Source organism: Enhydra lutris, unplaced genomic scaffold, assembly GCF_002288905.1.
Source record: "Enhydra lutris kenyoni isolate GAN:26980312 unplaced genomic scaffold, ASM228890v2 scaffoldscaffold8, whole genome shotgun sequence".
Taxonomy (NCBI): Eukaryota; Metazoa; Chordata; class Mammalia; order Carnivora; family Mustelidae; genus Enhydra; species Enhydra lutris.
In genome coordinates this window covers 41,549,843-41,615,037 of record NW_019154092.1, presented here as the reverse complement: position 1 = coordinate 41,615,037, position 65,195 = coordinate 41,549,843, and the positions used below count along the sequence as shown (strand labels likewise).

At 51.3% G+C, this 65,195-nt stretch overlaps 1 protein-coding gene across 1 annotated transcript; it reads left to right on the top strand.

Annotated features, from left to right (window-relative positions):
- Window positions 1-25,327: 25,327 nt before the first annotated feature.
- Window positions 25,328-54,802, top strand: LOC111142744 (SMAD family member 7). The gene is made up of 4 exons (XM_022496040.1): window positions 25,328-27,027; window positions 28,346-28,399; window positions 34,330-34,404; window positions 54,060-54,802. The coding sequence occupies exons 1-4, from the start codon at window positions 26,415-26,417 to the stop codon at window positions 54,596-54,598; spliced, it is 1,281 nt and encodes a 426-aa protein (XP_022351748.1). The 5' UTR covers window positions 25,328-26,414; the 3' UTR covers window positions 54,599-54,802.
- The last annotated feature ends 10,393 nt before the right edge of the window (window positions 54,803-65,195 follow it).

Below are 65,195 nucleotides of genomic sequence, written 5' to 3'. Positions count from 1 at the left end.
GTGTGTGTGTGTGTGTGTGTGTGTGTGTGTGTGTGTGTGTGTGTGTGTGTGTGTGTGTGTGTGTGTGTGTGTGTGTGTGTGTGTGTGTTTAGCTAGCTGGCTACTTATCTATCTTTATATAGCAGTTTTCCAGCCAAGCAGGCCGGAGGCCTTGCCAGAGGAGGACCTCTCTAATTTACTCTCCCAGCTCCACAGCCTGACTCACTTGGGGCGGGTCTACACCACAGTCTAAGAACAGTGAACGATGAAGGAGGCTTCAAGCAAACTGAAAACCATGGAGAAGAAGAGACAGTAGGTAGGCACACAGGTGAGCACAGAGCTACTTCAATCATAGCAACAAACCCAAACGGGGGAAACCCCTGCAGAACACCAAACTAGATTTAAAGTTGTTTACAGGGGTGCCTGGGGGGGCTCAGGTGGTTGGGCGTCTACCTTCAGCTCAGGTAATGATCTCCTGGTCCTGGGATGGAGCCTTGTGTCAGTCTCCCAGCTCGGAGGGGAGTCTGATGCTTCTGCCCCCTCTGCCGCTCCCCCTGCTCCTGCTCACTCGCGCGATCTCTCTCTCTCTCTCAAATGAGTAAATAAAATCGTAAAAGAAAATAATAAAGTTGCTTACAAGTGGCTGATTTTTACTGGATAATAAGGCTAGGCTCTTGCCCACCCTGGGGAATGCTTGCATCTTGAGGGGAGAGGAGTTAAAAAGCCGTCAATCTGGGATGCTTGTGTAGCTCAGACTGATTCCAGAGTCCTGGAACCAAGTCCTACTTCAGGCTCCTTGCTCGGTGGGAAGCCTGCTTCTCCCTCTACTTGCTCTGCTGCAGCTTCTCCTGCTTGTGCTTTCTCTCTTGGATAAATAAGTAAATAAAATCTTATAAAAAACAAAAACAAAAACACACCAAACTAGGGGCTCAGTTGTTAAGACTCTGCCTTCGGTTCAGGTCATGATCCCAGGGTCCTGGGATGGAGCCCCGCATCGGGCTCCCTGCTCAGCAGGAAGCCTGCTTCTCCCTCTCTCACTCCCCCTGCTTGTTCCCTCTCTCACAGTCTCTCTCCCTCTGTCAAATAAAAAAATAAAATCTTCAAAAAAAAAAAACCAATCTACTCTTTTTTTTTTAATATTTTGTTTATTTATTTGACAGAGAGAGATAGATCACAAGTAGACAGAGAGGCAGGCAAAGAAAGAGGGGGAAGCAGGTTCCCTGCTGAGCAGAGAGCCCGATGCGGGGCTCGATCCCAGGACCCTGAGATCATGACCTGAGCCGAAGGCAGAGGCTTAACTCACTGAGCCACCCAGGTGCCCCCCAATCTACTCTTTGAGCAAGTGGTTGATTTGATTCTAGGCCTGGGGCAGGAAATCCTCAAGATGAGCCTAGAGCAGCTTGTAGCACCAGAAAGTAAGGAAGTGCTCCAAGATCAAAAGGGTGGGGATGTGTCCAAGGCACCAACCTGAGCGGCTCCTGCCAGCCAAGGCCGGAACAGTGTGAGCATAAGTAAGTAAATAAATAGTGTCACACTGGATTTTTTTTCTTTTTTTGTCACACTGGATTTTAATCCAGAGTATCAAATAAGCATCCACGAAGGAATCCTACTGATACAAAGAAGTGATCGGTGCATAAATGAATAGATAAATGGGGGAGAAAAGTCAAATCTCCGATATAGAAAATTCCAAACAATTTATGTAGATATTGGGGCACCTGGGTGGCTCAGTTGGTTAAGCAACTGCCCTCGGCACAGGTCAGGATCCCCGGGTCCTGGATCGAACCCCGCATTGGGCTCCCTGCTCAGTGGGCATCCTGCTTCTCCCTCTCCTTCCGCTGCTCTGCCTGCTTGTGCTCTCTCACTCTCTCTGTCAAATAAATAAAATCTAAAAAAACCCCACAAACTTTTGTAGATATTGTCCCCTCAGGAAGTGGAGCTTAATCCCGCCTCCCCTGAGTGCCAGCCCTTAGTGACTTGCTTCCAAAGGATGCAGTGTAGAAAGGTGGTTGGAGAGAGTACCTTTGCAGAGGAGGTACCTGGCAAACACTACCCCAGCGAGGTGACCAAGGTCAACGTCACTGGTGGTAGGTCCTATTACTAGCAGGCATCCCTGATCTGATGTGATGAGAACGGCACTTCCCCTCTCCCCCAAATCCCAGTCTCACCATGAGAAAAGCATCAAACAAACCCAAGTGAGGGACATCTTACAAAATCCCTGGCCAGAACTTCTCAAAACTGTCACGCTCATCAAAAACAAGGAAAATCTGGGGTGCCTGGGTGGCTCAGTGGGTTAAAGCCTCTGCCTTCAGCTCAGGTCATGATCCCAGAGTCCTGGGATCAAGCCCCACATCGGGCTCTCTACACTGCAGGGAGCCTGCTTCCTCCTCTCTCTCTCTGCCTGCCTCTCTGCCTACTTGTGATCTCTGTCTGTCCAATAAATAAATAAAATCTTAAAACAAACAAACAAACAAACAAAGAAAATCTGAGAAGCTATCACAGCCCAGAGGAGACTAAGGAGACACGAGGTATCCTGGGTGGACCCTGGAAGAGGGAAGGATGTTAGGGAAAACTGGTGGAATCGGAGTTTAGTTGATAATAACATACTGTATACCGATGTAGTTTCTGAGCTCTCGTGACGCAGGGCACCACAGCAACGTTACGATGTTAACAATAAGGGAAAGTGAGTATGGGATATATGGGAACTGTCTGCACTCTCTTTGCAACTTTTCTGTAAATCTGAAATGGTCCTGGGCATCTGGGTGGCTCTGTCGGTTAACCGTTAAACTCTTGGTTTCAGCTCAGGTCCTGATATGAGGGAGGGTCGTGAGATCGAGCCCCACATTTAGCTCAGCGCTCAACATGGAGCCTGCTTGCGAGTCTCTCTCCCTGTGCCTCTCCCGCTCGTGTTCACACTCTCTCATTCTCTCTCTCTCAAATAATATTCTTTTAAAAAATTCTTTAAAATTTAAAAATATTCTTCAAAAAATATTCTTTAAAAAAGAGTAAATAAATGAAACTGTTCTAAAGGAAAAAGTAAAAAAACAAAACAAAAACTGGTCTGGCTAGGGTTTTAATATCACAGGACTTAGATGTTCTCAGGAGAAGGGGATGGGCTAGCAACAGAGCACAGAGACCCTGAGAGAGACTGCTGAGACTCGGTTGGTGAGTTGATCAGGCAGAGTGAAATAATTTGGTTTTTTAAATCATTTCATGGTCTGTATAGGGTGGTTTTAAAGCAGCCTGCTACATGTTGCCCAAACCAAGAACAACACCATCTTGAAATTCCTCTACAGCCAAACTTAAAATTTTAGCTGCTTTAAAAGAAAGTACATTAGGGGTGCCTGGCTGGCTCAGTCGGTGAAGCTTGGGACTCTTGATCTCGGGGTTGTGGGTTCGAGCCCCACATTGGGTGTAGGGTCTACTTAAAATCCTAAAAAAAAGTAATGTAGTGATCCCATTTATATAAAGTTCAAAAGCAGGCAAAAGTAATCTCGGGTGTGAGGAGTCAGAAGAGTGGATATCGGCACTGGGGGTAGGAGGCAGGAAGCAAATGAGGGAGCTTTGGTGTACTAGCGATGTTCTGGGTTTTGACCTAGGAGTGGGTGATACAGATATATTCAGTTTGTGAAAATTCACCAAAATACAGATGTATTCAGTTTGTGAAAATTCACATATGCTTATGATCCATGCACTTTTCTGAGTGTGAGTTATACATCCATAAAATATTTATAAATGATAAAATCAACTTATTTTCAAACATCAAACTTTAGAGCTGGGAAAGACCACCATGCCTCTCTCTACCCCCGCATCCCCCCACAGGAGGCAAACAGAGTGGTCTAACAGTTGTGCCCATCCGGCTAACGAGGGTTTTCCACTCAACTCGGCTCTATGGGGCAGTAAGAATCCTTTAACCAACCCCACGGATCTCGACACAGGAGCGTCTTCGGGGAGGGAATCTTGAGGACCAGCAACACCAGTACCAAACTCATTCATCTGTGCCTCAGTTTGCCCACGTTAAAGGGGATCTCCCACTACTGTACTGTGTCTGTAGGTCACCAAAAATGTCACCCTCTCATCGTTAATTGGACTAGTCTTAGTCTTTCAGATTCCACAGATTCTATTGAGTGCTCAGGTCCTTGGAAGTTTTATGCATGGAAAACTGGGGCTGGGGGAAATGTTAATGACTCGAGCTCTGTTGACAGCTCAACAAAGGCTACGCTAGAGCTGGAAGGACAGAGTCTGCCCATGGCTCTGTCTCAAGCTCTGACCTCCAAGGGCCATCAGAGGACTGACATGAGGTCCAGCGAAGGGGACGCTGAGCCGCCCGGGGATAAAGCGACTCTCCGAGGGTCACCATGCTAATGCTCCCATAAAGTTCTTATCTCTATGTCCTCTAACAATCTGGCTCACCGGGCTGCCACTGGGACCAGGAGTTGTATTGTTTCCTTAAAGAAAGGTTTTTTGTTTCCATAACTTCTTTTATTGAAGAAAATCTAGAAAAGTGAAAAGCATGACAACCAGAATTTACTTGTCATTCCAGCACTCAAAAATGCAGCTATCTGAGGGGCACCTGGGTGGCTCAGTGGATTAAAGCCTCTGCCTTCAGCTCAGGTCATGATCCCAGGGTCCTGGGACTGGGATGGAGACCCGCATCGGGCTCCCTACTGAGGGAGCCTGCTTCTTCCTCTCTCTCTGCCTGCCTCTCTGCCTACTTGGATCTCTATCTGTCAAATAAATAAAATCTAAAAAAAAAAAAAATGCAGCTATCTGAAAGTTTTCACATTGTGAAGGGACACGTATTATGGCATTACCTTTTTGTATTTTTTTTTTTTAAATATTTAGTTTTTGTGGCTAAGTTAAGCAGGAGAATGGGAATTCTTGGTTTGCCATTGTTGGGAGTTGAATGGGTCTCCAGAGACTTCTCCGGAGGTCTGGAGATGGGTGGAGTAGAGTCATGGGCAGGGTGGAGGAACCGGGGACAGGGCCAACTTGCCCTACACCCAGGACATCCCATGGAGGCTTTTAGAGGGCTTCCTCTCTTGCAGAATTATGCCATCAAACTCACAAATCTGTCCTTTTGAGAACTGAGTTCAGGTTTAAAGTTGGGTTATCTTTTTTTTTTAAGTATTTTTATTTATTTATTTTTTTAAGTAAACTCTACCCTCAGAGTGGGGCTTGAACTCCCAACTCTGAGATCAAGAATCACATGCTTTTCTGACTTAGCCAGCCAGAGACCCCAGAGATTTTTTATTTTTAAGCAAGCTCTGCCCTCAGCATGGGGCTTGAACTCACAACCCCGAGATCAAGAGTAGAAGTAACATGTTCTACCAAATGAGCCAGCCAGGTGCCCCTTAACTTTTTTTTTTAAAAACAATATTCGTCTGCAGCTGTAAGAAACACATTGGAGAGATCCTGTAGACCCTTGACTCAATTTCCCCCAATGAGAGCATCCCGCATTAAGATTGTCTTTTTGAGGCACCTGGCTGGCTCAGTCAGTAGGGGTGCAACTTTTGATCTCAGGTTTGTGAGTTCAAGGCCCACACTGGTTGTAGAGTTTATTTAAAAGTGAACTCGTCAAAAAAATGTCTTTCTGTGTGATCTACTGGACTTAAGAACCTTAGCGGAAGATCATCAAGCTAAATCCCCTTCTTTTAGTGATAAGAAAACTGAGGCCCGGGGTAGGCAAGCGACTTTCCCAGGCTCACAGCTGGGAATGGCAGGCTCTAGACCCTTTCCCTCTGGGCCTGTGTGTACATGGGGTTTCATTTTCTTTTCTCCAAACTGCCTGGGATTAGGCTGGTTTCACAGGTGGAAGTAGACATCCTCTTGGGTTTTCTTCTTCCTCAGTGGTAAAATAACAAAGATTTATTTTTCACCTGTATTGGATGTACATGGTGGGCTGGCGGGGGCGTGGGGGCAGGGCGTGGGGGGCGGCGGGGGTGTGGGATGCGGAGCTGAGCTGCAAGGCCCCCAATGAGAAGGTTTCATTTCTGAGTGTGCATGATTGCCAACGGCGGGAAAATGGGAACACAGGGACCAGAGGCTGGCTCTGCCACTGGCTTTGCGCTCTCAAGTCACGTGGCTACACCTACTTTAGGGGCGCAAGGAAATGCATTTCAATCTGTGCCTGTGAATGGAATCAGAAATATTTGTGGGGCAGCACTAATCAATGCCCCAATAACCCTGAGTCTATCAGAAGAGAAAGTCTTTTTGAATTGGTCACTGGAGGCTTCTTTGTGTGATTAGGATGCTTGTTTTCTGATTTCATCTTCTTTTATTTTTTGGTGTTAGGCTGCTCCTTTGGCCATCTCCCAGAGGCGTGGGCAGCCATCAGTGGGTCCCACAGCCTTACCTCCCCAGGGAGGGAAAGGCTGGGGAGGCATGCCTACATCTCCCCACCAATGAATTCTGGAAGCTTCTCTTGAAATGATGTAATCAGAGGCTGTGTTGATAAAAGGAGATGATAGTTCTGATATGTTATGTTACTACTTGGACTACTTTATTCATTCATTCATTCAACACTCATGCCTAGGATATTCCAGACCCAAACCACTGTGATCTGGGTGCCATTCCAACTTCCAGCAGGAGTGCTGACCAACTGAGGATCCCCAGAGCAGGGTGACCATGCTGGTGAGGGGTGTGCGACCATCACCTGACAGAACAGGGTGTGTTTGATGCATAAGCGAGGAGGGGAGGAGGGAGTGAGAGACTTCAAGACCTGGCACGTGGTCGCACACTGTTTGCCGCACGGCTGCTGAAGGCAAGAGGTAGATGAATGGATGGAAGTTAACAGCAGGCAAACTTCAGCTCACTTTGGGGTCAGTCTTTTAACTAAAAAGTCCACCAAGGGACAAACAGTTTTCCTTGAAAGCAGGGAATTCTCAGTCCCTGAAAGTCCTCCAACAGGCCGGATGATCTCTCTTATTGATCATTTGTAAAGCTCTCCCCGATTCTGAGTCCATAACTCTCAAGGAGAAAGACTTTCTAGCATCTCTTATGTCAGGATCTAAAGTTTCATCTTTGACTACAAATGAAGTCATCTACCTCTTAGAGTAAGAGTTGGTCTCTTTCAAGTTCAGTTCCATTCAAATAATCATAACAAGATCCAGGAGAGACTTACCTTACCGCTAACACCCACAGACTGCAGACTATGTGTCACGTACTTTTCTAAGCACTTTACATGTATATATATGTATTTTTTAAGATTTTATTTATTTATTGGACAGACAGAGATCACAAGTAGGCAGAGAGGCAGGCAGAGAGAGAGGAGGAAGCAGGCTCCCCACAGAGCAGAGAGCCAGATGTGAGGCTCGATCCCAGGACCCTGGGATCACGACCTGAGCTGAAGGCAGAGGCTTTAACCCACTGAGCCACCCAGGTGTCTCTAGCACTTTACATATATTAATAAAATTATTAATCTCTTTAATTTCCAGAAAAATCCCATGGGGAAGGAGCCAGTCTTGTCCACCCCGTTTACAGATGTGAATACAAGGCACATCACTAGTAAGGGGCAGAGCCAAGACTGGAACCCAGGTAGGTGGTCTGACCCCAGTGTTGATGCTCCTCACCCCTGCCTCTCATGACACCCCTACTTGATAGCTGAGGAACTGAGACCCATTGGGATTTAGGCATGTGTCTATGGTCATGGGGCTGGTTGAGTGGTAGCACCTAGACGGGGATGGAACCCAGTCTCCTGAGCAATATGCTCAGTGTGGAGGGCTTCTACCACTATGACCACACATCCAGTTAGGAGCCTGGACAATTGATGGCTTTAATTGACATGGCTGTGCTGAAGCTGAAGCACACGTTCCAGATCTCCCAGCAAGTTGGGGACAAAGTTATGATGATTCCTATATGCCTGTCTTCCTTCCTTTAAGATTTTATTTTTTTAAGTAATCTCTCTACTCAATGTGGGGTTCCAACTCATGACCGTGAGATCAAGACTTGAATGCTCTTCCAATTCAGCCATCCAGGCGCCCCTCCATATGCTTTTCTTTTCCTTTTTTTTTTTTTTTAAAGGTTTTATTTATTTACTTGAGAGAGAGAGTGAGGGAGAAAGCATGAGAGGGGAGAAGGTCAGAGGGAGAAGCAGACTCTCTGCTGAGCAGGGAGCCCAATTCGGAACTCCATCCTAGGACTCCAGGGTCATGACCTGAGCCCAAGGCAGTCGTTTAACCAACTGAGCCACACAGGCGCCCTCCATATGCTTTTCTAACACGGCGAGATGCTCGGCTCTCCTCATGTCCCAGGATTTTAAATTCTTCCCCTACTTCCTCTCATGGCCATGAGACTTCCTGAGTCCTAAATTCTGACAGTGCAGAGTTCTACACATACCCTCCCCAGAATTTGCCCTCTCACCTAAACCTGTAAGAGCGAGTCTGGGGTACTCTAGGCCAGCAAAGATTTGAGTATTTCACGTAGGCTAAATTTGCCAATCTTTTAAGGCTTCTGAGTTTAGAAAAACTTTTCTTACTCTGAGATTTTAGAATTCTCTCTTAGGTTCTTCTCATACAGCTATGGCTTTAGTTTTTCTATTTAAATCTTTGCTCCATCTGAAATTTCCTCTGTTTTATGGAATGAAGTAGATAACCAGTGCTGTTTTCCTCCATGTCTTCATTGAGTTGTCCGATGCTATTTATTGGATATATAATTTTTTATAGAATATATATGTGTATATATATGTATATATAGTGTATATATGTATAATATATGTATATATTTATGTATTAAAATATATCTAAAAATATATATAAATAAATATGTAAAAATATAATTTTATTTATTTATACATTTTCTCTCCACTGGTTTGAGGAACCATTTCCATACAAAATTAAATTCCATATATGTTTGGAATCATACAGAGTATGTTCTTGGACCACTGTGAAACTAAGGTGCAAAGAGATAGCTAGAAAATCCCCCAAATATTTGGAAACCAAGCAACATACTTCTAAAGTAACCTGAGGAGGGAGGGGCGGGGCGGGGTGGGGCACCTGCTGGCTCATTCACAAGAGCCGGTGACCCTTGATCTTAGAGTCAGGAGTTCCAGCCCCATGTTGGGCGTAGAGAGTACTTAAACTAATAAATAAATAAACCTAAAAAAAATTTTTTTTAGATTAATTAAAGTAACCTACAGCCAAGTGGAAAGTAGAAAATATTTTTAACTAACTGACAATGAAAACATGAAGTGTCAAAACTTGAGGGCTACAGCTAAAAGTCCTACTGAAAGACATGAAGTCTTATGCAGATATTACAAAAGAAGGAAGGCGAAAAATCAGTGGTCAAATTAACAGATTTCAATTAGTAAGGGGAAAAAGAGAGCATATTAAGTACGAAAAAAAAGGGAAGAAAACACTAAAAAAAGGGTGAAAATTAACAAAGTAGCAAGTGGACATATAACATAGAAAATTATCAAAGCCATAAGTGGGTTCTTTGAAAAAACTATATATTTTTTTTCAAAAGTTTTATTGAGAAATAATTGACTGAAAGTACATATATTTAAACCAATTTCTGGCCTCTCAATTCTGTCACATGGATCTCTGTATTTATGCCAGTGTCAGTAAAACATTATTTTAATTACTAAAGCTTTATAGTGTCTTAAAAATTTTTTTAATTTAAATTCATTTTTGTTAACATATAGTGTATTATTAGTTTCAAGGGTAGGATTTAGTGATTCATCAGTTGCATATAACACCCAGTGCTCATTACGTCCAGTGCCCTCCTTTTTCTTTTTCTTTTTTTTTTTTAAGATTTTATTTATTTATTAGAGAGAGAGAGCATGAGAGGGGAGAAGGTCAGGGAGAGACGCAGACTTCCCATGGAGCTGGGAGCGTGATGTGGGACTCGATCCTGGGACTCCGGGATCACAACCTGAGCTGAAGGCAGTTGCTTAACCAACTGAGCCACCCAGGCGATCCAGGGCCCTCCTTAATGCCCATCCCCCACTTATTCCATCCCTCCACCCACCTCCCCTCCTGCAACCCTCCATTGTTGCCTATAGTTTCTTATGGTCTGCTCCCCTCTCTGTTTTCATCTTATTTTATTTTTCCTTCCCTTCCCTTCTGTTCATCATCTTGTTTCTTAAATTCCACATATGAGTGAAATCATATAGTATTTGTCTTTCTCTGTCTCAATTCACTTAGCGTAAGACCATCTAGCTCTATCCATGTGGTTACAAATGACAGCAATCACACTACTGGGTATGTACCCTAAAGATACAAATGCAGTGATCTGAAGGGGCATATGCACCCCGATGTTCATAGCAGCAATGTCCACAATAGCCAAAAGACGGAAAGGGCCCAGACGTCCATCAACAGATGAGTGGATAAAGAAGATGTGGTGTGTGTATATACAATGGAATATTACTCAGCTTTATATTGTTTTTTAACATTTGGTTGGACTCGTCCCTGTCCCACACTCTGCTTTTTCAGCTTCTTTTTTAAAGATTTATTTATTTATTTGAGACAGAGAGAGAGAGAGTATGCGTGCGTGTGTGTGTATGTGTGTGTGTGTACATGCGTGAGCAAGGGGAGGGGCAGGGGAAGAGAAACTCAAGCAGACTCCCCGCTAAGTGCAGAGCCTGACAGGGTGGCCTCCATCTCACACCCCTGAGATCATGACCTGAGCTGAAACCAAGAGTCAGACACCCAACCGACTGAGCCACCCAGGTGCGCCTACTTTTTCAAATTTTACCTGGCATCTGCGTCTCATTTAAACTCTAGGCTTAGTCTATCAGCCTGGTCAATCCCTCTGCATATCCCTTGCTTCAATCCTTCTGGCACTTCCATTGGGATCAAGTTAAATTATGCATTAATTTGAAAAAGATTCCCAACTTTGTACCGCTGAATCTTCCTATCCAAGAAGAGGGTTATGTCTTTCCATTTAATCAAGTCTTCTTTTGTGTTTGAAAATTTTCTTCATATAGACCATGCATATTTTTGGAATGGTTTCCCTAAGGATGTTACCTTTTTGGGTGCCATTGAAAATGGAAGCTTTTCTTCAAATATATTTTATAGTTTCAGTTGGTCAACTTCCAATACCTCTATTTAACATGTAACGAAGACTGTTTTGGACATTTTAGCTAAACCCATATGAATCATACTTGTCAACCACATCCTCTTCAAGCATGAAATACACATCCGACCTTATGTTTCTTTCCTACTTCTGACAAATAATCTTTAGGCAATTGCTGATATAAATATCCCCAAAGTTTCAGCAAGACTGCTGCAGAGGCCCCAAAGCAGCACGAAATATATGGGGCCACAGTTACCTAAGCACAAATATTTATCACAAATATCCACATCATGCCCTGGGTACTTTGTAGACAGACAATGGGCATCACAGGTCTGACTCATCTGCAAGAGAGCTTAATGGAGTCCTAACTTGTACCTGTGCTTCCTCACTTCCTCAGCGTACCTAGGTATGCTGGTATCCAGCAGGGATCCAGAGACACTCTTGTAGGCTCTAATGTCTTTTTTGTATTAATTTATCATTTTCCCCATATAAAAATAATTATTGCATACTCATCACAGAACATTAGGAAACATGTAAAGAAGATAAGAATGCTCCTATAGGGGCGCCTGGGTGGCTCAGTGGGTTGGGCCTCTGCCTTCGGCTCAGGTCATGATCTCAGGGTCCTGGGATGGAGCCCCACATCAGGCTCTCTGCTCATCGGGGAGCCTGCTCCCCTCCACCTATCTGCCTGCCTCTCTGCCTACTTGTGATCTCTCTCTCTGTCAAATGAATAAGTAAAACCTTTAAAAAAAAAAAAAAAGAAGAAGAAGAATGCTTCTATAATTGCTACCACCCAGAGATAACCCCTGGTTTGTTCTCTTATGATCTTTTTCCCTTGCAAATACAGCAGTATGCATATTCCAAAATTGAGATCACTCTGGGTAGATGGTTTTGAATCTTCTTTCTTTGACTATATTGCCATGTCATTATGTATTCTTCTAAAGCAAGCTTTTTAATGGCTGCATGGTGTTTCCCAACAGATACTCTGTAATCTATTTACTGATTCTACTACTATTTTGCTCTTAGGTTGTTTCTAGTCTTTCAAGAATAGGACTTAAGTCAGCAGTCTTGTACAAACATCTTGGCTGTCTTTTCTGATTATGCCCTTTGGATACATTCGTAGATGGATTACTGGGTTATAAATTAGGAAAATTTTTTAAAAATTTGTGGTGAAATAGGGGGCCTGGGTAGCTCAGTTTGTTAAGCATCTGCCTTCGGCACAGGTCATGATTCCGGGGTCCAGGGATGGAGCCCCGTGTCAGGGTCCCTGCTCAGAGGGGAGCCTGCTTCTCCCTCTCTCTGCCCCCTGCTCTTTCTTTCTCTCTCTCTCTCTCTCTCCCTGTCAAACAAATAAACAAAATATTTAGAATTTAAAAGGATTGTGGTGAAATATACATAACGTGAAATTTACCATCTTGACCATTTCTCAGTGGCATTAAAGTACATCCACACTGTTGTGCCACAATCCACCTCCAGAACTATTCTCATTTTGCAAAACTGAAACTCTGTACTCATGAAACTAACCCATTAAACCCATTAAACTAACTCCCTGTATGCTTCTCTCCCCAGCCCCTGGTACTTCCGTTCAACTTTCTGTTTCTATGAGTTTGACTCCTCTAAGAACTTCAGATTCAGCGCGGTCACAGAATATTTGGACTTTTGTGACTGGCTTGTTTCACACAGCGTAATCTGTTCAAGATTCATCCATATTGCAACACGTGTTCAGAACATTTCCTCCCTTTTCATGGCTGGATAATATCCCATTGTGTGTATAGACCACATTTTGTTTATTTTTATTTTTATTTTTTTAAGATTTTTTTAAAATTTATTTATTTGTCAGATAGAGTGAGCAGAGGCAGGCAGAGGCAGAGGGAGAAGCAGGCTCCTTGTTGAGCAAGGAGCCCGACGCGGGACTCCATCCCAGGATGCTGGGATCATGACCTGAGCTGAAGGCAGCCACTTAAACAACTGAGCCACCCAGGCGTCCCCACATTTTGTTTATTGGTAGGAACATTTTTTAATTTTTTAAAAGACTTTATTTATTTATTTATTTTTGTTGGGGAGGGGCAGAGGGGGAGGAAGAGAATTTCAAGCAGACTTCCCAATGAGTTTGGAGCTGGACATGGGACGAGCCCACCATTCTGAAATCATCACCGGAGCAAAACAAAGAGTCAGACGCCCAACTGACTGAGCCATCCAGATGCCCCTATTGATAGGAACATTTTTAGGGCTTTTAAAAATATTTTATTTATTCATTTGAGGGAGAGAGAGAGAGAGTGTGTGTGCACATGCTGGAGTAGGGGAGGGGCAGACTCCCCGCTAAGCAGGGAGACCGACTCAACTCAGGGCTCGATGCCAGGACCCCGAGATCATATCCTGAGCTGAAGGCAGACACTTAACCGACTTAGCCACCCAGGCACCCCCTTTAGGGCTCTTGCCTGAAATTATCTACTGCTGTCCCAAAAGATCATACCAATTTACTTATCTGCCAGGATTGTATGAAATTAAAATTCTGAAGTTTGCACACCTAACTCTGTATTATATTCATTCGTGGTCTAATTTATTCATACTGTAGCGGCCTAGAGTTTTCTACTTTTGCAGATACGCAGCTCCCAGTGTTTGCAAAGGGACTTCCAATGGATTCACCTTCCTCCAAATGTGTGTGTGTGTCGGGGTGGGGGGGGGTATATGATATACATGTACATACATATAACTCATATAACTGAAGGTAAACATATTTAGTATTTTCCAAGAATAAAGGAGCTCTTCTGTAGTTTGGATCACAGCTTCAGAATCTAAAGTGGTGCTCAAACTGGCATTTGTCAGATTTTCACTTCCCTGGGTTTCCTTTCTTTAAACCTGATTCAATTTTTGTGTCTACCAAGAAAGGCACCGAAGATTTTACTTGGGAGAAACATCTGGAATTTGTAGAGTGTATTAGGCTTTGCAAAAGGCATCACTTACATGATAGCACCTAGTTTCTACAAGATCCCTAGGAAGCAGACAAGGTGATACTATCAATTACACTTGTGTAGACAGATTCCAAGAAGAGACACTACCTGTTGGATGTCCTGTAGCTGGGCGGGGATCAGAGGACTCCAGCTCTTATCTCCTGACCCCTGTGTGTTGCTTCTGTCCCCTCACTGACTCCCAACTCAGTTTTGCTGTTGTCAGAGTGTGCTGCTCCTTTACTTGGCTTGTCAATGTTCCTGGGTTGTCCAGGAATGTATTTTCTTGGAGAGGAAAGGAAATAGATATTTTAGCTCTATACTGTGCTTGCCAGACGATGAATAGGGACACTCAATAAATATTAATTAAAGAACGCAGCCACATTGGCTTATGTGCAGGCCAGATCCTTTCAAGTGTCAAGAGTATTCTGTGAGAGATTGAGTGTTGGGCTGGAAAGCTGTGTGGAGGCAGAGAGTGGAATTCTGGAGCAATGGACTGTATTCTCTTGGAAGAGGAAACTCCTGGCAGTCCCTATCCATTACCTGGAGAGGAGGAGAAAGAGAACACACATTTGTTGAGTGTCTTCTGGGGCCTGAATTTTCCCAGTTGGGCTGGGATTTAATCGAATCCTCTACTTCTGCATTTCTCAAGCCAGAGGAATACATTGGGAGACAGCTGGCTGGGGTGATTCGTGGCAGGGTGGAGGGAGGTTGGGGGGGGGCATGGAATGGGTGTGTCCCCCTACTCTAACATCCTCAGGGATTTAGTACACAGATAGACTAGGTGCCTGTTGAGTGTCTCTGGTGTGACAGAGAACCAGTAGAAGACTGATGTGCCAGGAGGAAGACCTCCCCTTCAGCCTGAGGAGGGCTAGAAGAAGAGTTGGGGATCTCTAACCCCACCCACTGCCTGAGACTGTCCTCTCTTTACATCAGGATCTGTTAGAGGCAAAAGCACATGAAAAGGACATGGGGCTCCTTTGGAAAGGCCAGAACCCTGTCAACAATTTAGGGCTCTGGGCTTTTCCAAGCGAGCCTATATTTGTTTTCCTAGGCCCCTTTTGGCAATTTTTCTTTTGTTTTTTCAAAAAGTAAGGTTTGCGCATTTGTGCAATTTTAAACAAATGATCAATTTCAGATTGTTTTGGTGTCAGTTTCTTCGCGGCCTCACCGGGAGATCGCACTGAATACGCTCTTGTTCGTTCAAGGGGAAAAAGAGCAAGGGACCTGAGCTGTATATTTGTATATATAGCCATGAAATAGTAACAAATTTAGGGGCACCTGGGTGGCTCAGTTGTTAGGCATCTGTCTTCCACTCAGGTCATGATCCTGGAGTCCTGCTCAACGGGAAGCCTGAAGCTCCCTCTCCCTCTCCCCTGGCCTGTGTTCCCTCTCTCCCTGTCTATCAGATAAATAAATAAAATCTTGAAAAACAAACAAACAAAACAAATTTACTATACAAACGCATCTAGCAGTAATTTGACAAATAGAGTGCTTTCCAGTCAACCAGCCTGTAGAAGCAGACCCTACTCAATGTTAGGCTTGGAAATGCCTGATTGGAGTTTCTTTTTACGTCATGCTTCTGTAGCTCCATCTCTGCAGTGTCCTTGGACAGAAGTTAACTCATTTCATCTTAAGACCCTTCCATGTTGGTATTATTTTCCCCATTTCACAGCCAATGCTGACAGACTTGGTCCTTGAACACAGCACTCCTGGCTCCAAGGCTAGGGTGCTTTGTGCTTTCCTCTGGTACAATAATTGTTGCCATTCTACGCTCTCACAGTGCTTGAGGTCCTGTCACGTATGGCCCTTGCCCTCACAAGAGTTTACAGTTGGTGATTGGAAGACATTCATTAACCAAGGAATTAGAATTAAATCTGGAAGTTCATGTGTTGTAAGTGCTATCAAAGGGAGATGCCTGGGGCATAGATATGGGCGGGGTGACCTGATCTCAAAGACTGGGAGCCCAGAAGAGCCTTAGGAGAGGAGAGACGAACATTTCAGGCTGAGAGAAAGCATGTGCAGAGGCCCTGTGGTGGAAGGAAGACACTGAGGTGACGGCGAGGGGAAGGATGAGTATCACATCACCCAAGGCTCATAGGCCCAAGGAAGGGAATTTTGTCCTTGTTCCAAGGGTTGTAGGAAGAATGTTGAGAGTGGTGGTGTAGTCAGGTGAGCACCGAGACCCACCTCAGCAGTGGATCTGAGGGAAGAGCGGAGGGAACAAAGCGTTGTGTGCACCACTCACCAGAGAGTGCTGGTGGCCTGCATTGGTGCAGGTTGCACTGGGAGGACCTGGGGAAAAGCAGAGGGGTTGAGGGGCATCTTGAAGGTAAAGCTGACAAGGTGCTGAAGTCTGGTTTGGGTATGAAGTGAAGGAGAAAGACAGATTCCCGCTACTGAACGGAGGCAGGCAAGTTTCTGAGGGTGGAGCTCGGGAGGAGAAACAGGTTCTAAGAAGAAGACCCCTTGTTTGGGGGGTGCCTGGGTGGCTCAGTCAGTTAAGCAGCTGCCTTTGGCTCAGGTCATGATCTCAGGGTCCTGGGATCGAGCCCCACATAGGGCTCCCTGCTCCGTGGAGAACCTGCTGCTTTCTTTCCCTCTGCCTGCCGTTCTGCCTACTTGTGGTTTTTCTCTCTCTCTCTCTCTGTCAAATAAATAAATGAAGTCTTTAAAAAAAAGTGACCCCTTGTTTGGTACAGAAACTTGAGCTCACTTTTGAGACATCCAAGGGGAGGTGTCACATAGGCAGGTGGCTCTGTAGGGCTGCCCTTCAAAGCAAAGGTGAGCCTGGTCGTCTGACTCAGTTTCTGCATGTTTGGCTATAACGAGGGATGCCTCCAGGGGGTGTGTGTGGGGCGGGGGAGGTGGCGTTCTGGGTGGGGGAGGAGTGTGTGTGGCCTGGTCCTGGGTAGAAGGAAGTCTTACTCTACCTCTTCGTGTCCTTTTGGACTCTCCAAAAATTGTGTCCCACTATGCATATGTTACCTATTCAAAGATCAATAAAATATAAAAAGAACTAAAAATACCAAATAATTAAGCATGTGAAAAACGTACTACACGAGGAATCTGGGCCAGGTAACCCTGAAAACTGCTGCTAGCTCCCACTCACATGACTTCAGCTTTCTGATCTTCTCTCACCGATGACCGGACAAGCAATGCTAAATCATATCGTGCTTCCCCCGACCTGGAAAGCCTTCACTGCCAAAGTTCATGAGGGGTTTGGTGGCAGACAGGGGCTGAGCTCCACACACGGCATCCCCACCCGCTGGGCCTGTCCTTCCCCAGGAAGGTGGCCCTGTTCTTTACTACTTCTTCCTTGCTGGTCATAATTCCCAACAAAGTTATTTCTAGGACATAGGAAAATATTTCTGACTCATAGTCATGCTAGAAAAGAATGAGAAACACTTTTTATTGTGTTCACGCTCTCTCATTCTAGGAAAACGACTTCCCAAGCTTATTGGGTTCGTTGCTTTTAAACTCTGATGCTGGCCTTCTTTCCTTGATACTGTCCGGACTCATCCCAGGGAAACCCACACAAAGTCCCAGACACCAGAAAAATGGCTCCCTCCTTCTTTACCCTACCCCTAGGGCACTGATCTCCGGTTAAAGCTTCATTTCCTACCAGGAAGGTTGGGCAAAATGAGCTTACGGGGTGGGCCCCCCCACCTCAGAATCCATGATAATCATGATAATTAGCATCTGTATACGACTTCGTTTACATAGTGCTTGTGCTGGAGTGGTGTCCACCCCAGAACCCAGCAACCCCGGGGTGAGGGCTTTGTGCTGGGAACCTCACACCAGGTCCGGCACATACAAGATGCTGTTAATGCAGTGTTTGTTTTATGAAGCAAGCAGACAGACTACGGAAATGGGCTTTCCTAGGGCCTCGAAACTAGTCATGGCAGAAAAGTATATTTGATCCTAAGACAGGGCTGAGGGTCTCTTCCGCTCCCTTAGGTACTCACCAGTAGAAATTCCTTCACCATCACTCATGGGGCCGGGCTCATTTGGTGGGTCCCAGAACGGGCCACGACCAGCGTGTGTGGTCAGCATGCCTTGGGCTCCTACTACAGACGTCCTTCGCCCCTTCCGCATGCAGCCGCGGCTGATTCACCATGACCAGATGTCTCATTACTTGGATCCTACCCAGCACTTTCTAGGCAGAAATGAGCACCAAATCCATCTCCGAATGACTTCTGGAATGGGAAAGATAAAAATGGGGTTAGGGAGGGAGAGAGAATCAGAAAAACAGCTCAGGTTAATTTGTTAGTCCAATTTTTTAAAGATTTTATTTATTTATTTGATAGAGAGATCATAAGTAGGCAGAGAGGCAGGCGGGCGGTGGGGGGAGCAGGGTCCCCACTGAACAGAGAGCCTGATTTGGGGCTCGATTCCGGGACCCTGAGACTATGACCTGAGGCCGAAGGCAGCTGCTTAACCCACTGAGCCACCCAGGTGCCCCAAGAATCCAATTCTACCAGGAGCTGGGAATCTGGTTTTTTTGTTGTTGTTGTTTTGTTTTGTTTTTTGTGGGAGGGAGAATCTGTTTTCACTGTGGCTTTGTAGCCAGGGCACAGGGGGTGCAAGAGACAGGGGGTTCCATACAGATCACGTCCAGCCACTCCTTGCTGTCAAAAATCCAGAGGCAGAGGAATAAGGCGTGGTGAAATAAGGATTTATTTCAGGGAGGCCCATCCTGGGAAGATGGTGGATGAATCTCAAAGACTGTCTCCCAAGTGCTGGAAATACTTGAGGTTTATGCAAGGACCAGGTGGGGCAAAGGTGGGTGGGTGCTTGCAGGTAGACAGTGAAGGTAAAATCCATCAAGGTCTCAGGGTCAGTCGTGGGCGGGGTCTTGCTGGCTCTGGGCAGTCCTTATAGCTTGAGGGGGTAGTTTTGAAGCATCATGGGATGCTTTGAACCTCAGGGTCTTTTTCCTGAGAGGAGAGCAAACAGGCTGGAAAGAAGATATGAGCTAGAAAGTTTGAGGTCAAAATGGAGGCCCAAATGAAGACACTCCCCCTCCCCCGCGCCTGACAACCCCCCCCCTTCTCCACTTTGTGCTGCCTGAGGCCTGGACAGCAGGGAATAACTCCAGGGCTCGTAAGGGGCGTCCAAGTTAGGCTCAAGGTTTATTTTCTTGCTTTGCTGTCTATATATTTATTTATCTTGAATATCTTGAAGATTTTTATTTATTTATTTGAGAGAGAGCGCAAATGAGCACAAGTCAGGGGCAGAGACAGAGGGAGGGGGAGAAGCAGACTCCCCGCTGAGCAGGGAGACCCACGGTGGGACTTGATCCTAGGACCCTGGGGAGGTGACCTGAGCCAAAGGCAGACACCCAACCGACTGAGCCACTCAGGCACCTCTACTTTGTTGTCTTTAAAATCATATTTTTTTAGTGCCTGTGCGAATCATCCAAATCGTATGTCTGCGTATACTGCAGTGGTGAATAGTAATTTTTTGCCATTGGCATTTGAGAGCATTATCTTAAGAACTCCCATTTCTGAGCTGTCAGAGGCCTACTTCACTGTGGAAGTTCCCTTCCCCTTGTGTTGAAACTGGCATCGTTTTGTGACATGAACCAGTCCCACACAGGTGAGGCGCAACTGTTGTTCTGAGAAGGGGAGATCACGGAAATTCCTCCAGTTATTTGAGGAGAAGCTTTCCTGTAACTGCAGATGTTCTAGTGTGGGTCCTGCCATCCCTTTCTATGAAAAAAGCTTTATTCTGAGGGAGATGATCCCCAGAACACCGATGGCGGGGGCCTCACCTCCATCACGGACTTCCTGAGGCTCAGGGCTGTTTTTAGACAGAGTGGTACACGGCAGTGATGAGCATGGCGTGGGTTTTGAGGAGTTAGCTCTAAGTTGGCAGAAAACTACAGTTTGTCTCTTTCTTTCGTGTTTTCCCATATCTTGAGCCCCTCTGCCCGGTTAGTTAGCTCAGCCCATCTAGTCTAAAATCTTTCTTTCTTTGAGAAACCTTTTGGCACCTCTCCCTCCCAGACAGAATAAATGGCTTGGTTTTCCATTCTCCGGGCAAGCGCCTGCATTTACTGTCAGGGGAAGCTTTGGCCACGTTTGGTGAGGGCTGATTATTTCCCTACTTCTAACCCCCTTCTAGATCATTCTTGAGGGCCTAGGCTCTTTGGTACCACCCTCAGATCCCTCAGCTGTCTCCCCTGGTGCCTGCCAGGTCTTGAATCGATGCTGGCTGACTGGATGGAGACGCATGTGGACACACTTCTGTTCTGAAAAGCAAAGCTCTCATGTTCTCAGACGGGACAGGCTCCCTCCTGCACTTCTGGTCGTCGCGACATCAGTATTTATGAGGCCCTCCGTCCTGGGTTAGAACTTGCACCTGACTGATATCTAGAATGACTTTTGATTAGGACTGGCGTGTTTCCTCACTGACTCCTGCCAGGGTCATGATGAGGCAGCCTCCACGCATGCTGTCTGGGATGACACATTGGCCTCTGTTGTCATCGGCCTTCCTGTAGTAACTGCCCCACAGAGAGAGAAGCTGTCTGCGGCCTCACTTCCACGTGGGACCTTGCCAACTAGCCCTTTTTCTACAAGGACATCAGAACAGCAAATTTCAGGAAATGAGAAAAGCAGGCAGAGATTCCTAAAAAATAATAATAATAAATCGTGAAGGGGCGCCTGGGTGGCTCAGTGGGTTAAAGCCTCTGCCTTCGGCTCAGGTCATGGTCCCAGGGTCTTGGGATCGAGCCCCGCATCGGGCTCTCTGCTCAGCAGGGAGCCTGCTTCCTCCTCTCTCTCTGCCTACTTGTGATCTCTGTCTGTTAAATAAATAAATAAAATCTTTAAAAAATAATAAATTGTGAAATCTGTATTTTTTTGAATAAGTAACATATTCACGTGGTGCCAAACTCATCAAGGTACAGAAAGTTCTCTGCGGTGGTTTCCCAGCCAGCTCTGCTGGCCGGCGGTGCCCCTCCCTGGAAGAAACCATATCCCCTACACGACCACGTATCTGGATGGCTCTGTGGTTCTTGATCTTTACTTTTTCTGGATGTTTCTCTCATTCCTCCATAACGATGTTCTTCTCATTCTGGCAAACGGTATGGATCAGCTGACAGCGTGTCTGTGCTGCAGGAATATTTGATGAGTTGGGGCGTATCACATCTCTATTGGATTGTGAATTAGATGCATTTTCATTCACTTACATTCTTGCTCTTCTAAGAGAAGCCAAGAAGTGCTGCTCATCGCATCGGCCTCACCCGTGCGGTCTTCCGTGCATGAACCATGGCTTCCATCTGTCCTGCTGCCAGCTCAGGATGGTTTCGAGCTCACTCACACATTTTTCAGGGGACGGTTGTGCAAGAAATGTCGATATTTTCCAACACTTTCTTGGCCTCTTCAACGGTTTCTTCTTTTGGCTTCTGCTAGAAGAAAATCCTCCTCCCTGCCTCACCCCTGTCCTCAGCCCTAACAGCGCACACCCACCCACATGTGCTCTGGGGCCTCTGGGCTCCTCTCTTCCCCGAACCGCCGGTGATGAGGAAAGGACGGAAAGGAAGAAGCTGGCTTCAGTGGACGGATGCCTGTAGGTGTGGAGTTGGCAGAGTCCCTTTCATTCCCTCTTTCCCTCCCCTGACAGTGTGGAGGGTCCGCTTGCTTCTCCTCTGCGTCCGCCGCTGGGCGGCAGGTCTTCCTCGTGCACGCCCGGGCCCCGACTGCTGGGAGCCCAGGGGCCTTGGACCAGCTTCCCTCCGGTTTCCTCCTGCCTCTAGATGCTCAGCCGGGCGGTCAGTCAAGTGGCAGCCCCCGCCGTCCTCCGGGGCCTGGCGGCCAGTGATGAAGTAGCCAGGTCTTCAGCTGACTCCGTCCTTGTTTGTCAGAACTCTGCTGCAAGTTATTTTGGTCTCTGTGACTTGTGGCTGCACCGTGATTAGGGTTTGATTACTATCACCAAAGTGACTAAAAGATGAAAATAGAAGCCACAACAGGAAATAAACAACTGCAAATGAGAGATTTTATTCCATATTCCCTGCCAGCAAGTGATTAGAATCAAACTCATTCACAATAGTTTGGTGAACTCCTAAACTTTTTTTCTTTCTTGGTTTTTTTTTTCCCCCCTAAGGATCAGAATAGTTTGAAACGGGGTGCTTGTCGGTCTCATTTGCTCCGGTGGAAAGGAAAGGAACTCCCTTTCTAGGCACACCAGCCAGCCAGGAGGTCCTCCATGGCCAGGCTTCTTTCTTGGAAAGGAAAGGAACAAGAATGCTGCGGGGTGGGGCTGGTTCTCAGGAAGGCTTGGGGATGTCGACTGATTCAGGGGATGCCCGGGAGCCATAAAGCAGGACCAATCATTCACTGTAGCTAACTTGTCCTTCATCCCACCCGTCATCTACCTGGGGTAGTAAAATGGACGAAAGCCGTGTTACAGAGGGTAAGGCAGAGGCGACGCCTGAATTCAAACACCCACAATTACACTATATGGGAACATAGCTCTGCAAGTATATGCATGTTCTACTCAGACAAGCCGTGACGTCAGATTCAGCTCCTGAAACACCCACTAAGCATACCTGCCCTGTGTGTGTGCTCTGGCCTCTCATCACGGAGTATTGGCACCACTGGCCAGATTTCTCAAAGACTCTGCCCGTTCTCCACTTAGCGGAGATGGTTCATTAGAATTATGACATTTGATTTCTCTGTTTACTTATGTCTTCTTGTCGCTTTGCAGCCTTGCCTAGCCTCTCTTGAAAAGCAAAGATCTTCCAGCGAGGCCCAGAGCCCAGAGAAGGAATGGGACCCTGAGAGGGCAGGAAACTTGCCAGAAAGCTTTTTAATCCCTGCCAAGTGTAAGTGGAACGTGAGGATCCCCACTGGTGCAAGTTATTGCACAAGGAGGGCAGAGCCCCAGCCTGGAACCAGGTTTTCTGACTTCCAGTCTGGGATTCTTAAGAAGCCTTTCTAAGATGAGTTATATTATACATTTCCCAGAAATCTGGTTTCTGTCTCTTTTGTCTTTCCCACCTGTGATAATAGGATCGCCCAGAGCCAAACCTCCCCTCCGACCATTTCCTTCTGGGCTTTCTTGGCTGCTGTCTTTGCAAGGTGCTTCTTTACAAAGTCACCCCCCACCCCCACAGTGTCAGTGCCATTTTCAATAGGCAACATTTTTATTTACAATAAAATTATGATCTTATACAACTGCAGCTATGTGGCTGCAAAGTAAATGTTTAGAATGCCAGCTTCTGCTCTCTCCTGCATACATTTCTGCGACCGTGAATAAGCTTCAGGACTCCCTTCCCTGGAGATGATCGTGTAATCAATGTTGCTGATTTTCTCTCACATTTTTACCTCCAAAGGTGCTTTTGTTACATTTGGGGGGAGTGATCCAAATGCCCCTTTGTGTTGTCCTGAATTGATTCCTAAATGTTTACTAAGGATGTATGGTAAATCATGGGCCTCTGAAGTTGCTGGACGGGAAGGGGCTGTAAAGCTAAGATTTATCTATCCCTTTTCCTTCTAAGAACGTATAATTTAGCTGGGGTAATGAAAATAGTACGTTTTACCTTTTACAAGGATTCGTCGTTCATCTCATCCCCATGAGTTTTATTATTGTACGGATAGTACAATTGTAAATGACTTTAAAAAATTTTTATTTCACTGAATAATTTGTGAGGTTAGATCACCATGCCAACTAGTGGCCTCGTCAATAGTGATGTGTATATATTTAAATCATTTCTCTTCTCAGTACCATCAGCTTTCACGAAATAAACGCATTTTGGTCCTGTGCGTTCCGAGGCCTTACCCATTTCCTTGCAGTAACCTGCCAGCTGGGTCTGTGCTTCTCCCGAACGTGGGGTCAGGCGATAAACTCTATGACCCTAAGCACCTTGAAAGCTTCGGGCCGAGAAGGGCTCAGAAACAGGCCCTGCATGCATATGCATGCCCCAGGCAGGTCGGCTAGGAAAGGTAACCTTCCCGCGTCGGGAGGCGGGGTGCCGGAGGTCTTCCGGGCTCCGGAGGAAACCTGCCGGCGGCGGGCTGAAGAGCGCCCCCCCCCCGCCCCCGCCCCCGCCCCTTCTCCCGCCTGGATGCTGCCCCTCGCAGCCCGTCAGCCTGCCAAATGCATTCCAGAGCTGTGCACAAGACACACTTCTCCAGGCAGTCCTAGAAACCCGAGCCCAGAGCGGGAGAGGGCGGGAGGGAGCGCGCGGCCGCCGCTGAGGTCACATTCGCGCCGCCTCCCCGTCCTCGGCGGCCCGGCTGTTCCCTCCAGCGCACACTTCCCAGGGCCTGGGTCCAGTCCGGTGTAAATGTCTTCTAAACGGAGACAGCGCTCTCCTCCCCCTTCCCTCCCGCGCGGCCAGGGGATCCGCCGCCAGGGCCTTTAAAACAAAACGAATGAATGAAGCGCTAGGGCGAGCGCGCGCGGGACAGCCACCGCTAAGCTTCCCGGGCTGGGTCTAAATCGAGCCACCGACCGGTTCGTTCCGCTCCAAAACCTGCCGGCGAAGCCCGCTCGGTGCTGTCGGGTCTTCCCATTTCTCCTCTGATCCTGCCAGGGCTAATCGATTCTGGGAGCTGCAAGGCTCCCCACCTTTACCCACCCCCCTCACCATGGTCCCCCTTCTGCAGACCGGGGAGGGGGTGGCGGTGGCGGGGGGGCGGGGGGAGAAATAGCTTTTAGAAACCCGATCTGTTGTTTGCGAAACACAATCGCTTTTTTTTTTTTTTTTAAAGCGACAGGGTGTCTAGACGGCCACGTGACGAGGCCGGGGCCGGGGGCGCCGCCGGGGCGGGGGGGGGGCGGGGGAGCGGGGGGGGGGGGAGGGGGAGGTAAGGGGGCGGGGGCGGGAGGCCTTGCGGGAGGCGGCGAGCCGCGGGCACACTCGCTCACTCGTTCGGCGCACGGAGCACCCTGTCCCCGAGCTGCGCCAGCCGAGCCAGCCGGGCGCCGTGCTCGGTCCGCTCGCCGCGCGGGAGAGAGCTGCCCGAGACAGAGCCAGCCCGCCGGCGCCGAGCTGCCTAGCGTCCGGCCCCGGAGACCCTGAGTGGGGCGCGGCGAGCCCCCGGCGGCGGCAGAAGGACCCGAGCGCCAGGAGAGGGCGGACGGGGGACAAGGAGGCTCCCGGGCGAGACGAGGAGAGTCTCGGTGGAGGAGGCGGCGTGAGGACACCCGGGCCTCCTTGCCGCCGCAGCCGGGTCGGGGCGAGCAGCTCCTGCGGGGAGTCCCGGCGGCCAGGCGCGGCTAGGGGAGGGGGCGCCGGCGGCCCCCGCGTCAGTGAACAGCTTGCGCCCAGGAGGGCGAGAGCGCGCGACCCGCCAGGGGCCCGCCGCCGCCGCCGCGCCGCCCTCCCCCGCGCTGTCAGCCCCGCCGGGCGCAGCCGCTGCCGCCGCCGCCGCAGCATCTTCTGCCCCTGCGCCCCCGCCAGCCCCGAGGAAGTCCCCGCCGAGGACCGGGGCCCCCGGGAGCGCAGGAGGAAAGACCAGACTCCCCTGAAACACCCAGATGCCGCGGATTGAAACAGCCTAGCCAGACCTTTCTGTGGATTAAAAAAATATACGATTTTTTTTTCCTTGGCAGAAGAAAAGGAGAGGAAGACCAGCGGGGCTCTGTAAGGAAAAGAGGGGGATGTAACTCGTGGATACGTTTTTTTCCACCCCTCAAACGTCTTGTTTTACTTTGTAAACATTTCTTTTTTTAAACCTTAGCTCCAGCCGGACGCCCCCAGACCTCCGGGGGTGCGAGGAGGTGGTGTTTTTCATTTTGGGCTTTGCATATTTGGTTCTTAGATTTTTGAGAGCCTTCCTATTTCGCCAGACATCTCATGCGGGGTGAAGTCCACTCGGCCCCCTCCCCCGAGTCTTCGTGTGCACGGAATTCGAGGAGATCCGGTTACTAAGGATATAGAGGAAAAAAATAAATCGCGTGCCTGCTTTTTTTTTTTTTTAATTGCCTGTTCTCCCCACCCCCAAATTAAGTTGCTTAGCAAGGGGGAAAGAGGCTTTTTCTTCCCTCCAGCAGCCCAGCCGAACGCCTTTCGTTTTTTTGCCCCCGCGGATCTTCCATGTAGAAAGCCGAGGCTGGCGAGCCCGACTCTCGGGAGCCGCTGCGGGGGGGCCTCTTTTTTGGGAGGCGCCGACCGGGGTAGGCTTCGCCGCCCCCAGGGAAGCGGCGGCCGCGTTCCTCCGGGGTGCTCCGGGGCCGGAGAGCCGCGCACGGCGCGGGCCGCGCGGGGTGGGGCAGCCAGAGCGCAGGCCCCCGAGCCCCGGCGGGCGCCCCCGGGCCCCCGCGCGCGCCCCGGCCTCCGGGAGACTGGCGCATGCCACGGAGCGCCCCTCGGGCCGCCGCCGCTCCTGCCCGGGCCCCTGCTGCTGCTGCTATCGCCTGCGCCTGCTGCCCCAACTCGGCGCCCGACTTCTTCATGGTGTGCGGAGGTCATGTTCGCTCCTTAGCCGGCAAACGACTTTTCTCCTCGCCTCCTCGCCCCGCATGTTCAGGACCAAACGATCTGCGCTCGTCCGGCGTCTCTGGAGGAGCCGTGCGCCCGGCGGCGAGGACGAGGAGGAGGGCGCGGGGGGAGGCGGAGGAGGAGGCGACCTGCGGGGAGAAGGGGCGACGGCCGGCCGGGCACATGGGGCCGGTGGCGGCGGCGCGGGCAGGGCTGGCTGCTGCCTGGGCAAGGCGGTCCGAGGTGCCAAAGGTCACCACCATCCCCACCCCCCAGCCACGGGCGCCGGCGCGGCCGGGGGCTCCGAGGCGGATCTGAAGGCGCTCACGCACTCGGTGCTCAAGAAACTGAAGGAACGGCAGTTGGAGCTGCTGCTCCAGGCCGTGGAGTCCCGCGGCGGTACGCGCACCGCGTGCCTCCTGCTGCCCGGCCGCCTGGACTGCAGGCTGGGCCTGGGGGCGCCCGCCGGCTCGCAGCCCGCGCAGCCGCCCTCGTCCTACTCGCTCCCCCTCCTGCTGTGCAAAGTGTTCAGGTGGCCGGATCTCAGGCATTCCTCGGAAGTCAAGAGGCTGTGTTGCTGTGAATCTTACGGGAAGATCAACCCCGAGCTGGTGTGCTGCAACCCCCATCACCTTAGCCGACTCTGCGAACTAGGTAAGAAGTTGATCTGCGCGCACCCCCTCCCTTCCCTTCCGCTGGCGCTCAAGTGGAAGAACCCCCTAACCCCCCCAGGGCTTGTCTGTGTGTGTGTGTGTGTGTGTGTGTGTGTGTGTGTGTGAGCGCGCGCGCGCGCAGCCACCTGGATGGGAGGGGTGTACATTCTTTTCTGGGAAGATTTTGGGGACAAAAGTAGAGACAGGACACGGGGAAACTGCAAGGGCATTCCCTGGGGGTTCCCTTCCAGGTTCTTCTCCTCTGCTGCCCCTAGGTGGGTTGTGGGCATTGCCCCGGCACATTTTTCCCAGGCACGCGGTTAAAAATGAGTTGTCTTCATTTCCATATCAGCTGGGGGTGCAGAGAGAAGTGGGGGTCACGCCTCCCATGCACCCGGAAAAGCGTTGAGGTGTGTGGCCGAGTTGGATTCTGTCCAAGCCCGCCAAGGAAGGTTGGGAGAAGCGAGCTGTAGAGGCTGGAAGTCTCTGTGCCTTTAGTAAACAAGGAGAGTCACGTCGGGATCCTCCCTGGCCGCGCAGCCCTGGGGTCTTGGGGCAGTGAGTGTTAGGATGGGAGGCCAAGCTGGGTTTCTCACTCTCAAGTCCGCCAGCCAGAATGGAAAAGAGCCAGTGGTCAGAAGTTGGGTATCCCCAGCTTTTTCCTTTTTTCCAGTACAGTAAAGCAGAGAATTGACTGTAGGGTGGTCTGTCCCCTGCTTCTCTGAGCCTCGGCCTCCCTTCTGAGACCCCAACCTCCTTCAGCCTTTTCCACCGCTTCCCGTTTCTCCACGTCTCTGTGCGCGGCTGGGGATGTGCCTCGGGCTCCCGCAGATCCTCCCAAGTTCGCCAGCGCACTTGGGGCGCGTCTCCCGGGTGGGCTGGGAAAGGGGATCCCCGAGTTTTCTGCGCGCGTGTGCGGCGGGGGCGGGGGGTTGCGGGGTTCGCGGGGGGGTGAATTGCGCACCCGGCGGGCGGGCGGGGTCGGGGTCGGGGACGGGGAGGGGGCTTTGTCCCTCCCCGCCCCGTGAACTGTGAAGTGCGCGGCCCCGGCCGAGCCGGTGCTTTCCAGCAGGGCCGGCGCAGCGCGGTGGCGGGGCGGCTGCAGACGTGGAGGAGCGGAGCGCCGAGGCTGGCGCCAGGCGGCCTCTTTTGTTTATCTGACAGCTAAATATCAAGGCAATCACCGCCTCGCGGCCCTCCTCCAACCCCCACAGCTAAGACAAACAGTTGGGCTGAAAGAATGCCTCTGTTATCGTAAGTTTCTATCTCTCTCTCTCTCATGGCTCGGCCTTTATTTTCTCTTACTTTTTTAATTCCAGAGTCTCCCCCTCCTCCTTACTCCAGATACCCGATGGATTTTCTCAAACCAACTGGTGAGTGGATGATTTTAAAAATATCCTTCCTATCTTAAGTTAGACGTGGAGCCTCTAGACCGCGGATCGTTCTGTCGAGGCAGCGGCTCTGGGGAGGCGCTGGGCTTGCCCCGAGGTGATTCTGGGCTTCCTCTGTTGGAAGTTTGGTGGATTTTTCTGTTTTTGTTGTGGCTGGGGTGGGTGTGTGTGTGTGTGCGCGCGAGTGTGTGTGTGCGCGCGCGTGTGTGAATGAATATCTCGATTTTCTTTTTTGCAAAGGTGTTCCTTAACGTTTTGTTCCTTTTTTCTTTTTTCAATGTATTTTCACTCTCACCAGTGTTGGCTCAGCTTTAACACGTGGAATTTGATCCACGCAGAGGGTCTCCAGCGCCAAATAGGTCAGGTTGCTGGGAAAATGCAGACCTTGTGAGTGCCAGAAGAGTCAGTGTGAAGAATGGATAATTTGAGGAGAGGGAAGACTGTTTCAAAGGGGCAGGGAAGGCTTCGGTTGAAAGTAAGAGGTTAGAAAATCTCTAAACAAGCCTTCCTACCTGGCGAGTAGACATGTTTTATCAGGGAAATGATTTTTCTGTTACTATGCCTCTGTGCCAGTAGGTTGGGACACTTCTCTGCTCTAAAATAAAACAAAACAAAAACAAGTAAAGGCGACAGAAGCAGAGGACACCTGGAAGTCACTTTGTCCCTGGGTTTTCTCAGAATTCTTGAGACTACACAAGTTTTTAGCATAGCTCTGCCTGCCTGTTGCGTTGTCACTGGGTGGCGTGGGGCCAGAGCGGAAGCCCATTTGAGACTGGCACCAGCCCCATTGCGGTCGTCTGCTTTCAGCTGCTGGCCGGCTGGGCAGGGGCTCACCCTTGGGGCACACAGTGCCGGGGGCAGCAGGGCAGCAAAAACTGGGGCTCGGGAGTGCCAACAGGGATGGGCCCCAGTGTCCTCGAGCCCCTTCTTGCACGGTGAGGGGGGAAGGGATTCACCCCCTGTGGGACTGTGTGTAACCTGGGGCTTCAGGCCCATGTCCTGGTACCTGAAAACTGCAACCCTTGTGACATTTTTGTTTTGCCAAGGTTCTGGGCGCAGGAGACGTGAAGGGTTGGGCCCCAGTTTTCTCTCGGAATTCCACAAGTCCTTCCGCCTCATGAGTTTTGACTGTTGGGCCTTTCCCCCCGCTAATTAAAAGTTTTGCTGGGGCGTTGTCATAAATTAAATACTTTAATGAACGGTGTAACCGAAGCCCGTGCTCTGCAGCCAGCCCTCCCGGGACTCCTCTGCTCCCTGAAGTCGGGAGGCGTTGCTGCCTGCCTGGTGCTGGGCTAACCACTGCCTGCAAAGCCCGTGATATTTTGCTTTCGATTTACAAAACACCAGATAAATGGTCATTAATGAGGAGATAACCGGCTCTGTGTATTTGTAACAAACATCACCACGACGCTCCGTTCTAGAACGGAGCTTGGCTGAGCTTTTGACATCGAGACCCAGTGTTCGTGAGGTTCGTCCTACAAGGGGCCATCTCTGCCCTGTTCTGGTTTTAACTTGTGCATCTTTCCCATCTGGAGGGGTTCCTTAAAGGAGAGAAAGACCATTCACCTTGGCCCCAGGAGTAAAGATTACTAGGGGTTGATAAATGCTTGTGGAAACCTGAAAGCATAGAAGGGAGGGTGTCGTTGTCTTGGGTCTCCTGCAGGGACATGAGGATAAATCCGTTCATGGGATGCAGGCAGTCCTCCTGTCGGGCCAGGACCTCATTTTCTGTGAGTGGAGTGATAGATTTATTCATTAGCAAGTGTTGACATTAGGTAGCAAAATGTGTGTAAACAGAGAAGCCACAAAGACAGGAGTGTGCCATTTCCAAGGGGGAGAAAAGTTTTCAAGATCAGCCAATAGGAAGTGATTAGCCTGCCAGTCGGAAACTCAAACAGCTGGTTACTCACCCAAAAACGTTTTGTTTAAAACAAAACAAAACAAAAAAAGAATGAAAAAAGGAGCTGTTGTGTAGGGACAGGAGGTGGTAAGGGGCAAAACCATTCACTGCCCCCCCCCCCAAGAATTGTTTTCATACCCTGGCGGGCAGCCAGGTCTGGGAATGGTGGGGCTGGAGATAGGGCAGGGACCCGGGCCTTGAAGTCACACACACAGATGGGATGCTGCCCCAGGTTTTTGTCTTCACTTTGCACACGGGAGGAGAATACTTGGCTGGGGAATTGAGATCAGCTGCTTGCGTTCTTAAGCGTCTGAGCTCTAGGCTGGATTTTTGGTCTTGGGTGATTAGGTGAGAACCAGTTGCAAGGTTTTACAATGGACAACTGTTAAAATCTTAGCCAGTCTCACAGCTAAGAGAATCCCTTCTGGGAAGTCTCCAGCTTGCCTGGTACCTCTGCGGCCTTTGGAGGAACTCCAGGGCTTAAAGCTGGGAACTCCTATTTTGCTGTGGTTCAAGCCATCCTGGGGTAGCTTCTAGACGTGGGTGCCGGGTGGTCCCAAACCAGCAGGATTTTCCTGGAAAGAGTTAGACGTTAACTGAACCTAGGGGCAAGATGGCTGGGACTTGGGGCTATTTGAAGTCAAGAAGACTGCCTCCCTTCCCACAAGGGATAAGGATGTGCTGTTTCAGAGTAGTAGTTGGTATATGGGCTGGGGCTGCTGAGGGGAGTGCTCTGTCGGCTCCCTCTGCCCTCCGTATCGTATCTGATGGCGCAGACGGCTTGACTGGTGGGCGGTGGGAGGGGGTCCTTGCTGGAGACACTACTTGAGTAGGCTGGGGACCGAGGTGATCGGTACCCACTGGGTGGGTCAGGCCTCCAAAGCGTAGTTGGGAAGTCTGGGATCTAGCCCTGTTTTTACTTCTTAACACATGCCTTTTAACTTTTCTGAACCTCTTTAAATCTAGATGATCAAAGAGTGAAGAGTTAAATGATTCATTCATTGGCTCATTAACTGGTTCATTCATTCATTCTACAGGCCTGGTGATGTGCCTGTCTAAAAATGTGAATGATTCTGATGCCGTGGATTGTGCTGTCCCCAGGGTTCATGGGGCTTGTGGTTGGGGGCAGAGCTGGTACATTGAGGGTACAGCTGTGGTTGGCGGGGAGCGGGGTTGGAGCTCCTCTGGCTCTGGTGCCCCTTACAAAGCTCAGAACTAAGTTGACAGAACATCCAGGCTCTCCAGGAACCATTCTCTTGGTGAGAGAAGTTGGATCTCCAGCTCCCTCACCTTGTACCCCCTCTGAACAGCTTGTTCCTTGGCTGGTCCCCAGGTTTGCGTCTTTTAAGGACTGTCTTTTCCTCCCGGAGAACCCAGCACTTACTGGGTGCTTGGTAATGTTTAACGATGGATGAGAGTCAGGAATGGCCTAGAACTTCTGTGTGTGTGTGCAGCCTGGGCTCTGGAGAGCGGTGACACAGGGTGGAGACCGAGACACTAACTTTGGAGGTCTGTCTTGCTGGAGCTTTTTAGTGGGTGAGGGATGGAGGTGTGTGGCCTCTTGGACCTTTATGAGCTGCGAGCACCTGGCTGTGTAGTTCGAGGTCAGGCTGGATGCTGGGACTGTTGGCCTGACTACCCGCAGGCCTGACTACCTGTGGGGACCGGCGATGCCTGGGGTGGGAGAGCTGTGGGAAGGGCGAGATGAGCGCTGATCTCTTGGGCATGGCCCAGCTCACTGGGTGGCCCCTTGGACTGTCAGGGACGCCTCAGTTTACCTGGGTGCGGGTCGAACAGGTATACTTTGCTACTTCACAGGGGTGGTAGGGAGGCCTAATTAATGTTTGTAAATCCCTCCTGAGATCAAAGGCTCTGTAGAAGGGCAGAGCACCATTTCATAAAAACGCTTGTGGTTGGCGGTGCCGACCTGGCTTACCTTTGATCTGAGCCGGGCTGACACCCTGAATGTGGCCCCAGCTCTGCCCCGAGATGCTGGGCTCTTCCTTTGAAACACACTTGGCCCCTGGGACTCAGCCAGCCAAAGCTGAAGGAGGGCAGGGGGCCGTGGCCGTGGATCAGTCGTCATCTTTAACGGGGGTGGGGGAGGTGTGTCTTCCGCTTGTGGATAGGTAGGGCCTATCTCTAGAACATGGTGAAGGCCATCAAAGTAGTTTAGAAAGTGCAGGGTCTCCACCAGTTAACAAGCAGCTCCATTTCCTGCTCCCCCTATTGTTTTGCATTTGATTAAGTGTATCCTGTAAAACTGTATATTCCTGTTAGGAATTACACTTCACCCTGATAAAACGAGATTACACGCAGTCTTTTCTCTCTCCCCTGCCCACCGCTGCGGCGCCTGCGCTCCCCCTTCCCCTGGTGAGAATTTTTGAAAAGTTGTTCTTCCAGCCACAAAGAGAGAAACGCAGGAGCATGTGGGAAGGGAGGGGGGAAGGTCCTGGGATTAGTAGTTGGAAGGGCAGGTGGGAGAAACCAAGAGGTGGTGGTTTTGGGGTCCTGTGTAAGCCCTGCTCGGCCCCCCACCTCTTTTTTGAGGGGGGGAACAGACTGCTGATGGGCTCCTTGCCTCCAGGCTGCTCTTGACTTTGGCTTCTATTGGCCCATCTGGCCAAGTGGATCCAGTGGGAAGCTGGTTAGGACACACCCCGGGGACATGCTGCTGGTCACCTGGGGTGGTTGGGGGGCTGGAATTGTGTGCTTGGGTGACACAGGAAGCCTCTTTCCTGAGCCGGCCTTTTCCTAGGGCTCTCTGGAAGTTTGGCGTTGGCAGTGGTGCGTGACAGAGCTTACAGGGTCTTGTGTATCTTTGTTTCATGGTGTAATTAGTTGTGGTTCGGAGGCATTATTTTTTGGTTTAGCTGCTTGGAGGGAGACTGTCGAGTCTGTTTCTCAGGTAGAATCGTCATTAATGATCCTCGTGAACGTTCGGGTCACTGTGCAGAGCTCCCGAGGGTGACAGAGATGTTGAAGAGAAGCTTCTAGTCTAGCTAGGACAGGCGGAATCTGAAGGTAAACGATCTGCAAAGACGGCAGAAGGGAACTCCCAAATGCTGGGTGCCGGAAAGATTTTATGGGAGCCGAGAACAGGGAAGGGGGAGACTTACAGATCTGGGGCTGCCCGGGAAGGACCAGCCCTGGAAGGAGGTAGAATATTTCCCCTCCAGCTGGGAGCCTTGAGATGTTCTCTGTCCTGATCGGGTGGTGGTGGCTTTACGCAGGCGTGTACACGAGTAAGATTCATGGGGTTGTTCTGAGATGTGTACGCTTTCCCATACTAGTATGTCAATTTAAAAGGGAAAAGCTGGGGTCTAGGTGGCTCAGTTGGTTAAGCGTCTGCCTTTGGCTCGGGTCATGATCCCGGGGTCCTGGGATCGAGCCCCACATTGGACTCCCTGCTCAGTGAGGCGTGGGGCAGGGAGCCTGCTTTTCCATGTGGCCCTCGAATAAATAAGATTCATTAAAAAAAAAAAAAAAAAAAAAAGGACTTTCAGCCCAAGGGCAGTCTTGAAAAAGTCCTAAAGAACTGGGAAGTCTGTCTTTTACAAGATGAGGGAGAGACTGGTCTGTGGGAGCAGCAGAGAGGCCCCAGGATCTGAGCAAAGAGTCTTCACCCTTGATCGAGCGATAGCTGGTAGGCAGACCGCAGTGGGGGTTGAGAACAGAACCCTGGTGTTCTTTGACCTTGGGAACTACCTGGTTTTCTCAATGGGGGATTTGCAATAAAAGAGAAATTTCCAGCCAGTCTGTGATGGAGCCTGACTTGACCAATGATTAACTGGCTGCCCGGAGCCCAGACGGGTGACAAGGTGCTGTGGTCTGTCTTGCCATGGGCAGCGAAGCCTGAGCAGTCCGTTAATAATCAGCGTCGCAGCAGGAGTCAGCTGCTTGGAATGTGTGGTTTCTCTTTAAAGCTGTTTTGAATGTGCTTAAAAATTCATCTTGGTGTTTTTATTTATTTGTGTATTTATTTATTTCTCTTTTATTCTCAAATCCACAGCGGACTGTCCAGATGCTGTGCCTTCCTCCGCTGAAACAGGGGGAACGAATTATCTGGCCCCTGGGGGGCTTTCAGGTGAGACATTTTCCCTTATTTTTCCTGGCAGTTTCAAGACCTTGAAATGACTGGATGCTGGAGGAATGGGGGTGGCCTGCTGCTGTCCCCATGGGTCTGGGATTAATTCTCACTTGTATGTGCTTAAACTGGATGCATCCGTGTTGACTCGGGCCCCTGAGCTGGTCATCCTGTGGTCCCCTGTGCCTGCTCCGTGGATGAGGAAGTGGGGGCCAGCTGCGGCCTGGCGGGGTGCTGTTTCCTGGTTAATTGTGAAAGAAGCTACTGGCTCGGGGGTTGTACTTGGCTGACTTGGGTCTCATTAGTTGATGGGTTTAAATCTTCTTCCAACTTGTCCTTCGTGTATTGAGCAGCTTGAAAGGGACGGATCCACCTTTCTGGAACTTGCAGAGATAACTCAAGTGTAGGGTGGGAATTCTGCATAGATGTCCTTCATGCCTCTGTGAAAGTTTCCGTTCCCGGTCTAGCTTAGTGCATATCTGTGACCGGGGGCCACAGGATGGAGGCCCGGCAGACTGTAGAGCTCACAGGACTTACCTGGGAGGGAAGCTTTTCCTTAGGGTCCATGAGCTGCTGGAGGTCCTGGAATGCCAGTGCTGGAGGGTCACGGGATTGAGGGAGGGGCACTGGGGAGCCGAGCATCCTTGTCCCTCAGAGGCAGGAGAAGAGAGTCATAAACTTGGAGAAACTCATTAGCAGTGTAAGTGGGAAGCATTTTCCTCTTTTTCCGAAGACATCCGGTTTACACCTGATTTTCGCACCCCAGTATGGCATCACCGGGTTTTCTGAGAGCTCGCTAGAGCAAGAGGCAAAGTAGACTGGGGGTGGGGGTAGGGTGGATGGGGGAGAAATTCCACAGAGTTCCATGCATTTGTCGTTTCTTGCTTTGGGACATTGGTATAGGATCATGGCGGCTTGGATGGAAGCAGTAGAATTTATCTCCAGGGGGTACTAGTAGTGTACCCCCTTCTGTGAGGTGACCTCTGGGAATCAGGCGCTGCTTCCATGCCACAGTCATGCTCAGCTCATCCCGGCCAGCCAGACCCTCTTAGGCTCTCCCCAGGAACCGAGCTTGGAGGACGCCTTTAGGAAGACCCTTGTTTGTTTTTATTTCAGCGCAGTATATACTCTGACTGTTGTCTGGGACCGGAGGGTTTTGTTTACACAAAGCTCCTAATGAGGAGTGAGCAGGAAGGAGAGGGGCACTTGGAGAGGGGGCGGGGCTTCAGGCCTGAGGACGGGGCTGGACCGCAGCGGGGAAGCGTGAAGCGGGGAGCACTTGCAACTTGCAGGAATGTGTGAACTGCGTCTTCTCTGCTTTCTAAGACCGAGAAAGTTCCTGAAAGAAAGAAGGCCAGGAAGAGGAGAGAGGGTCTGGGCAAAAGAGCACACTCAGGATGTTGTTAGATGGGATTATTTTTTAGATCTTGAACGTGTAGGGAGGATCCCCAGCCCCTTCGAACCACATGAAATAGCAAGGGAAGTGGTAGCGTTTGAAAGGGGGGGCTTTTCGGAAGAGTTGTCTCATTGATAACATCTTGTCTGTCTCCTCTGCTGGGGGAAGTGACGACACCAGCCCGAGCTTCTCCTCCTCCCTTGGCCCAAGAGCCAAACGACAGCACAGCATGCCCCAGGCAGCCCCGTCGGAGATGGGTGGGCGCTTGACTTAACGTTCCCAAAGCCCTCCCCAAACGGGGGGAGGGGTGTGTGGGTAAAACAGTGACTTAACTGCTGTCCCCATCCCTACCCCCTAAGGTAATTGTAACCATTTAGATCACTAAGGAGCTGCTAGGGAGGAGTGGTTGTCTCTGAAGGGATCCAATGGTTTAACCAAACTGCAAAAGGAAAAAGACCAGGGGGCCCCCACATGAAAGAGCATTTGTTTTGAATTTTAGCTCTTAATTTACTAATTCCCAAGGCTTCAAAGTTTGAGCTCTTTCTTCTTTCCGTCCAGAGTTGGAGCAGTTTATTAATAATGTGTTGTGTGGGGAAATTGAAGAAACTTGATTTTTGGGTTGGTGCCCAGTGGTTTGGGGGTGGCAGGAGGGGAGGTGATGGGCACGGAGAAAGCCCGGAGCTATGCCCTTTGGAGCGAGAGTGCCTCCTAAAAGATGATTTAATGGCCGGGGTCCAGGGTGAGGGTTTTGCAGATGGAGGGAGCCCAAACGTCCTCCTTCCCAAGTTGATGTTTCCATCAGGGGAGGGGGGTGGCCTGGGTGTGTCCACCTTGGGGGATGAGGCTGGTGGGGGCTGTGGCGGCGGCGTGGCCGAATGGGGCAGGGCCCGTGGCCACGTGGGACGAGGCTGCCCAAGGGAAGGGGTCAGCAGAGGCTGGAGGGTGGGAGCCTGCTTCGGGAAGGGGGGGGCAAGCGGCAGTCGAGGTGAGGAGCGGTGAAAGTGGCCACCAGGATCTACCCCTCCTCCCCCTTGAAATAACCTCCGTGCGTGCGCCTTTCACAGGCCCTGTGTGCTGTTTTCCTTCCTGTCCTGCCCTGGCTGAGAGCAGGCTTCATGAATGGGGCTCAGTTTAGGGTGGGAGGAAGGTCGGGAGCGGGAGCCAGAGCTTGATTCTCTTGGCAAGGGAAGAAGGGAAAGGAAAAACAGCCACATGTGAAAATGTGGTGCCTCGGAGGTTGGGGTGGGGGTGTGCTCAAAGGCATTCCCTCCTGAACTGCCGGGGTGACTCCGAGGCTGGCCCTGCCCTCTCCTGCGGGGAAGGGGAGTGGGTGGCTGGGAGCCCTGGGTGCAGCCCGCTGCCTGCATTTGGAATCCAGCCTTGCCGCTTGGGTCTGGCCGGGGAGGCGATGGGCCCAGGCCTTCGGGACTTCGCAGTGAAACACGCCCCACCCCTGCAAGTTTCCTCAGTCTGGGAAAACGGCACATTTTTAGAAGGCTGGGACTTGGCTCCAGGAGATTGTACTTTCATTTCTGACAGCCGGCTCTCTGAGACAGATGGATTGCTGGGTGCATGGTTTTGCGTGTGTGCGTGTGCGTGCGGCAGACGTACAGATAGACGACTGTGCACCGGCGCATAAGCAGGCCGGGGTCCCCAGGCGGGCTGTGGGAGAGGCCTGGCTTCCTTCCCCTCACCTGGGGTAGGTGGATGGCAGAGCAGCTGTTCCACAAGGATATGCGCTTTGGGGGTGGGGGGGGTTGTTTGTGGATTGGTTCTGGGCCCTGATTTGGCAACCCCAAGTTCGGTTGTGTGTGTGGTGCCTTTTGAAAGGCATGGAGCTTCAGAGTGGGCCCTTGCTGCTGGAGCAGGTCCTGATCTGGGGAGGACCCACCTGGGAGAGGTCTGATGCAGAGGGGAAGCTTCTAGGTTTGGCCCGGTGGTGGAAGCGGGAGGATTTTGCTCCCAGAGCTTTGCCTGTATCACTGGTAATCAAAAGCATGTGCTAGAAGCTGCCATCTTTGCAGTCTTTCTGTCTGGAGTTCCCTGTGGGGTTTTCGTTTAGCTCATCTGTCCTGTTCTGGGTGGGTTGGAGGAACACCGTCTCTCTCACCTGCAGGTTCTGGGCCATTCAGCTGTAGACCCGTCCGTCCTTCGTCCTCCTCCCTGTACGTACTCTTGTCTGGAGCTGGCCTTAGTTGGGGCTGGGATGGGAGGCTAGCAGTTTGTAGTTATATAAACTTTTAGAGAGATGCCACCATGGAATTCAAGGAAGGAGGTGGAGGGCAATGCTGATGTGGTACTGATGTGTCTTGAGGGATTGGGACTGCGGTTGAGGGAGCCCCAACTCCTGGCTGTTCAGAGTCATGCTTATCGGAGAGACATGGTCCCACCAGCCCAGGGGAGGGCCTTAAGAACCATGTATTAGGGGCGCCTGGGTGGCTCGGTGGGTTGGGCCACTGCCTTCGGCTCAGGTCATGATCTCAGGGTCCTGGGATCGAGTCCCGCATCAGGCTCTCAGCTCAGCAAGGAGCCTGCTTCCCTCTCCCTCTCTCTCTGCCCGCCTCTCTGCCTGCTTGTGATCTCTGTCAAATAAATAAATAAAACCTTTGGGAAAAAAAAACCACAAAAAACCATGTATTAAAAAAAACCCAAAACAAACAAATACCATGTATGGCTTCTCGTTCCCACTTCTGGGTGATGGGAGTGTCCTTAGGTCAGTGGGCACTCCTGGAACTTGTCTCTTCCTTCTCTCTGATCCCTGCTGGCATCTGTGATCACTACAGAGAAAGAAGTCTTCAAAATTAGCTGTATATAATCTGGAAATGTGCTCTGGCTCAGTCCATGGTCAACTTGGTTCAAACCAAGTAGCTTAGGAAAGATGATTCCATCTTGTTTCTAAGCAAAATTGATCAGTTCCATGGGAACAGTTACTTACTGTCCAGCTTGGAATGGTGATGGCACACTAGGGATCTGGACCTGGGTGCCTGTCTGTTTTTCATGTCCCCTTCCTCTGCCTGGGAACAAGCAGCTTGTGGTTTCACTGAGGTCTCTAATGCCAGGGGTGGTGGTGGTGGAGAAGAAGGGCTGAGCTCATCCAAGCAGGCTTTTGGGGGAGTCAGCTGTACCAGCACATGGGACTGTGAGTGCGCTCCTTGCCTACTCACTGTTACCCCCAGGTCCAGACAGTCTGGAACTCTAGGGACCCAGCCCACAGCTCCCTAAATGCCAGTGTAATGAGTCGGGCCTGGACCAGCTCACCTGGTGCACACCCACTCCCCCGTGAAGACCAGTCCTGGACAGCAGCTCAGGCATCTGCAATGCTTGGGGCCATGCTCTCAGCCCTGGATGTGGGTTCATTCATGAAATCCCCTTTGTCCGGGAAAGAATGAGGTAGGCAGGCAGGGGTTAAGTGCAGGGAGAGGAAGTTCTCTGGAGCAAATCTGGGCTGCTCTCCTGGCCAGAACTAGACGGGCTTCAGCCTCCTGCATTCTGTCACCAAGGCAGAACAGGGCCTCCTAACAAAGGGGGAGAGGGCCAGGTGAGGGCCAGTTTCCAGGGTCACGTCCGGCTGTAATCTAGCGCGTGAAATCTCACCGCCCTCCTTGGAGCTTTCCTTAGCAGAGCCTGGTTGTAGCTGGGTGGATTTCTAGACCTATTGGGGTTGGGGGGCTCTGTGACAAGCTCCAAGCCAGTAGGACAACGGAAAGGGAAGAAATGCCAAAGTCATGCTCAAGTTTGGCTTCCTTTGCATTTATTGTTGTCGCTGTTGCTGTCCCGAAATCAGCTCTTGCCAGTGCGCCGTGACGGCCAGGCTGAGCCGTGCGCTTCAGTCTGGGCTTGGAACCCACAGCGGCAACTGTAAGGCAGGTAGGGGGACACGAGGCCTAGGGTGGTGGTCCCAGACTTTCCTGCGTGTTAGACACCCTGGGATCTTCTGCATCACGGTGTGCGGGTGGGCTTCCAGGATGTGGAGCTCACCAGGTGCTGACACGTTGAGGAAGCCCTGGGACGAGGGGCAGAGAGATCTGTGTTCCTGGGGTGGAGGGGGTGGACTCTTGTGGCTTCTCTTGGTGGCCACGCAGGTGTCATTCTCTCTAGCGAAGAATTTGAGTATCTCACTGAATGAACCTCTTCTCAAATAGGATTTTTGCTTGATGAGAAGCTTGACAAGGTGTGTTAACTTGGCACCTTCCTCCAGCTGATTTCTGCCCTTTAATGAGATTGTAAAAGTGGCCCGTGGGACAGAGTTCCCTTTTGGGGTGAAAAGAATGTTCTGGAACCATGTACGTACTGCTGATGCTTACGTAACTCTGCGAATGCACTCTGTCACTAACGGTACATTTTATGTTACATGTATTTTACCCCAATTTTTTTTAAAGTAGTGACCTGTGGTCACTTTTAAATGCATGCTGATACTTGGATAATCAAGAACGGTGATTCCAGAGAGTAAAAATGGGAAAACTTGTGTTAGGTACCTGGGAGCTACTGTTGACAAGCACTTGTTCCCAGAGCACCTCTGAGGCCTCCTAGGTTGAGGGGCTCCCGTGGACGGGCCTGTCTTCTCTAACTCTTTAACTCCCTGAAGAAGTGGGGAGAAGCAGGCACTTCTCAGTGTTGTTTTTTTCTTTTTCTTTTTCTTTTTTTTTGACCTTCCCTTTTCCATGTGGGTTGCAGAAATGAGAGGCAGGAAAGTTCCCTGTGGTTCTTTCCGAGCCTGACCTTTTTGCAAGGGAAGTGAGTGCCCTTGTTTCCTCTCTGCCCCAGATCGTATTTTCCCCCCAGGTCTACCCAGCCTGGTTCCCTGCTGCCTGGCCAGCTCAGGGATTGGAAACCAAGTAGATGCTGGGGCTGTCCCCATCCCCCAAAGCCTGGGACCCCTGATCTGTGTGACATCCCCACTGAGGTTATAGGGCTGCAGAGGGAGGCGGGTGACTTGCCCCGGGGGCCCTCCCTTTGCAGGAGCCTCGTGAAAGGTTACTGTACATCACGGCCACTGGGAGGTCACTCCTGGTCCTACCATCTTCCTCGCGCGGGATTGAATGGCTAGCCCAGAGTCTGGCCGGGTGCCTACTGTCACAGAGAGGCTTCCTCTCGGGGCTATTTTCAGCGGGAAGATATTATTAACAGCTGAGGTCCAGTTCTCAATTTAGTGGCTAACATACCAAGAAAGCAACATTGACTTTGTCAGCGACGGCTGTACCCAAACATTCTGGGGCTGCCCCCGGGCCCCTTCCATGTCTCCCTGTGGGGTGTCCTTGGGGATCTGGGGTGGGGAAGCTGTGATCTGGGAGATTTTGTCTACCACACAGACATTGGAGACTCTTTAATGAAGCCGACTCTAAAAAAGGTGTTTCCATTCTAAGGTGGGGAGATTTTGTGCTGGGAATGGGGGCCCTGGATGGAAAAAAGCTTTTTGTGGAGTTCAGGACAGTTTAAAACAGTGATAACTTTCACCTTGTAAGTGAAAAGGAAATACTGGGATAAGACAGGAAATTGCATCATTCCTTTTATAAGAAGAACTCCAGAAAAAAAAAGTTGTTCGCGAAAGGTAGTGGCTAAGAAGAGGCCAGCCCTGAATTTTTTTGTTGTTGTTTTGTTGTTTCTTTGGGTTTTCACACCCCCCCTTCTTCCTTCCACTCCCACGAGGACTTTTAGGCCATTTTCTTTAAGAAAGGGGCTTTTTGAGAACTTTGTTATTTTTATTATTAAAAAAAATATTTGACCAGAAGGGTCACCTTCAGTTGAAATGTTAACTGCAGCCTTATTTCCTGGTTCACTAAAGAATCTTTCATGACTTTTTCAGTTTCCTTCCCCAAATGGTGGGGCCAAGCAGCTCTTGGCTGGAAGTGAATTTTGGTTTGGCTGCTTGAGGTCCTCCACACGGAGCCCCACCCAGTGTCATTAGCTCAGTTTTAACTTGCAAAAGGGAAAAAAAACAAAACAAAACTTATTTTTTTGGTCGGGGGACATAGGTAAGAATTTGCTCATGCCTGCAGCTCTCCACCCCAGCCTTGCCTTCCCCTAACATGGGTGCCTGGCATGGGGCCGGCGGGGAGTCGAGGCTGCCTTGATTTTTCCAGCCACAGAGCCCAGTCCCGTGTCCACCCCCTCAACCCCCAGGAATTCCTTACCTTCTGAGACTACGTTTCTAGGGCGCTCCTGAGGCGTGGTGGGGGAAAGGGGTGATGGGGCCCACCCGTTACCCAGAAGCTTCCCCCAGCAAGAGGGCTTGCCACAGTCCCACGCGGTGTGGAGAAGTAGGTGGTATATTGTCCTTGGGTATAAAAACACAAGTTTCCATTTACTCATCTCTGGGTTTCTGAGCCCCCCGCCTCCCCCTTATGATGTCATTGTTCAGATGACACAGGCCAGTGCCCCAGCATGTGCTGCTAAGGGGCCCCCTTTAGGATGGAGACCAGAAGGAGATTCGTGTGTGCCACGCTCTTGCTCCCCACTCACTCGCCCCGCACCCCAGCTTTTTTCCCTTAGCGTGCATTGTTTTGTTTTCATAACACAACAAGAGCTGTGGGGTGTGTAAGAGTATTGTTGAGAACACTCGGTGAGCGGAACTTGTCCAAACAGAGCAGGACGCCAAGGCAGAATGCTGTGGGCAGGTGGTGTGCCCACGGAGGTTGCCGGGCCGGCGCCGGGCTTGGAAACCCCTCTCTGGACCAGCTGCAGCTGGCTGGGAAGTAGCTGAGGACGGGGCTTCTCTCTTCCCACCCCCACCAGGCACTGGGAGGGGAGCCTGAGCCTTTCTGGCTAAGCCCTGACTGGAAGGCGTGCTCTCGTTCCAGCTAGGTTCACTTGTACCTCTCTGGCGGGTGAAAAGCTGGGGTGGGGTGGGGGGGTACCCAGCCGCTTCAGGAAGCTGGCATGTCTCTGGTTCATTCAGTGATGATTTATTGAGTGCCTACTATGTGCTAGGCCCTGTGAGGTGTGGAGGATGCAGTTTGGGGGCCCCTGGTAGAAATTTTTCCTGGAGGTGTTTTTGGGTCAGTGAGGTAGAGGGCTCTGGAATGGGATTTGGCTCTGTCCGGAATACAGATGGAGGGCAGCTTCTCAGGTGGTTTCCACAGGACGGAAGGAGCCAGGACCCTTGGGTTCTGGAGGCGGGCGGTGGGGTGAGGTGTTGGAAGACGAGGCAGAGGTGCAGGGATGGGCCCCTGGAGGGATTGTCTGAGCACGAAGGGTAGGCAGAGCTTTGCGCTCAATGGCTTTTGCCTCTGCTTTGGTTGTGTGGTCTGCTGAGAGTTGAGATAAAACAAAGCTGGTGGATAAACAGAGGTCTGTCTCCTCCCGCTCCAGCCCCCTCCCCCATCCTCCCCTTGATGGCTAAGATAACAGCAGTGGCATTAGGAGGTACAGTTATAACCCAGACTCTGATAGTACTTGGGTGTGCGGTGTGGAGGGGAGGTGACCAGCCGCGCCCTGGCTGGGTTGTGGGACCACAGCCCCCGGGTGGGGTGGGGGGCCAGGGGAGAAGGTCCACAGAGACACTGATGTCTCGGAAGATCGTATTAATGTCTGGACAGCCACAGGGCAGGGGCAATCTGAAAGCCCTAGAGCTTGACTTTGCTTTTAGAACTCTGGTTCTGAATGCACCCATTTGGGGGTGCATCTCGCGCTTTTTAATTTTAAATCTGCCGGTCGAGGCCGTTTCTGAGATGCCAGCAGCATGCGGGGGGTCCGGGCCCACCGCGGTGGTGTTGTGTGAGGTGATCTAATAGGCAGTGACCAGAGCGTGTTCGTTTCCACGCTCTCCCCGCCCCGCCCGCCGGAGGGCTCCGTTTGTGGAGGTCACTTGCTCCATTGATCTTCTCGCTCTGCCGTGGAACCCCACCGGCTGGAACAGTCCAAGAGCTGGTTTGGTGTGGGGTTTGATCCAGGGCAGAAAAGGAAAGAACTGATCTCCACTCCGGTTTCATCTTGTCAGGCTGGGAGTTCCTGTCAGACAGCCCAGTTCGCTGGCCAGGGACTGTTAGTGGCTCTCTGGTTTGTTCATTTCAGAATTGCCTTTTTACTTTGAACTTGGGATGGCCGCTCAACAGGAACAGAAACAGTACGACACCGGGCGATGACTGTGCTCTCTGGACGCACCTTTCTGCGTCTGCCACTCAGAGGTCACAAGCTGCTCTTGTCACCCTGTCCCGTTCACCCTCTCCCCAGCTTTCACAGGCCCCTAATCAAGTTGAAAGTGTCTCCTTGCACAGTAGGCAGAGTGAAATGTGGAGGCCAGGAAGGGTCTCGAGAAGGTGCTAGGGGACCTTGCCAGCCCCAGGGCAGCCTCTCAGCCAGCACAGCCCCTCCCCCTCATTAATCAGTAACCCAGAGCGAAAGAGCCATTTGAGTCTTCTGCGAGCTTGGGTGCACAGTACAGCTCTTAAAAATAGATGGGCCCCATCTCCAGCTCAGTGGGGTCAGAGTGAAGACCCCTGCTGGGGGGTGTTGCCTGGGGGAGGAGGCCTGCGGTGGGGAGGCATGCAAGAGTCCCCGGAGGGGCCCTGGAGAATGACAATGGGAGGGAGATCCACACCCCCCCACCCCCCACCCCGCCCCCATGTCTGTCCCTAGGGGCTGGCTGACTTTTCCTGGCTGAAGGTGGAGTTTTTGCTTGCCGGTGGCCTCCAGGGCCTCAAGTTTTTCTCATCTGCAAAATAAGAGGTTGGACTGGTCTCTCCCAAGTCCCCTTGCAGAGCTTGCAAAGCATCCTGTGATCTGTGTGGTCTTTGGTTCTTGGATTTTGAGGGGAGGTAATGAGACCCCCTGTTGCTGAGGTGCTGGGTAGATAATGGCCTCTTGCATGCGCGAATAAAAACATTATAGTTCTTCACATTTCTTCGCCTGCAAATTCTCCCAAGAATGAGTGAAAGTTGAGGAATCCCCATAAAAATGCATATGCATACCAAAATTTACATGCATTTTCAGGGGGCCTTTATGCTTGTGATGGGCGGAAGCCCACCAATGAATCACCTGTACTTAAGGCCTCCAGGTTAATGTGGAGCGTCGGAAAGTATTAGAAGAGGTGGGGCCTTCTGTTTTTGTCTCTTTTTCTTTCTCCCTTTCCCTTTCCTTTCCTTTCCCTTCCAACTCTTTTTTTTTTTTTTTTTTTTTTTTGTTAAAGACGGCAAGAGAGGGAACACAAGCAAGGGGAGTGTGAGAGGGAGAAGCAGGGAGCCTGATGCGGGGCTCAGTGTGGGTGGGGACTCAGTCCCAAGACCCTGGGATCATGACCTGAGCTGAAGGCAGATGCTTAACCCACTGAGCCACCCAGGTGCCCCCCCTTCCAACTTCTTTTTGGGCAAAATATACCCCACATTTCCCATCGTGACCGTTTTGAAGTGCACAGCTCAGTGGCATGAGTCTGTCACCTTGCTGGGCAGCCTCCCCCACTGTCCTCCGGGACCACTTCTCTTTCCCAAACTGAAACTGTCCCCTCAAAACCCTAACCCCCCAGCCGGCCTCCCACCCCGGGCTCTGGGCAGCATGCTTCTTCCGTCTCTGTGCATTTGACTGTGCTCAGTACCACATAGGAGTGCGGTCATCCCACACGTGACATTCTGTGGTTGGCTGATATCACGCCTCAGAACCTCCTCAAGGTTCGTCTGTGTCCTAGCCTGTGCCACAGTGTCCGTCCTTTCTTAGTGTAGGTGTCTCTACATCGTCATTCATTCATCCTTCAGTGGATGCACTTGTGTTGCTTCCGCTTTCTGGCTGTTGGTCAAAAATGCTGCTGTGGACATGTGTGCCATTAATTTCTTCAGGACTCTTCTGGATGCACATCCAGAAGTGGGATTTCTGGGTCATGGGGTAACTCTGGATTTGTTTTTTGGGGCAGCATCATAGGGCAGCGCCATCTTGGCCCGTGTGTCTGTTGGGACTGATGGCGTGGGGCGGGGGACTCAGATCAGCCCTCCTTCCTGATGCAACTAGATGGCTTTGAAGGGGAGCCCCAGCACAAGGGGTGGGGGTGCCGAGTCTGTCCCGAGGCGGTGGGGGATGGGCGGCCTGGTTCTCCACAAGTAATACAAGCCAGATTGGAACCCAAACGTATGGGAGGCCCAGAGTCCTATGAAACGTGGGGCACACAGCACTGAGCAGCGGGCGATTTCTGGTGGGTTCTGGGGGCCTCACCATGGCAGTCAAGGGTGGGGGAAGCTTCATTCCTCTTTCACGGGGTGGGCACCCAGGCCTGGGAGGCCCTGGGTGCTTTGGGGGTGAAAGGGCTGGGGTGGCTGAACAGCGAGTGTGTCAAAGCCAGAGAGATTAGATTACAGAGGTAGACAGAAGTAATGATTAACTTTTCCAGTCTGCACACTGTCTCCAGTCTGTCGTACTGTTGTTTTTCCCTGTGAGTACAGTGCGGGCCGGGCCTGGCCAGGCCCCAGTGTTGGGTTGTAAAGAAAGAGGAGGAATGATGGCTCTGGGAGCGAGCATGGGGGCGGGGATCCAGGAGGTGGCCGGAGAGGGAGGCTTTTCCATCAGATCCTGCATTGGAATTTATTGGCTGGAATGCAGTAAATGTTCAAAATGCCATCCCATCCAACAGTTTTCATAATTGTTGTGGAACAAGGGGAGCTGGGGGAGGGGAGGGATGAAAAGGACTTTTGTTTCGCCCTGTGTTTTTCCACGTCTTCGACGGTTTTCCTACCCTCTAGAAAAGCTGGAGTCCAGCAGGAGCTCTGGGGGGGATGGCAGGGACAGGGCCCGTGTCTGGGTCCTGTAATACTGTGCTGCTTTTTGGGGTACTGGAGGTCGTTGTGCATGGGGCTTTTATTAAAGGGCCCCACAGCAAAAGCAGCTCCCTGCAGAGCCCCAAGACCCGCAGAACCAGGCGGGAAGTGTTCTGTACCTCTGGGGGTCGTGTCCTTCAAAAGAGTTGACGTATGCATCCATTTTTATGAAGACGCTTACGGAGTTTGAACATGCAGCCCATATACTTAGACGGGGTCAGTGGAGAGAAGATGAGGGACTTCCTACTCGTTTAAGAGATGATTCTTTGGTCGGATTCATGTATGCCTTCCCACTTGGGAATCCACATGTGGAATTTGGGGGGGAATCTCTGGTCTCTCTCTAGGAGGGAGGCTGGGGGGTAAGCCTGGAGATAATGATTTGGACATTTTCCTGTTGGGTGATGGTCCCACTTGTTCTGTCTTCTGGGAGTGTGGCCAGGGTCCTACCTGGTACCGTGGCGGATACGTCCCGTGCAGGTCTGGGGGCTGTGTGTACGCAGGTGTGTGGATGCCCTTTCTAGGGGGAGGGTGGGTCACGGTGGGAACTTCAGGGTGCGCCATGGAGGGGAAGAGTCCTGAGATTCGAACTTGAAATGATGAGGCTGGGTACACACTCAGCAGCCAAAGGCCCATTTACTGTAAATATTATGAATGGAGTTGGCCGGGCTGGGAGTCCCCACCCTTCCTCTGAGTCCTGTCGGAGCTGGGCAGAGCGGGCCTCCTCAGAGGGCAGGCAGCCGGGTACATGCTATAATTTGCATGGCTGAAGGCTGGGCCACAGGAAGCCATGTCAGCCCGGCTGGCGAGACAGATGGGAGCTTTTGATTTGTGTGGCTTCCCTCCCCTGCCCGGCACTGCCCTCAGTTATAGTCTCTGCTGGCCAAATACTGCTCTTAGGAGGGTCCCCTGGGCTGGGGGCTGGCCTTGGACATTTGAGGGGCCTTGGGGGACACAGGTGGGGCCGGTTGGGGGAGTGGAGGGTAAAGGAATCCATTTTAGTTTTAGTAACTGGTTGTAAGGCACAGTCAGATATCAGTCTCCTAGATGATAAGCAGGATCTGCCGAATCAGTGAGCTCAAGAGCTTGCAGGAGGAGAGAGGTGATGGCGAGAAACTTGAGGGGACCAGGCCTGGGTGGACATTGGGAAGCATAGTGGTGATATGGGCAGAGACCCTCCCCTGGGGATCCTCCTCTTCCTGAGAGCGGTGAGCGACCAAAGAACGCACACAGCTTGTACCTTCCCACGTTTAAAAAGAAACCCGTTTACAGAGGGACACAGCAAAATCTGGCTCAAATCTCTTTTCCCTTTTGATTTGATTTTGTTTTGTCTTACTGTTGCAAATTAAATGCAAAAATGTGCCAGGCTCCCCAGCGTGATTTTCTTATTCTCCGGAAGGTAGTAAAAATAAATGGAACCTGTGTTCATACTGATGGGGCACTTCTGTGAATCACAGAGTGTAGCCAGAGACTGGAGAGCCTGGAGGGGGTCCTGTTGTACCCTCGCCTCCTTCGTATTAGTTAGGGTTGGGTCAGACTGAGCCTCTGGGAGGGCAAGCCACTTGGCCAAGATCGTAGAGCGGCTTGCTGGCAAAGAAACCCGGTTCCTTCCCCCGCTTGGTGTAGGGGAGCTGGACCCCACGCTCGGGTCCTCATTGAAAGGGAAGTAGTGAAGTAAAATGTGAAGTAGGAATCATGTTTCCAAAGCGTGTTCTGAAGGACACTTAATTTTCTTCCTCTAGTATTTGGAGAGGGCCGGTAACCTGAGGTCAGAGGTAGCTGCCCACCGCGGCTCACATCGGCCACTGTTCTGGCCTGGAATTCCAGCTCTGTTGGGTGCCTCTTTTCCCCCTTTCACAGCATAAAGACACTAATAGGATGCAACCTCATAGCGTTGTCATGTGATCCCTTCCACCTGGGCCCGGACATAGTAAATGCTCATTAGGTATGGGCATGACCCAGACTGTTCTTTTCCCTGCGGGGAGAAGGGGTGGGTAGCATTGGGTAACGTTTTCAAGAAGTTGGAGAACCCAAGGCAAAGATGTCTGAGAGATGAGACCAGCATGTGTAGCACAAGCCAGGTCATGGCCCCTGGCCACTTTGTATCAGATTGTCACAACAGCCCTATGAGGCTGGCCCTGGGAGCTCTGGGAGCTTAAGTCACTGCCAAGGTTCTGTGGGAGAGAGGTCTGAAGGGGTGTCAGACTCTAGCTGGGTGTGGGGGGTATCGCACAATCCTAGTTCCCTGGGAGCCAGGTTTTGGGGAGCCCGGCTGGTTGGACCACAGGGACCCCAGAGCAAGTTCTCCGGCCTTTGAAGCAGACCCCATGGTCCTCCTGTGCTTCCCCCCCCATCCCCCCCAATCCACCTCAATGAACAGATCTTGTTCCAGAGTCTGGAAACAGCCCAACCTTCTCAGTCCTGCCTTCTACCAACCAGAATCCATTTCCTGATCTCTTTGATGGAGGAACTTGGGGTTAGTGGTGATGGGCTGAGTCTGAGCGTTTTCAGGGTTAACTGGGAAGTGTTTGGAGTTTGTTTCAGCCCCTGTGGTAACACGTTCCAAACCCCAGGGTTGTCTGTAGGAATCAGAGGGAGCCCTGGCAGAATCTTTGGTGTTCTGGACGAGGTTGTAAACATGGCAGATGGTAGCTCCCTCTAGAACCTGAGTGGAGCTCAGACCCAGTGGGTTTTCTCCACGGCGGCGGCTATAGGTTTCAGTCTTTGGGGCTTGGACAGTAGACCCAGCAGGGTTCCTTGTTCATCGCAAGTGTTTGGGTTGAGAGTAGATGGGACAGATGGCCCCTCTTATCTCAGTCCTTGTCCCCGAAGTGGGCTGGTTGCTCTCGGGACAGCCAGTTTCCTGACCAGGGTGGGGAACAGGGCTGACGGGTGCTGTTAACCTTTGAGATGTCTGAGGTGGGGGGAGGACTGGATGAGGCAACCTATGGTGGCGCCTGAGTCCCGAGGAGGGAGGACCCTGGACCTGTGGCAGGCGAGGCGTGGCTGTGTTTGCGTTCCAGGGTTGCTGGGTTTAACTTGTGTGTCTCCCTGTGTGCCCTTTGCTTGCCCTTAGCCATCTGCATGAAAGCAGCTGTTTTCTGCCCAGTCTCCCTCTGCTGGGCCGCTGGGGAGGGGGCACACAGGCCTTGACCCACTGTGGGATTTTTGGGAGAGACGTCTCTATTTTTTTTAAAAGATTTTATTTGAGAGAACACGAAGGGGAGAGGGAGAGACAGACTACCCGCTGAGCCTGATGTAGGACTCGATCCCAGAACCCTGGGATCTCATGAGCTGAGCCATCCAGGTGCCTCGAGACATCCTCTTTATAAGAGCCTTGCAGAGAGGAGAGTGGGTTAGACTCCTCCTAGCCCACCTTCTACTCCTGTCCTCTGTGCCCCAGCAGTTGGGCACGGGTAACACAGTGGTCCCCACTGCTGTGGCTCCGTCTATACTGGCCTGGTTCCCCCCTGTGTTCCTGTCTGGAAAGGCCAGAATCTCGGGGACCCCTATTTCCCCAGCAGCACTCCTTTGTTATGGTATAGCCGGGCACCAATGGCCTCCTGTCCGTGCCCTGTCCTTAGAGCACCACGGGGTGTTTTGGAACAGTCCTGCCTCTCTGGCCCTCACGGTCAGCTTCATAAGCAAGAGACCAGAAATGGTACCATTGAGGCACTGAGCTTGGTCTGTCCTCTCTCTCCATTTCTCTTCATGTCCTTACATCTTCAGACAAAAATGGAAAATTCTGGGGTCTGGTCACCCACTGCCTTTGAGAACCCTGGGTGTGCAAGTCATTCAGGAGTCTCCGGTCTTCTAGAAGGGTCAGGACTGTTCATTCATGACCCAGGGTAATTAAATAACTCTTTGTAAAGAGGCAGGGAGCTTCTTGTTAAGTGGTCTTCCCTAATGCAAGTGCAAACACAAGCAAAATCCTTTCCTTTCTCAACAGCCCCCCCTTCCTTTTAAAGGGTAGGTTTTTATGCTTTAAGGGAAATGAGGAAGGGGAGGGGGAGAACAACCTTAAAGGAATTTTAGGCGGATTCAGCATTTTTCTGGGGTTGCTCCAGAAATTCCCTAAACTGTAATAAAAAGAAAAAATTGTGAGCAGGCATCTGATTAGTTGGCTTTTTACAACACAGCTTTTCTTTTGGATGCTTTAAAATGCACAAATACAGTTTTAAAACAAGCCCCTGTATAGTTTTCGGGAGGAGGCAGAGAAGTTGCTGAAAATACCGGAAAAGGTTGTAAAGCTGAGGGAAGTTAACAAGGGCCTGTGAGTCTTGCCTTTGGAGGATAAGTATCAGCATCCATGAGGAAAAGTCAAAGGCAGGCTTCTGAGGTTCTTCCTTAGTTCTTGGAATGAGGGACGCTTTTCTGTGTGAGAAAGCCTCCCCGCTTCTCCCTCTGAGGCCCGGGGAGCCCCTGTAGGAGCTAAACCTTTTGACCTTTGTGGGGAGATGGTTGTGGGCTGTGGCCCAGTTCAGGGAACTGTGCTTCTCTGAAGATGATGCTGAGTGTTTCCCAGAAATGAGCCCAAAATGGTGGGGAATTTGGGGCACATCTCTGAGTTGGCAATGTAGGATGTTGTCCCAGGCCCCCAGAAGTGTGATGTGTTAAAGAGGCCTTTGCTGGTGGGATGGTCTTGCTGGAAGGCATGGGTTTCTGTGTTCGGAGATAGCCCAGGAGCAGTGAGGAGAGGAGGTAGCTGGCTGCTGGGAGGCTGCGGTGGCCATGGGGCAGGCTTGGAGGGGCAGGGCTGGGAAGGAGCTGGCGAGGGTCCTAGGGCGGCTTAGGGCATCTAGTGGGCTTCCCAGGGTTTTGTTCATGCACAGGGACACCTATCACTGCTGGTGATCTGGGCTTGGCCATTAACCTCAACAGAAAAAAGTTTTTTTCCAGGGATGTCTGGTGGCAAATTGCTGGGTGGACCTGCGGGCTACGCAGATGAAAGAGAAATGTGCCAGAACTCTTCCCCCTCTCCCTCTCCCTCCCCTTCCCCCTTCCCTAGGGCTCTGGGCCACTCCAACCTCAGCCCCCACCCCCCACCGGCAGCTTCCCCTGCCCCCAGAGGCTGCTGGGCAGCCGGTGGGGGGCCCCCTACCCTTTCCTGGTGGGCCTGGCACAGGCAACTTGATCCAGGCCCCCACCCCACCCAACCCTACCCTGCACCTCCTACCCCTCCTCCTCTTCCCAGCTAGCTGGTGCCAGGTTTCAGGAGGGCTGAGCTCCATGAAACAAAGTATCTTGAGGCTCCACCCAGGGTCTCTGAACCTCCCTCCCAGCGATTCCCCCCCACCCCCGCCCATCTCCCCATCTTCTTTCCAGACCAGGTTTGTTGCCCCGAGTGGGGATAATAAGCATAAGCGAGTGGGGATAATAAGCATAAGCGAGAGTTTCTTACATTTCAAAACACCCTCCTCCCTAAAACAGCAGGGCGGTCGGGCCTTCCTCCCCAGCAAACTTGCACGCCAGAGAACTCTTACACAGATCTCACGGGTCTTTGGTACAGGCCCCCGAGCCCAGCTCCCTCGACAAGAAAGTTCAAAGATTGCCAGCACTCCGGAGTTTATTAGCAGTTGATGGATACTCTGCAGAAACAAGTTAATGCCTGATGAGTCACCTCTGCTTGGAGCCCTTGTCCCTCTCTTGTTTTTCCATATGTTCCAGAGTGTACGCACGCAAACACTCACACGCTCGCTCGCACTCATGGACTTACAGCCTCTCTCACACTGAGGCTTCATAGAACCACGGGTTAGGGAGTGACAGGCCAGTTTTCTGGGGTTGATTTTTGGAGGGGGGTACTGAGAGAGCAGGGAGCCCTCAGCTTCCCCATTTTGTCTGGCTGGCTGGGTAGGCGTTCGGGAAGGCCAGTTTGGGCGGGGAAGGTGTCTGTAGGAGACAGTGGCCACTCAGGGTGAGGGTGTGTGTGGCTGCCCCCGTGGGTCACAGTGCACGTTGTACAGACTTACTCACAGAACACCTCCATGCGAGACTGGCTACTGCTTTAAAAAAAAAAAAAAAAAGAAAGAAAGAAAAAAAGTTAATGGAGCTGACTGGTTCCCAGGTCCTAACATGCCTGTAAAGGTTGGAAGCAATTGTGTGCAGAGCTGCCCTGGGTTTTACCCAGCCTGCTGGGGCAGCAGGACACAGGTCCCTGAGCCCTCGTCCACCCCCAGCTGCCGTGCTCTATCGGCCTCGGCCATCCCACAGCCAGTCCCCACCTTCAGGCCCTGAACCCCCAGTGAGTGAGAAGCGGGGCTGCAGGGGAAGGCAGGAGGCCTCTGCCTTTCCCCATTTTTGTTAACAAATACAAGACTTCCGGTCTCCGCCCTGCCGCCGCAGACCACAGCGTTCCACAGCGTTCCTGCAGCCTGGCCTGGCTGGGGAGATTTATGGTTCCCAGTCTGAGGCCTGCCCCGTTGGCTCCAGCTTAAGGAGGAGTTGGAATGCCAGCCGCTGGGGCCTCCCTTTCCCTCCACAGGACCCCCCCCCCCAGCTCCTTTAAAGAGCTCTGGGTGTCTGTTTGGGAAAGTCACCTTACCAGAATCACCCCAGTCTTCTGGCTGCCTGTGGGAAGAACCAAGTTTAGGGAAGCTGGGGAGGGGGGACCTGGACGGGGGGCAGGGCAAGGTGTCTCCATGCTTCTGAGGAGGGAGGGGGGAGAGGGGGTTACAACAGGCAGAGGAAGGGCACTGGAGGGAAGGTCAGCCCATCCCAGACACATAATCTTCTGTCTGGGCTGGAGGAAGCTTCGTCAAGGTAGTCTGGGTTAACACCAATCCGTGTGTTGTGATTTGGCATTTTGACTGAATTCGCTCTTTGTGTACAGAGCTGCTGCTGACAGACACACTGAGAGCGCAGTCCTTTCTGTGAGGAAGATAGATGTTTGTGCCTCAAACCACCTGCACTTACATTTTATCAGATGGTGCTCCTTTATGACCGAGGTGCTGATCTGAGAAGTTGGTGACAAACACAGACACCGCCTAGTGGGGGGACCCTGGAGTCTGGAGACTTGGGTTCTGGGTCTGGCTGTGTCATCTGTGAGGCCCGAACAATAGGCCTTCTGGGTCCTGATTTTCTCCTGAGGAGGACCAGGGGCTCTTAAAGCCATAAGCTTTTCAGGTCCCATTGAATTTAAAGGGCTGTAACTCTAGGCCATCCGGAAGGCCTTTTCTTGCCCCCAAACTGGGACCAGTGGAGTTCCTGAGGGTTCCCTGGCTTCTGAGCTCTGCAGGGAAAGGGCTTCATTTGGCCCCACAGGCAAACATGCTGGTGTCCTGGGTCCCTGACCTGATTGTGGGGGGTGGGATGGGGTGTAGGGAGAGGGACAAGGTGCCCCAGGGAGCCCCGTGTTGAAAGGCGGGTTCTTCCATCCCTCGCCCCCATACGAGGACTCCAGAGCTGGCCGCATATGTACCCAGCACCACCACCATCCCTGATGAGAGCTGAGGTGGTCTTGGCTGTCGTGGAGGAAGAGGGAACTGTCAGCCCCCATCACCACCAACCATGTCCGCCATCTTGTTTTGCAGATTCCCAACTTCTTCTGGAGCCTGGGGATCGGTCACACTGGTGCGTGGTGGCATACTGGGAGGAGAAGACAAGAGTGGGGAGGCTCTACTGTGTCCAGGAGCCCTCCCTGGATATCTTCTATGATCTACCTCAGGGGAATGGCTTTTGCCTTGGACAGCTTAATTCGGACAACAAGAGTCAGCTGGTGCAGAAGGTGCGGAGCAAGATCGGCTGCGGCATCCAGCTCACGCGGGAGGTGGACGGCGTGTGGGTGTACAACCGCAGCAGTTACCCCATCTTCATCAAGTCAGCCACACTGGACAACCCGGACTCCAGGACGCTGCTGGTACACAAGGTGTTCCCCGGTTTCTCCATCAAGGCTTTCGACTATGAGAAGGCGTACAGCCTGCGGCGGCCCAACGACCACGAGTTCATGCAGCAGCCGTGGACCGGCTTCACCGTGCAGATCAGCTTTGTGAAGGGCTGGGGCCAGTGCTACACCCGCCAGTTCATCAGCAGCTGCCCGTGCTGGCTGGAGGTCATCTTCAACAGCCGGTAGCCGCACGGGCCGGGGACGCAGCGGGCGCCGCGCGGGCCCAGGCCAAACGACGTTGCTGCTAATACTTTCCTCCCGAGTGCTTGCTTTTCATGCAGACTCTTTGGTCCGTCGCGTGTCGTCGTCGTCGTTGTCCCCACCCCCGCCCCGCTTCTTGTCGTTCTTGTTTATGTTCTGTTTGTTTTGTTAACTTTGAGAAATAGCTTATGAAAAAAACGGTCAGGGTTTTTTTGCGGGGGGGGGACGGGGGTGGCGGGGTATGGCCGGCAGGACAGCCCAGGAGGAAGAAGGGAGGCAAGAATCCGTACCACCAGACGTAGTGTAAGATTGGGGAGCAGGCCCTCACGTGGGGGCCCTCGATTCCCTGGTCAGGGCGGACGCGTGGGCGAGTGCGTGTGCGTCTGTGGTTCGTACAGGTGTCCCTGCGGGGAGGTCTGTGCTCCCAGCTCTGTCTCTCCTGCCCTGTAGACATGCTCAGTGGGGCAGCGGCAGTGCCTGGGCCAGCTGGCAGCTGGGGTTCCAGCAGCTGCCAGGAGCCAGGCTCTGTCCCCCATCCCTGGAAAAGCCTCCCCCCATCCCCCACCCCTGCTGCTCCCCTTCTAGGACACGGGCCTGTCTGCAGGCTTCTTAGAAGCAACCCTGCAAAGAGGCTGAACCAGAACCAGTTGTTTCATGCTTGTCTTCCCCCCGCCCCCCCAGCCACCCTGCTGTCCTTGTGTCTTTTTTGGTCATCTGTTCCTGGATATCTCGGAGATGGGCTACCCGTGCAGTATTGCCCTCCCAGGGCCCCTCCCAAGCCCCTCAGCCTCTCCCTTGCCCTGGTCACATCAGGTCGTGTCCCCCACCCCGCCCCACCCCACCCACCCCAACTCAGAAAACCAGCTCAGCACTTTCCTCCCCTCTGCCGCCTATGTGTTGAGCTCTGCTGTTAGACCAGCAAGGGGAGCAGCCCTGGGAGGGAGACTTCTTGGCAACCCCCCTTCCACCAAGAAGGATTCGGTCCATCATAACCCAAGGTACCGCCCTGGGCTGGCACCTAACTCTTCTTTCATTTCTTCTACAACTCATACACTCGTATGATACGTTGACACTGCTCTTAGCTCAATGAGCATGTTTAGACTTTAACATAAGCTATTTTTCTAACTACAAAGGTTTAAATGAACAAGAGAAGCATTCTCATTGGAAATTTAGCATTGTAGTGCTTTGAGAGAGAAAGGACTCCTTAAAAAAAAAAAACCCTGAGATTTATTAAAGAAAAAATGTATTTTATGTTATATATAAATATATTATTACTTGTAAATATAAAGACGTTTTATAAGCATCATTATTTATGTATTGTGCAATGTGTATAAACAAGAAAAATAAAGAAAAGATGCACTTTGCTTTAATATAAATGCGAATAACATGCCAAATTAAAAAAAGATAAACACGAGATTGGTGTTCTTTTCTATGGGTGTTATCACCTGGCTGAATGTTTTTCTAAAGGAGTTTATGTTCCATTAAACAATTTTTAAAACGTATACTTGATTCCATGTCCTCCAGCTCCTTTTTCTTCTGGCGGGAGGGGAGTAGGAGGGGACGTCCATCGGAATCCAGGACAGTGGGGTCATCTTGGCCCAGTGCTTGGTTGGGGAGGAAGGGGAGGTGGGCCGCAAAAGGGACGTTCAGGACAGCCTGCTCAGCCACCATCTATTCCCATAGCTGCAAAGACCCCTCTTTTTGTTAGTACCCAGTGACTCTAGGCCGTTACTGGCCTGGTGTCCTGAATTTGTCAACTTCGGATCCCTGAGTTACAAAGTTGGGGGATAGTTTTTCAGCTCAAAACGATTGAGAGGCAATTTCATCTCGCTGATTGGGGAGGCGGTTGCACTGGGGGATGGGACAGGGAGGAACCTGGATCCCTCTGGTTTCTGGTTCTTACTTGACGTCAAACCCTAAGCCCCACTGCACCTTTCCCAGAGGAAGGTCACTGTCACTCTGGATTTCAAGACTGCTTTCCCTGAGGGCTAAGGACCTAGAGGGAAGGTTGATGGAGGTTGAGTGTTGACGGTGGGCAGAGAGATCATGCCACCTCCTACGTCTCTCCCAGGCTCTGTACCAGGCACTCTTGGAGTTGGCTGCAGCGAACCCGGTCAGGTCCTCTTATGCGATCTCTCCCTTGTCCGCCAGAGCTCTTCCTGTGACTGTTTCCTGTCTGATGGCTCGCCACAGTTCCAGTGGCACTTGCTGCTGAATCACCTCCCTGGATCTGCCCCTACCTCTGGGGTTTCTGCTGTTGGATCTAAGCCAGGTGTTGGATTCAAGGCCTCTGACACAAGTGGTCTGTCCAAACTGGGCACCAGACAGGGTTGTGTAGGTGTCTAGATCTTGAACCTAAGATCTAGGGGATGGGGAGGTCTCTTCGGAGTGGGGGTTAAGATGTTGGGTATCATGGGTGCCTGGGTGGCTCAGTTGGTTAAGCGTCTGCCTTTGGCTCAGGTCATGATCTCAGGGTCCTGGGACAGAGCCCTGCATTGGGCTCTGTTCATCAGGGAGTCTGCTGCTCCCTCTGTTCCTCCCACTGCTTGTGCTCTCTTGGTCTCTCAGAGAAAATCTTTAAAAAAAAAAATTTTTTTTTGGATACTGCAAACTGGTACAATTTCAAAAAACCTTTTTGGAGGGCCAAAGTAGGATTATCGATATTTTATTTTGCCAAATAATGACACAAAGCCCTACAGCCTACGGGCACTGCTGTCATTCAATAGAATTACTATACAGTTGTGTAGTGAGAAATACTAATGCATTCTCATTTATGCTTGAGCATGTCTGCCAAATGATCCGGACCGGCTTATTACACATGAGGTGATGGGGAGCTTACTACCTATCAAAGCAGCTTTTTGCTTTTTATTGGTTGAAGTGAAACCGCCTCCATTCTAGTTCTGCAACCCAGAATAAGTGCAAAATCCCATTGTCTGGAAAACACCCAAGGAGGGTTTTAATTAACTCTGGGGTGGTAGTGGTGGAGGAGGGGTGGAGGTGGGAGGTGTTACTTTAGGGAGCAGGCAAAGCCATTTTCGTTTACTCTTGACTTGCATCGGCCTGCAGGAAGCACTTTAATAATAATAATAATTGCCACTTACTGGATGCGTAACCAGGTGCCAGGCATGATGCTAAGCTAAGCATTTAAGGGAATTACTTAATCCCCACTAGGACCCCTCTGCAAAAATGTGGGTGTTGAGAAGTTAAAAGACTTGCCAAAGGTCACTTAGGGAGATGGCACTTGGAGAGCTCAGGATCTCACTCCAGGGTTGAGAGATCTTCGTCCTTGGTCCCTGCGGAGACCTCTATTTGATGGAATCCTGGTGGTGACAGCCCTGAAACTCAAGATCAGAAGAAGGTGGGCCACCACGATGCCCCCTGCCTGAACGGCAGGGCCTCTGATGCTGGAGGCAGAAAGCTGCCTTCTTGTGTTATCTGGACTCGGCTTGCAGCCCTGGGAGGCTGGAGTTGGGGTGGGGGCACATGGCCCCTGGAGGCATGGCTGGCTGCAATGCTTAGGGGAAGCCTGGGGGTTTGCTGGCCACCGTGGTCATCCCCTCCACCCAGTCCTCCCCTGAACGCCTTCCACATGCCAGGAGTACCAGGACTGCTGTGGGGGGCACCTTCCCTCAGGGGATTGCTGGAGGACAACACGCCCACCCAAGAGGGGAGTGAGGTCAGTACCCTGGACCACCTGGGCCTCCCAGAGGAGGCCGGGCTTCCAGAACAGCTGGGGTTTGGATTAATGGAGGGCAGTGAAGGTGCCCCCCACATTGGAAGAAAGCTTTCCTGTTGCCTGATTCTTCTCCTTTGTCTTTCAGCTCACGCCTCACATTTTGGGGTGCCTTGCAGGGTTCTGCCCTCTCCCTGGGCAGCCCCATCCCTCTGGCCGTATCTCCCCTCCCCCGTGGCTACCTCAGCCACAACCAGAAACCTGGGTTCTCTCATCTCCCTGGCCCTGGCTGCCATGTGAAATAACCAAATCCTGCCCTTCCTGCCTTATCCAATCTGTGATTAGAAAATGCAAATGTCTGGGACGCCTCGGTGGCTCAGTTGGGTGAGCAGCTGCCTTCAGCTCAGGTCATGATCCTGGGGTCCCAGGATCGAGTTCCACATCAGGCTCCCTGCTCAGCGGGGAGACTGCTTCTCTCTCTGCCTGCCACTTCCCCTGCTTGTGCTCTCTTTCTCTCTGACAAATAAGTAAAAATATTTTTTAAAAAATGCAAAATCTGTCACCCACATTCTTTTTCAGGCTCCACTCGTATGATTCAGTTCAGGGCCTTGGAGCGCCTCCGTGGTCTGCCTTCCTCTCGTCCCACTGGCTGGCCTTTTAGCATCAGCCCCTGCAGACCTCACCTTTTAACCTCCCCCCGCCAGTCCCTTGGCCCCAAGAGACTCAAACACACCTTGCTCCTGGCTTCCAAGCAAGTGCTCGCCAGCTTCTTCACTGGCCGTCTTTTCCTGCACCTTCAGGATGTAACTCAGACCATACCTCCTCCAGAAAGCCTTCCGCCTTTTAAAAATGCCTGCCCTAAAGAGCCATCCCGGGTGTAGGATTCTTTTTCCTCTACTGAACCCATGAGCTCTTGGCACTCTGAAGCCTTGGTTGGGGCCCCACTTAGGACCCACTATCCTAACAGCTCCTGACCCAATGCTAGACAGGGCTTGCCGCATGAATGAGGCAGGGGCAGGCAAAACTCCGGACTTAGCTTGGGCTAGGAATAGTAAGAATAACAATCAGCACTGATCCTGTCCTGACTATGTGCTAGGCAGTATCCCAAGCATTCCAAGCACATTAGAATGACCCCATATAATCCTTCCAACTGCCCTAAAAAGAAATGCCATTATTAGCCCCATTCTACAGATGAAGGAACTGAGGTTCAAAGAGTCGCCCAAACCCCCTGCCCCCCGCCGGTAAGTGGTAGTGTCAGACTTCACCAATTCTCTGCTATCTGATCTCTAGGGGCAGGCCTGGGTCATGGGGTGACTGCGTTGGGCATGTTTTTTTGTAAAACAAGTTCTGGTTTGGAAGGACCGAACTGATCTGATCACCCTTGAGCCCAGAACGCGTAGCCTCCCCCGCGGGTCACTCGGGTCCCACACTCCGCCTGCCGAGGGGCTTTCTGTCAGTGAGCTTGTTGGCAGAAAACAGCCGAAGCCTGGCTCCTGAATGAGTGAGCGTGGGGGCAGGTGGGATGGGGGTCTGACCCCAAGTAGGATGTGACTTGGCCCTGAGGTGTTGCAGTCGGATAGACCAGGTTTGAGTACTTCCTCAGGCAAGCCACTTAACCTTTCTGAACCTCAATTTCTGAAACAAAATGGACCTTATACCTGCCTCGTGGGGCCACGAGGGGGGATCAGCGAGAAGATACATCTGAAGGGCTGGCCATATGGTAATTAGGTTGAGCCACGTGGGACAGCTACGATCTGACCATTGTGACCTACAAAGGTGGCAATTTCATATCATTTAATCTGCTAGATGCTCAAGTCAAGGCCGCAGCTTTGATCAGGGGTCCACAGACTTCTTTTTGTCCCGGACCTGCAGGCAGGGGCTGACCGTGACCTCTGTGTGGTGTAGCCCAAGCTGGTCACACAAGGAAGCCAATCCACTGTGGGGGGTGGTCAGTTCCAGGGTGATCCCTTCCTGCTCCGAACACCAGCAAACTGTTGAGCCCAGGCCTAGAGCAGGAGGTACATGCTAGCTGGAGTCAGGTGGGGAGCTGGGGTGCCTTGGCCCTGGGGAGGGGGAGCCCCCAAGCTGTGCCCACTGAACCACAAGCAGCCAGCCTAGCCCCGGGTTTCCTGGTGCTTTGGCAGCAGCCCCGAGCTACCAGCTCAGCAGTTTTCCCCAACCAGAAGAGCCCCACTTCTCTTTCTGAAAGTAATGATTTTTCCAAAAATGGGGTCTCTCCCCACTCCCAGCTGCGATTAACGTGCTGAACACAAAGTGGCCGCTGGAGGAGGCCCCTGGTGAGTTCGGACCAGTGCAAGAACTTTGATTAATTCAGGGATGATTTACTGGCTGGTGGGGGTGGGGGCTGGGGAAGGGGGCTGGGAAGAAGGCTAGGTGAGGGCTGCGGTGGGGGATGGGGACGGGCCACGTTGGTGCCTATCCCAGGCCCAGTGTGGTAGAAGAGTAGGAGACGGAGTCTGGGCCTTGGATTTGCAGGCAGGACACAGAGGCCCTGGAGGTAGAAAGAGAATGTGTCTCTTAGGATTGCATTGAACCTGAACGAAAATATGGCTAATTCGGAGATAATGATGTCACCTTTGCACACATTCTGCTAATGGTGCTGGAGGGAGGCTCTGACCAACCCCATGTTAGAAGAAGAAACTGAGAACCTGGGACATCAGTGGCTTAGCGGGGTCACCCAGCCTGGGGATGGCAGAGCCAGGCCAGGCAGCTCTCCTTAAGTCTATCCCAGGGCTGGCCTTCCCAAAGCACGACACTCGTCTGCTCCGTCCGAGGACGTCCCTTTGGGACTCCTCTTCTACCGCTCAACCTGCCACATCCTGGCGGGAAGGAAGGGTCACTCGGGGAGAAGCCATGTGCTCCTGCCTTCCCAGCCACCCCTGTAGTTTGTGCGGGGCCATGCGACTCACTCTGGCCGATGCACAGGGGCCCCCGTCTAGGTTGAAGCATCACAAGCCTAGTCAGTCCGTCCCCTGCCCCAGGGACCTGGAAGGTGCAAGCCCAGATCCCTGGATCCCGGCGCCCAGAAGCCACAGGGCCCACAGAGGACCTCGTGTGAAGGTGCACCTTCTGCGTGTTACGTGGCTGAGATCGGGCAGTTTGCTTGTGCACATGCATCTGGGACCTGTTCCTCACACTCCCATGCTCCCTGAATCCGCGGTGCCGTCTGCTTCTCGTGAAGATGGGTCTTGTACCTGCAGCTTGGCTGGGGCTCCTGCGGGTCGGGCCCCAGCGCTCATCCTTCCTGGAAGCTTCCAGAGCACACACCTGGCTCTGGGCTTGTAGGAGGGGCGCAGTAAGTACCCACTGTCGAGGGTGTGAGCCGCAACGTCACCCGTACTGGTGTCCCTTGAGGGATAGCTGGGGTGCCCTCTGAGGGCACAGTCTCCCCACGGCCTCCTGAAAATGCTACCCCCCTCCCCGCTGGCCTGCTCCTCACCTCCTATAAGCACTCTCGGCACCTCTCCTCCTCAACCCACCCATCTCCTCAGGAGCAAGCCACCTGTACCCTTCGAGCCCGGCCCAGGGCCAGCTGAGTCTCCGCCAAGACCAGCGCCCTCCTGGGCTTCCTCACTCAGCCAAGGGGAGAAAGTTCCGAAAGCAGAGGCCCGGCTCAAGTGAACACACTGATTTGACTCCTCAGGGGGCATTCCCAGTTTATCACTCTTATCCCACCTTAGTGGTAGGAACCCTACCTGTCTAACACTTAATCATGTATCTGTTTGTAGGTTCTGCTAGAAGCTGACTCTCCCAGCAGAGACAAGGCTCTGAGATGGCCCAGGCTTTGCTCTGGTAGCAGCCATATCCCCAGCATCCAGGGCAGGGCCTAGCCCTCGATAGATAAGATATTCCTTGGGTGAACCAATGTGGAGTGACTACTTACCTTTCAGCTAAAATACATGCATTCGAGTTTCAGGTGAATTCAGTTTCCCCCAACAACAGTGAGTCTGCTTGCTTTATATTTGCGAAAAGAAAGGAGTGCACCCTTGCATTTGTCCCCCAAAAGGTGAACGTGAAACTCTGCCTCTTGGAGTGACCGTGACCATGACAGTTCCCCGCCCCCCGCCCCAGCCCGCCCGGGCCCCAGCAGTCACGGCAAGCTGCATTTACCAAAGGCTAAGTCTGTGTCAGGCACTCTGCCAGGCACTTGGTGGTGTCTCCAAGGTAAGGGCTGTCATTATCCCATTTTGCAGATGAGGAGATGGAGGCCCGGGGAGGGCCTCAGAGTTAGCGAGCGGCCGAGCAGCAGTCAGATCTGCCTCCTTCTACACCCCTTGATGTGAGCCCCGAGACCCCTGGGAGGCTGCCGCTTGGAAAGTGCAGTTTTCTCGGTTTGTTTCCTTGAGGAGGTGCAGAGACTTCCTGAGGCCCACATCCCACTGAGGCAGCTTGAGACTCCGGGCATATCTCTGCCAGGAGGCCTGCTCCTGGCCAGGTGTTCCTGTCTCATCAGGGCCTGGAATCTTCGCTGCATCTGGGCTTTGTGTCATCAGCGCCAGATCTTTTAATGACACACCGCAGCCAGGGAAATTACAGTGCCCGGGAGACTTGTCCCAGAGGCCCTGCCCAGGGTAATTCCAGAGCAGGAGAGGATGCTGGGAATAACAAGAAAGACAGGGTCGGGCTGCCAGCCTTGGTAATGGAATGGTGTGTACTGGTAACGGAGCATGGGGGATGGAGAGTTTCCTTTTATTTATACAGACTTTTGTTTTCAAATTTTAAAACTGCCCCAAACCCCCAAATCAAAGGTAAAAACCATCTTCAATGTCATCATTTAAAATTATGCCTTCCAGAGCCACTCCCAGAGCCTACGGAGGCTTTAATACATCCCCTTTCTAAATTTGGCCTCAGCTCCTACATACACACAAATATACACGTCTCATAAATGAAGCCGTGGTATACACATAGGCCTGCAACCTGCTTATGTCACTTAGTAATACATCCCAGTCATTTCTGCAGACTGTTCATTTTCATGTCTAGTATTGGAGCTGAGTTTAAAAGATGCTGGTATTCATTTAAAAGATACACCCCTTGATGCTGTGTGGGACTGATGGAGCGGGACGACTCGAACCTTCTTCTGAAGATGGTGTGGGCATGTAATGGTTGAGTGATTTTTGAAAACTGGCAGTACCCTCTAAAGATAACCACACCTGTATCAGAAATGCATACATGTACATGCAACAAAAGATGTGTCCAAGGATAGGCATAGCAGGGCTCTTCAAATAGTCCCGAACTGGAGACAATGCCCATCAAAGGTAGAACAGATTTTTTTTTTTTTAAATGCGGTTAATTTATATAGTGGGCATCATGCAGCAGCGAGGACGAAGGACCACAACCAGACATAAGAGCAGAGTGACCCTCATGGGTAGAACGCTGAGCTGAAGGCGTCTGACAAGAGCGCACGGTCTGTGATTCTATGAATGTGAAGTTCATGTGTATCACGCTGAGTGTCAGGCAAAATGGGTCTCTGTGCTAGACATCAGGAAGGGAGTAGGAGAGGAGCTCCTGCCGCTGATGAGGTTCTGCTCAATCTAGGGGCTGTTTAGGTGAGATGCTCAGTTTGTGACGTTTACTGAGCTGTAACCCCAGGACTGGCACACATTCTGTGCATGTGTACTGATGTTAGAGTCTGTTTTTTAAGGAGGGACTCAATGGCATGCAGTCCCTTCTCCCCTGGGGGTGTCTCTTTCTCCCTCTCGCTCAGGACCTAGTCTGCGCACGCGCAGGAACGCCGCTCCTGAGCGTTGGACATTCCGGTGGTGGTATCCCTGGGACCTGGTGGCCAGTGTCAGGTGAAGACTCAGGCTGTCCTGAGTTGTCCTGGGTTGGTCAGTGGGCACCTGGGGAGGAAGAAGATGAGGGAGAGGAGGAGGAGAGCAGCAGGCAGCTGAAAAGGAAACTGTTGTCACGACTGGGAGGGGACCGACAAAGAGCCTCGTGGATGGGCAGCTGCGCAAGTGGTGGAATTTCTGAGATCCTGGGTACTATTATGGCAACAGTATCTACGACTTCTACTATTGTTAGTACTAATAGGAGCTAACATTTCTTGAGCGCTTACAAAATGCCAGGCACTGTGCTAAAGGCTTTATATGCAACACTCCTTTTAACCCTTTTATTACCTCTGTGGGTAGTTTTTAGTATCCCGTGTGCATCCTGGAGGCTCACATACGTACAGTCTCCCACCAGACCCTGCTTAATTTTGATTGTTCAGTTTGTTCATTTTGAGGACCTAATAGGTACTAGACCCTTTTGGGCACTAAGGCAGAACACCTGGTGTGTCATACAATCCCCAGTGTCTGAGCAGGTTCAAAGCTGCTGCTTTTCCAAGCCAATATTCTTCGCTTTAGGTCTTATTTTGGGCGTGCTCAAAATAGGTAAATGTATAAAGTTCCATTTGTTTTTGCTATTTATTTTGATCTCTTTAGCAACCTATGTTCACTATTTAAAAATCAGAGACAAAATTAATAAGAAAAAATAATTTTAAAAAATTACTTCTGGCCCCACAATCACAGAGCACTTGCTAACATCTGAGCACATCCCTTTTGGATTTTTAAAAAGTACATTCTACTGGGCCCACTATGTAGGAGATGCTCAAAGAAAATTTGTTAAATTGTTATAAAATCACATTTTCATATGGTTTTGCAAGCCTCAGCCCCAGCCCTTCCGTGATATCCTGAGGACATGTTCCAGGTCCGGGAATGCCCGGCCACTTCTGACATTTTCTCTCCTCACCGAGCGGGGAAGGGATGAATTATTTTCATGTGTTTGAGGGACATTTGCAGTTTTTCTATGAATTTCTTATTTATTTATTTATTTATTTATTTATTTATTTATTTATTTGACAGACAGAGATCACAAGCAGGCAGAGAGGCAGGCAGAGAGAGGGGC

Coding starts and splice junctions, on each gene's coding strand:
- LOC111142744 (XM_022496040.1), top strand. CDS start 26,415: ATGTTCAGGACCAAACGATCTGCGCTCGTCCGGCGTCTCTGGAGGAGC. Junction 27,028..28,345: donor TAGCCGACTCTGCGAACTAG/GTAAGAAGTTGA, acceptor TTTTAATTCCAG/AGTCTCCCCCTCCTCCTTAC. Junction 28,400..34,329: donor GGATTTTCTCAAACCAACTG/GTGAGTGGATGA, acceptor TCAAATCCACAG/CGGACTGTCCAGATGCTGTG.